Source organism: Gossypium raimondii, chromosome 6 (assembly GCF_025698545.1).
Source record: "Gossypium raimondii isolate GPD5lz chromosome 6, ASM2569854v1, whole genome shotgun sequence".
NCBI classification, from domain to species: Eukaryota; Viridiplantae; Streptophyta; class Magnoliopsida; order Malvales; family Malvaceae; genus Gossypium; species Gossypium raimondii.
In genome coordinates, this window is record NC_068570.1 from 33,716,999 (window position 1) to 33,789,087 (window position 72,089).

The 72,089-nt window shown below is 34.6% G+C and overlaps 1 protein-coding gene, 2 long non-coding RNA genes and 1 other non-coding gene across 12 annotated transcripts; 2 read left to right on the forward strand and 2 right to left on the reverse strand.

Moving 5' to 3' along the window:
* Nucleotides 1-11,004: 11,004 nt before the first annotated feature.
* LOC105773457 (UDP-arabinose 4-epimerase 1) lies at nucleotides 11,005-18,499 on the forward strand. 8 transcript variants are annotated; one of them, XM_012595384.2, is made up of 10 exons: nucleotides 11,006-11,167; nucleotides 12,020-12,178; nucleotides 12,576-12,700; nucleotides 13,271-13,384; nucleotides 13,468-13,575; nucleotides 13,678-13,769; nucleotides 15,929-16,070; nucleotides 16,217-16,311; nucleotides 16,803-16,932; nucleotides 17,835-18,499. In XM_012595384.2, the coding sequence occupies exons 2-10, from the start codon at nucleotides 12,118-12,120 to the stop codon at nucleotides 18,207-18,209; spliced, it is 1,242 nt and encodes a 413-aa protein (XP_012450838.1). In that variant the 5' UTR covers nucleotides 11,006-11,167; nucleotides 12,020-12,117; the 3' UTR covers nucleotides 18,210-18,499. The 8 variants fall into 8 exon arrangements, with proteins under 8 accessions (XP_012450847.1, XP_012450838.1, XP_012450841.1 ...); XM_012595387.2 differs by having other exon boundaries at nucleotides 11,010-11,167; nucleotides 12,025-12,178; XM_052632777.1 differs by having other exon boundaries at nucleotides 11,026-11,163; nucleotides 12,025-12,178.
* Nucleotides 18,500-19,387: 888 nt separating this feature from the next.
* On the forward strand, nucleotides 19,388-24,798 carry LOC128041854 (uncharacterized). 2 transcript variants are annotated; one of them, XR_008196775.1, is made up of 6 exons: nucleotides 19,388-19,967; nucleotides 20,085-20,188; nucleotides 20,262-20,426; nucleotides 20,512-20,632; nucleotides 20,756-20,858; nucleotides 24,650-24,798. It is a non-coding gene; the product is annotated as an uncharacterized LOC128041854 (long non-coding RNA). The 2 variants fall into 2 exon arrangements; XR_008196774.1 differs by having other exon boundaries at nucleotides 20,262-20,632.
* A 7,069-nt stretch (nucleotides 24,799-31,867) lies between these two features.
* On the reverse strand, nucleotides 31,868-31,974 carry LOC128042075 (small nucleolar RNA R71). The gene has a single exon (XR_008197283.1). It is a non-coding gene; the product is annotated as a small nucleolar RNA R71 (small nucleolar RNA).
* A 3,015-nt stretch (nucleotides 31,975-34,989) lies between these two features.
* LOC128041958 (uncharacterized) lies at nucleotides 34,990-36,706 on the reverse strand. Its single transcript, XR_008197141.1, has 3 exons — nucleotides 36,580-36,706; nucleotides 36,028-36,114; nucleotides 34,990-35,189 (listed from the first exon to the last, which is right to left on the reverse strand). It is a non-coding gene; the product is annotated as an uncharacterized LOC128041958 (long non-coding RNA).
* Between the last annotated feature and the right edge of the window lie 35,383 nt (nucleotides 36,707-72,089).

Consider the following 72,089-nt stretch of genomic DNA (forward strand, 5'->3'; position numbering starts at 1 on the left):
ACCATTCCCTTCTTCTTTGCCTAAAAGTATGTTCACTTTCTGGGTCAATTGGCAATAGATTGATAATTCGGTCTATGTTCACAAACCTAGAAAAATCACGAAAATAAAAAAGTTAAAATTGAAAAAACAAAAATACAATTAATCCAAATTGAAAAAGAATTATCTTCATAAATAGCAATAAAATATAGTCCCCAACAATGGTGCCAAAAACTTTTGTTGCGTGACTACGTGCAAGCGTATACGGTCGTACAAGTAATAAGTAGTAAGTAAATAGTATTGTCTCCATAGGGACTGTTGTGTGAATTATTTGTAAAGTCAATTTTCATTAATTTTGTTAAACAAAATAAAAAGAAGATATAATTGTTGAAAATTAATTTTTTAGTTAAGGATGTAATCGGTTATCAAATACCTACAAAATAAAACAACATACTTACAAAAAAAATCACAAAAGGAATTAAACACAAGATTTAATATAATACAACATGAATAGACTAAAATAAATATTTCACTTAACAAGAATTTATTGGCATTCATAGAAAGAATATCACGAAAGGATCGTGGCAATATGAAAATTAATTAAACCCATTTTAATTAAGGCACAAGCTTCTCTCAAAGTCCTATTATGTCCCTAAGTTAATTAGCATATGTCTATGTCAAAACTAACCTAGAAATCACCCTCTCGGGCATTTACATAGTTTATGCATACAACAAACATCTTTTGATATCGACATGATATGTACCATTTAGGTCTTTTGTCAATTTACCATTACCTCTTTTCAGATTAAATAGTTAATTCATTAACCTACAAATGTTTGTAATACATTTACAAGGATAATCATGAATTAAACCTAAATGAATGAAATAATCATTTGCACAAAATATTTAGAAAACAAAAACCAATTAATTCAAACCAAGATTCATATCCATTTTGAATAAACAAAATTAAGTCATGTCATATTAAATTGAAAACATGAAGATGAGATGCAATTTTGTCTCTTGACATAGAACACAATAATTAACAGTAAAGAGAAAGGAAGGAAAGAGTAGCTGAGTGGGGTTATCCACGACCATTTCGCAATAAGAAGAGGAAATAGTTTACTGCAAGGGGTTATCCGCGGCTGCTCTTTGCAGCTTCACATAGTGGCTCTCCTCCCCATCTTTATGATAAAATCATCTAGATGTCTTCAAGTCATCCTCCTAGCTGCCCTCATTTTGGCAAGTGATTGCCTTATGTTTCAAAATTCAAGTGTTTAGCAAGCCACGAGAAAGGCAATAATACTTAATAATAATTTTCTCTGAAAACTTAATATGAGAAACTTGTGTGTCAAAATTGGTGTGTCTCTTGAATGAGAATGAAGTCCCTATTTATAGTTGATGAAGTCTCTTGTATGGTGGAAGAGTGATTGCTTCCTTGCTAATTTTAGCAAGGAAGTTACCTTGTTTCCCTTTCCCCTTAATGTCGTTCTTGATTTGAGGAAAAATGGGTCTTTCCTTACTATTTTTAGCAAAGAAGGTAGCTTGTTCCCTCTATATGTGGTCGGCCAATAAGTGGTTAAAAGGTTATGGTTTTTTAATGCTATTTTTAGCAACAAGGTGGACGGCTAAGGCTTGTTTCAATCAGAAAAATGTGCTGATTTTTATTCAGTGAATATTGAGGTAAAATCCGTTAGATTTAGGAGTTGAATGGGTGGTTAGGGACTGCTAAATTTAGCAATGGTTGTTGCCATTTATTTCTTGGTAGAATGAGTAAATGGAATAGTTTTGGGATTCCAATTTGAACAATATTGGGCCTCCTCGACATTAACTCTAGATTAATACTATTTTAAAGTCTATGTGTCTGTACTATCAATCTTTCAACTTGTACCTGTCTACCAAATACGATCAAAATTCTATCACCCTTTCTCTTAGCCCAATTATTCTTAAAAATAATAAAATAACATGCATTTTAACATAAAATTCACTAAATTAACACATTCTCATGGAAATAGTAAAATATAACAAAATAAAGTGAAAACCACATAAAGTGTTACTTATATAGTCAAAATCGCATGAATTGTACATAAAAGAGTGCTGAAATATCTATATATTTTAGAGTTTATAGTTAGTGTTTTTCCCAAATCCTCTTTGATTGTTTGTGATGTTCTATTGTGATTCTTTTCTTGTAATTATCTTCATTGTTTGTGGGTTTATTCTTTACTATTTGTGATTTTTTAAAATTACCTTGATATGATTAGGAAACTAAAATTGTATGTACTTAGATGGTCGTAAATGTTTGTTAAGTGAGATTACATTTGTGTTATTTATTAACATATTTGATTGGCAATGAGTAAATAATCATGAAAAGTGCATGTTATTTATTGAAAAATTAACATGTGAGAGACATTTTATTGATAATTTGCATGTATTGAGACTATTTGTTGTTCTTTTATGAGAAGATGAACATTTTTATTTGTCTTTTCTGATAAAAATAGTCTGAAATGGACTTATTTGTACATTTGCTCCACCCAAACAACAAGCAACTGCTTCTTCACCCAAACAACAACCATCTACTGTAGCTGTTCCAACTGAACCTCCAAATTCGAAACTTGCTCTAACTAGATGGAGACCTAATCCTCCAAGTGCTACTAGACCACCTAAACTTACATGTGAGTATTTACTCTAGTGGCATTCTTAATTTTCATTTTACCATTAATTTATTATTTGGATTGCCATCGTATCTGATCTGCTAACATGATTGTGATTGGTTGTTATAATCATTTTGTTTATTCTCTTTTCTCTTATAGTTTGAAAGGGTTGCACCAAGTGTAAATGAACTTCTATCAAGGCAGCCTCTATAATAGCATCATGATTTGCAACAACCACTAGTAGGAATGAAGGTTAAACACACAACAAGAAAGAACACTCACTCTCAAGTTAATACAGTCAAATGGATGATGATTACAACTCATTCAAGTCAACAAAACACAGTGGCTCGTCTACACAAGAACCGATCCCTTCCAAGAGACCTAAAAAGCATTAAAGTATAGAAAATATTTGAAAATATTGGGTTCTCCTCTTTCTAGACACTTGATTGTGGTCACTTGGTTGAAATTTGGTTATTTGTGATTAAATTTTATGTGGTTTAATCACCCGTAGGGTTTAAGATATATTTAATGTAAAATGGTAGGATGTACAAACTTTTGATCTATTATGTAACTTCTACCATTTTTATTTTGGATATGTTAAATGTTACTTATTGAATTATAGTACATATGAATGACATGAAAGAATATTTGCTTCTCAATTATTCATCTCCATTTTCTTTCTTCATTACCATCGACATACTAATTTTTTTCTTCATAATCATATTAACCCATTTATTCTTGAGCACCATATTAAGTCATCTTCAAGTTTTAATTCTAAATGAATGCAAAAATGTCAAATAATCAAAATTTTCCATTTAAATATTTTTCCATGCTATTTTTTCATTCATTCTAAATTCAAAATCTAAGAACTTGAATCTTTGCAAAAATTGATTCTACATTAAAATAAGTTCACAAATTAAAAAAATCATACTTCAACATTACTTAACCAAAATTACCCATTAACATTTAAACTTTTTTACCCTAAACCAAGAAAAAAAACCAAATAAAGATGGAGACCCAACTCAAATTCTACAAAATTATCCACATTATCTTAATCATTTCATCACCCAAAAGCAAAAAAGCAGTACCACCGTCAAAATACCCATATACAATGCTCATTCATTCTTTTTCTCTCCATATATCTTATCTTAATAAACTAACAAGAAGAGCTCTTGAACATGGACACAATGGAGGATCAAACCATTTAAAATTTTCTTACAAGAACGCTTAAATAGATGCCTGTAGTTTTCACAATCGAAAAACCTTCTCCCCAAGTCTCCATTTGACCACGAAATCCATAAGGAAGCTCACAAGCCATAATAGCACACTGGGATTGCATAGGGTAACTCCATACTTGGGCGTCGAAGCTTCAATTTCATTCCCTGTTCTCTTTCTCTAATGGTAAAAAATGAAACTTATGAAAAAAATAATTTTGGGGTTAGGGCTTTTACACACGTTAAAAATAGGGGTAAATAAGGGAAAATACCAATAAAAGCCCATCTTTTTTAAAATTACTAAAATGGGCTCGGTAAAAAATTAATTATCGGAATGGCCCAATTCCCCGAAATCGCGTCCACGTCAGCGCGTTGTCAGGTGACTAGGCAGGAAAACACTTCCTCATGGAAGCGCTTTGCCCGCACGTGAACAGTAGAAACGACTACTTTTTTGACCGTTGGTGACCACCCCCAACGTAAAAAAAAACTATAAAATCCCCATTTCATTTTTTCACACCTAAATCCTTTCTCTCAATTTCTCTCCAATATTCTCTCAAATTCCTCTCAAATTCCTCTCAAATTCCTCTCAAATTCCTCTCAAATTCCTCTTAAAAAAGCTTTAATTTTTTTAATGATTTTAAAAAAAGCTTTAATTTTATTTTTTTGAATTTTTTTAAATCATAAAAATTTGATCGTATTAGCAATGGCTGGAGAATTAATTCGTCTCGATAACAAGCACATATCCGTCGAACAAATGAAAATGGTAAGTTTTAAATTTAATTTTTAAATATTATTTAAGATTTTTTTGATTTATACAATTTTAAATAATTTTTATTTTATTATTTCTTATAAAAGTTTATAGATCAGATTTTACAATGCTATATCTGTAATATGCATGGTCCTTCATCACCGTTGGTAGAGAATTACCTGCAGGAAGCGGGTTTTTGGCACGTGGCGACGGTAGGCCGGGGATGCAAGTTGGACCTGAAGCTCATCAGTGCGTTGATTAATAGGTGGAGACTCGAGACGCACACATTCCATCTTCCATGTGGAGAGTGTACTATCACTTTGGAAGACGTAAATTTGCAATTGGGATTGTCGGTGGACGGGTACGCAATCACTGGGTCTGTTCAATCTGGTGATTGGAGAGCGGTATGTTACGAGCTTTTGGACACATTTCCAGAGCCGGATGATGATTCTATCGAACTAGAAAGAATTCGATATGCTCGGGCATACATTCTTCAGATAATTGGAGGTTATCTGATGCCGGACTTGTCACGGAACCTTGTCCATCTAAGATGGCTGCTAAAACTCGTTGATTTTAGAGTAGCTGGTTAATTTAGTTGGGGGTCTGCCGTGTTGGCAACATTGTACCGGGAGATGTGTGGGGCGACGCGACCAAATAAAGCGAAAATCAGAGGTTGCCTATCACTACTGCAGTCATGGGCACGGTTTCGCTTTCCATTTTTACGTCCTCGAGTGGACCACCCATATACATTCCCACTCATAACGAGGTAAATTTTATATTAGATTTTACAATTATTACATAGATTTAAAATATAATCGTATGCTAAAAAATTATTTAATTAGGTGGAACCATTCGACAAGTTATGTTCGATTACCTACCTCTCTTGAAGATATTTGGCTTCTATTAGACCAACGGTCGGAAGCACAAGTAAGTATTAAATAAAATAGATATTTCTATCATGAGATAGTCGATTGGTATTTAGTATTTAGTATTTAGTATTTAGTATTATGTATATAACTAATATTTCCATCATGTTTCAATGGACACCATACGAGGATTCGGCAATTCAGGCAGTAATTCCGGATGAGTGCTTCCAAAATCCAAACGCTTGGCATGTGAAAGTTCCATTGGTCAACTTTACGATCGTGATATAGCATATGGATTTCGATTTCGACAACCGATTCCCGTGGCACCTAAGTGTTAGATGATCATCACAAAATTGACCTATAGTAATCGCATATAGATTGGCCGAGATTTTGGTCACACTACATCTAAATGTGGGAAGATCGATATGATTATATACCTTCTCGGGAACTGATCATCGTTCCAATGTTAGCGTGCGTGCCAGAATACATGCCATGGTTTAGGATCCATAGCAAGTCGTATTTACTGTCGACAGAGGAGAGGCAGTAGCAATTATATGTCCAAAGAGAACGACATGGCCCTTTAAATCCAAGAAGAAGGGACGACGACGTAGGCCCATCAACAACGCTCACACAATCACCAGGCCCAACAACACCACTGACACAGTCACCCGGCCCAACACTTCAACCGACGATACCCACGACATAGTCTTTCAGATGATGCTAGGTGCGTATCCTAGCCCTTTTATGTATCCTAACCCTTATTTGTTTCCTTTTTCTAATCCTATGGCAGGTTGGAGTCCATGGCCCGGTTCATCTCCATTTTTGATTACGCAGAGTGGACCGCTGATGTATAGGCCACCATCGCACGAGGGATCGCAGGAGGGGCCGTCGGGGAGCTCTTCTTTTTACCAATCACCATCACCGTATGGGTTTCAAACAGCTTCACCGTTGGTGATGCAAACACCTCCACAGTCACTATTCTATCAAGGTGGCTCATCGTCCCAACACCGACAACCAGATCCCCTACTAGAGGAACCAGAATCCCCGCTGGAGCAACCACAACCCCCGCCGGAAGTTGGACAAAGGAGGAATTTAGCGTGTAACCGTCGACAGCCGCCATGTGGCATTGAATCCGGTGGGCACGGAGATTGATTTTTATTTTAATATATTTGTACAAACATTTTGAATATTTTGATATTATTTGATGTAATAAAATAGAAATTCTTATATATTATTTAATGTAATAAAATAGAAAATTACTTTTATATTTTTAATATAATAGAAATTCTTTTAAATAAGGTAATATTTTGAATATTTCTATATTATTTCATTTAATAAAATAAAATGTTTTTCTGAATAAAGTAATTGTAATTTACTTTAATATTTTTAATAAAATAGATTTTCTTTTAAATAAGTCAATATTCTGAATATTTCTATATTATTTGATTTTAAAAAATATAAATATATAAAGCTTTTTATAATAACATTCAAATATTGTGATTTCGGCATGATTGGCTTGTATGGCCTGGGTTCCTACACCATCCGCACAACTTCTGTTGACTGGCTATTTTTTGGATATCCATATTGTTACGTATTCTAGTTGGGCAAGGTCGATCTTTTGGTTTGCAACGCAATTCTCTACCCGATAATAGCTTAAAGCGAGCAAGCGATACAAACGACAACTTACGTTTATCTGGGACCGGTGGGAATACGTGTCTCCAGACGTTGTACATGTTTTCTAATTTGTACACTTCGTTGACATAGCTCATCAGATCCAAACGGGGATTCTGGCAAGCTGCAATTACATGAGCGCATGGATAAAGAAGCACGTCAAACATCCTATAGTTGAAGTCCTATTTCGCAAGTGTACATGATATTACTCGCTGATAACACCTTGGTGCGGTCTGTCAAACTCTGTCACGCAAAACCATAAGTTCTCTCGATCATGACACACTGTGTGCATGGTGTTCGCCCGTGCCTGCACCATACATGGCCTCCCTGCATCTGGCCTGCATAACTCGCTGCTTACTATGGAAATAGCGCCGCTAAACGAAAATATGTTTCTCGCACAACCGATGTTATCGGTAGATGGCGCGTTCCTTTTAGAACAGAATTTATGCATTCAGCCAGGTTTGAGGTTATATGACCATATCGTAGGCCGCCGTCGTATGCTTGTGCCCACTGTTCGAAAGGTATGTTACAAAGGTAGTCCGCTCCTTCGCCGTTAATTGAACATAAAACTACCAACATCTCATGAAAACGATCTTTATTTATTTCATACCCTGCCAATATAAGTTCATAGCGAATATTAAATACCACTATTTCATTTTGAATAAATTCAAAATGACAAACGAAATTATATTAATAGAGATTAAATACCCATGTTGGTCACTTGTCGTCGTTCACTCTTAGATGGATATTACCTGTAGTAGTTGGATGCAACGTGGCTTAGGCAATATCGATGGTGTGTGCGTTGCCATAAGCTTTCCTGTCGATCAATTGCAGTTAGTATTTCGGTGCCCCGATTTGAAATAACACAGATATCAGGTTGGGGACACACATGCCTCATTAACTTAAATAGAAAGAAATCTCAGTCATTAGTTGACTCCCCCGGTGTTATTGCAAACACAATTGGAAGAATTCTCCCACTGCCATCCTATACCACTACTAGCAATAGCCGATGGGTATATCTACCAAACATAAAGGTACCGTCAATTTGTACCAATGGCTTGCAGTATGGAAATACGTCTCGGTATTGCTTAAAGGTCCAAAGCAGGCGTTTGAACACTTGACATCCACGTAGCAATCGGCCGTTGTAGTATGCATGTTCCGTTTCAAGGTCTATTATGCAACCTAGGACGTATCTCTCTAGCACTTGACACCACTGCCATATTTCATTATATGAAGTGTCCCACCCACTATGCAACTTCTCCAATGCCTTCTACTTAGCTATCCAAGCCTTGCAGTAAGAGGGCGTGTACCCCATTCGGCTACGAATATTGGCAATTAAGACCGGCACTGAAGTATTGGAATTTGCCTTCACCGTGGGTAGTATCAAGCTAGCTAACATAGCTGAATCCATCTTGGGATGATCTTGTGAAATACCTATCAACGGGGTATGTTAAATAATACAACATTATATAATAACAGTATTATTCAGAAACCCTAAATACTATACCTGCACCATATGTATGTGAACCTTTGTACTTTTTTATCTCCCACAACCCTGTCCTTTTCCTCAACGAGGCGTAGATTTTTCATGAACATGTACCGTCTTGCACTACACACTTCGCCTTAAACTTATCAACTTTGAATTTAACCACGTGGTAGTTAACGCTGTTATTGATGCTATGTTGTTTCAATGCACCAATAAAACTATCCTTGTTGGAAAACTCATTACCAACTTCAAATTCACCCGAATTCAGTAGCGAACTTGTACGATCACGCTACCTGTGTGGTAGATTTGGAAACTCCAACGCATCATCTGTAGACAGATCGACATTATGCATGTGGGTTGGAGGTGAGTATGCCCTGAATCGTGGATATTCTTCTTCATCTGAACCCTCTTCAACATCTTTAGGTTCGGTTGGAATAGGCTCCGGTTCAGAAAATAATGCAAATTCAACATTATCGGGCCCGGGCTCTCGAGGTGGATCCACATCGGAGTCATCTTCTAACCCACCATCATCTGCAACGTACGAGGTCCCCTTACCGGTGGACGTCGTAGGGAGTACATCATCCCTTTTTCTGGGCGTTTCGTAACGTCCCCAATTGGATGTAGATTGCCAACCACTAGAAGTTGATGTCGTTCCCCAGTACGTATTTCCAGCATCAAACATCGACTCACCGAGGTGCATGTCCCATCCACTGACAGAGTGTCGTGCAGGGGTTGTATATTTCATACTGCTACCAAACATGGGCTATTCCATGTTTTGTAACCCACTAACCGAGTGTCGGGCAGGGGTCATGTATACCTCTCAAATAGCAGTCGCAAGTGCATTATTTGGCGATGTAAATTGTACATATAACTCAATATAGGGTGCTCCACTAGCGAGATGAATCTACACCATTGCCTCCAAGCTACAAGCACCTTTTATGTCGAACGAGTCCTATGTCACCGGATCAACAGAAGAACAAAATCGATACGTAATAGACAAAACTTTCATTGGCGTCGTTCCGAATATTTTACGCCTAATTCTTTTACGAAGTTCTGTCAAATCTATGTTCTGGTTAAAAACCAGTCGCACTGTATTCTCCGATAAAAAAACAACACCGTTCTCGGTGTGACGAACCTCACCATCATAGTAAATAACAACACTAATACATTCACTCATCTTCAATTTCTATCCTTCTTAGCCTCTCTAAATTTTTTTGTTGTAACTTATGCAATCTGAGAAAAAAATTTGCCTCATTTATAGCCTCAGGCCAAACAGGATCTACTGTAGCAAAAGTGCGTCCACGTGGGAGCTTCTTTCAGTACTTTTGCTGACAATGCATCCTGCTTAAAGCGTTTTTGACACTATTTGCTTAGAAACGTCTTCTCGAAATTATTTTTTCAAGAGCCACTGTAGCAAAAGAGTGTCCACGTGGGAGCTGTTTTTAAATTAACAAATAATTTAATTAAGTAACCCTAAACCCCAAACCCTAATTTATTTGAGTTTTCTTTAAAAACGCTAAACACTAAACCCTAATCTAATTTTTTTAAAATTTATAATTAATTTACTCAAGTAACCCTAAACCTTAATTTATTTAATTTTTCCTTAAAAACCCTTAACACTAAACCCTAATCTAATTTTGTTAAATTTATAATTAAATTACTCAAGTAACCCTAAACCCTAGTTTATTTGATTTTTCCTTAAAACCCTTAACACTAAACCTTAATTTGATTTTTAAAATTTTTTAATTAATTTACTCAAGTAACCTTAAACCCTAATTTAATTGATTTTTTCTTTAAAAATTATAAACACGAAACCCTAATCTAATTTTAAAATTTTTAATTAATTTAATTAAGAAACTCTAAACCCTAATCCCTTATTTATTTAATTTTTCTTTAAAACCATAAATCTAAAAACCCTAAAACCCTAACCCTAAACCCTAAACAAAAATCTTAAACTCTAATCGCAGGAGACACGAGCAAAACGCTTCCTTAAGGAAGAGTTTTCCTGCTTCGTCACCTGATAACGCGTTGACGTGGACGTGTTTTTGGAGAAATAGGGCCATTCCGATAATTAATTTTTTACCTGGTCCATTTCAATAATTTAAAAAAAAAACTTTTATTTGTATATTGCCCGGTAAATAACAGAATAAAATGGATTTAAAATACTTACCTTATTACATGCAAAATACTGATCAATAATGGTTGATTAAAAGAATTACCTCTCATATTGAGATAACGGATGGGTAGGCAATAATTAAAATGAAAATTTTTTTGTTTAAGTGATAAAAATGAAGGTTTCAAAAAATTGGATGAGACAGTTTACCTAATATTTTTTATACCATATTTATATTTAAATTTTTTTATTATGTAATTAATTTTTTTTGTAAAATTGTGTGCTCCGCCTTTTACAACCGTTGTTGGTCTCTCTCTCTCTATAGTGTAGAAAAGATGTCAAGTATTTATATTTGAAACGTACGCAGGGAGGCCTGCTCTGCTGCCTTGCCTCGCCTCGCCTTTTTACGTTTGCTCTCTCTCCCTCACGTTTTCAATCATCGTGGGTGGGTTCTTTCTTGCTTTTAATTTATTCTAAAGTTTCTTTGCAGTACATATTTGCATGTATTACAAATGTGATGTTTAGATCCTTTTGCTGATGCCAAGTTCATCCCTCTTTCCCTTGCCTTTTTCCGTTATTTTGTTTTTACTTGGCCTTCTTCAAAGTCTCATTAATGTTCTTTTGTTTTTATTTTCTGGTAAATTTCTTTTTATTCCATTTCCTTTGGTGCCTCTGCCATGAAAGTCCTGGTTTTCGTTTTGTGCTTTTCTTTGATTTCTCATTTGAGAATAGGGTCACATTTCTTTGGTGGGATTCTTTTTCTTTTCCTAGGTGCTTTCAGATTCTAGCTTTATTTCCTTAACTGGGTCTGTCTCTGATTAATCAAAGTAAAATTAAATGTTTAATTGTCTAATTGTATTATTTTTTTTGTATTAATAATTTTTTATTCTACTGCTTGACCAAACGTGCTCTGACAAAGAATTGCAAATGAGTTTTTATTTTTATTTTTTTATTTTCATCTCTTTAATTTTTATTTTATTTTCTTATTTACTTGCTATTTGTTTTTTTTTGGATATTGAATTTCAAGTTCTCTTCTGTCTGTGATTATAGAAATTTGAAATGCAATATGAAAATGATCCTAGCTTTTTTTTTTTTTCCTTTTTATCCATTTAAATTTATTATAATTTTCGAATTCAACCTTTTGTGGTGTCCTTTCTATTTTCTGAATTCAATGGATGGTCCATATATAATTGATTTTTATTTCTTTATTTTACCAATTTTCTGTATATGTTATGATTCTCTCATGTTTTCAGAAATGTTGTAATCGTTGTTAACCTTTTTCTGTTTTTGTTTTTAGAGCAGATTTGCCACGAAGCCATTTCCAAGGAAGGCTCTTTGATTGATCCTTGAAATTGAAACATAAATTGTGATCATATCACAAGAAGTTTTCTCCAAATGCTAAATTTTGCAAGAGGGAGAAGCCAGCCAAGGTCTACTAGATCCATGCCGTTGTCCGGTAACATTTTCTCTCAACTTCATTTTCTAAGTTCTAATCCATTTCTGGTTCATTGTCTTATATAATCTCGATGCGCTTTCATTTCTTATTACTCATGATGAACTTAATCCTCCCATTTTCATTTAAAAAGTTTGAACTTTACCCATTCATCTGAAATTTGGATAATCAACCATCTTCTGCTGAGAATTTTGTTGAAAATACTTGTTTACTTTTTAAAATTGTAGTAACTATTTGTTGCCGAGTGTGGAAAACAAATTATATATTCAAATTTTTCTCAAGTTATTTATGATATATGACTTGCTTACATTTTAATGCAGAGCAGAGCTGATGATGATATAAAATTGGAAAAAGAAAATTGTTCTGTAAATTTAATTTTGTTGTTTGTGTTTTATTGCAGGAATGGAATATCCTGATCCCAAGAGGAAGAGCAATTTTGTAGGAAAAATCCTTGTGGCTGCAACCCTTACAGCCTTATGCATTATCATGCTCAAGCAATCCCCAAACTTCAATACTCGAAGTCGGGTACGTACTCAATTCCTTCTCTGGTTTTCTCTTCCCTCTCCATAATGCTATACCGAAGTTAAAATGCAATATTTGTTCTCTCTATCACAAGCAAAAATGGGGCATAGTGATTCTATAATACCAGATTCAATCTATCAAAAGATTGTGCCGCATTTTTCCAGTGCTGATATCTTGGTTACTTTGACAATTGAAGAACAACTGACATTGTCAATAAATTGCTGACTTTTTTTCTTTATTTGATTTTCTTTAAATTGTTAAGTTAGTTCTGATACGTGGTTATATTTCTGGGGCTTCACCAGCAATTATAGCTGGACCCTTTGCTATTGTCCGTAAGATTCATCCTTGCATGTTGTCGTTGCCTGCTGCTGGCTTAGTTTCATCAAACTGTTCACTTGATGGTGGATTTGTCCCTTGCCCTTCGAATGTGGTTAACATCTTCCCTTCTAGTTGAGGAAAAAACATAATTGATGCTACTTTATATGAACACTTGGAATCAGTCCAGTTGTTTTGTAGTTATATAGTGTTTCAACTTCTGAAATCTCTTACCATTCTTGACTTTTGTCATTCCAGTTCTCCGAACATGAAGAAGGTGTAATACATGTTCTCGTAACTGGTGGTGCTGGCTATATTGGTTCGCATGCTGCTTTACGACTTCTGAAGGAGTCATACCGTGTAACTATTGTGGTATAATTTAGGATTCCTTATATTTCAGTTGTTGTGCATAGTGATTAGTCCTGGTTTTAAGGAAGAAGTTTCCTCTCTTGCAGGACAATCTTTCACGTGGAAACATGGGTGCTGTCAAGGTTCTACAAAAATTATTTCCGGAGCCTGGACAGCTTCAATTCGTTTATGCTGACTTGGGGGATTTAAAAGCAGTATCCTTTTCTTGAAATTTGATATGATTATTATTTTTCAAAATTATCAATTTAATGCATTTAAATGTGGATTTGGTGTACTGTGTTTCCTTGATTTTATAGGTAAACAAAATATTTTCAGAAAATGCATTTGACGCTGTAATGCACTTTGCAGCTGTTGCATATGTTGGGGAAAGCACAGTTGATCCTCTCAAGTAAGTTTCCTTAGCTTCGTCATAATTTATAATTGGCTGAGTTAATATAGATCAGATGAGCTGTGAGGTAGATTGCTCATTTTGCTATATTTCCATTGATATTTTGACAAGGGCTTATTTAGTTCATGAACTCAACTGTGCTATACCATGAAATGAGTAGGAAGAGTGTATTGTTTCATTGGTCCTGCTGATGGCAACTCTGCCTATTTAATTGTACCCTTGTTTATAAATTACATGGCAGGATACCAGTTTCTAAGGTCCATTCTATTTCACAAATAATTTAAGCTTTGTTACCTGACCTTACCATGATTTATGAGAGCACTAGAACTGAAGCTAATAAATTTCCATCACTCAAAGAGCAGTTCAGAGAAGAGCTATTCTAGGTCACTACATTTCGAAAGAAAAACTTAAGTTGGATTCCTTTTGTTTATGTGGATCTATAGATGAATTTTTTCTACTAAGTATGCTTGATATATTGTGTCTTCCATGTATAAAGCCTTAGACTTGTCTAGGGTCCTTTCTTATGCTTGATCTAACAGTTTGAGATGAAAAAGGGATTGTCCTGGGGTTTGATTGTTGTTTTATTTCTGAGTGCTTCTGTCTAATCAACTGTACTATATAGCCACAACCATTGGTGCTGCTATTCACTAAATTACTGGCAGTCTGGCACTGCCACTAATACCATTACCATTCAAATGTCCTCATTGTAACACTCCTTACCCGAGTGAACACGAGCAACGAATGTTACATTTAACACTGAACATACATTTACGATTTCAAACGCTTTTAAATTGAATTTTTAATAATGATTTCAAGACCTTATTACATTTTAGGAACATAATTAGACTATTAATAAAGATTGATTGCATATAAAATTTGTCTTGGTTATTTAATTCGAATAAAAATTTTCAGCTGCAGTTCTGTATGTCTCGAGACCAAGGCCTACATTTCTTGAGACATTGCCATGGCATTGTAGAAGTTCAGCTTTGATGTTGCCCTGTCTCGAGACAAGTGAGTGCATGTCTCCAGACAAAGGGGCTTATGTCTCAAGACAAAGTCCTTTATGTCTCGAGACATGACTCAGTTATTGTAGACTTTTAGCTTTGAAGTTTATATGTCTCGAGACACAATTCACATGTCTTGAGAGCTGGGATAGGGGACTTAAAAATTCTGTTTTCAAACACATCCAAACCATACCAAAATCATTCATAATCATTCCAAGCACAAACCATAACTAATATACCAAATAATACCTTATATTTACTCACCAAAACACGTCAAAATCAAGTGTGGGAATCAATTAGTTCCTTATTATTTACATAAACATTCACCTAGGTACATGCCATATACTTAAAACAAAAATAGTGGGGATAGCATACTTTTCTCCAAGCTCTTGGGGTTTGATGAGATGTGAAGAGACTGATGCTCGATAATTCCTCATTTCACATCTTTACCTATGTGTTAAAAATAACGTGGTAAGCTTGTGAAAGCTTAGTGAGTACAACTAGAATTAAACTTACCTTTAATTAAATAAATGAAATATAGTTCAATAGCATTATAGCAAATAAGTATAGAACAATTTAGTATTAGTATCCCCATACTATAACTCAATCATTATAATTTCTTTAATTATCATTCCATCACTAACACATAATCTTGTTATATTATTCTTAGCTTTATTTTTGTCTCTTTTATCATTCAACGGTGGCCCAATGTAGACTTTACAGAACACTTAGGACATATGGAAATAGTATAGGGATGCACCGAAGTGCAATAACAGAACAGAGTAGCACCAGAGTGCCATGTCAGAACAGAATAGCACTCAAGTGCTTAATCAGAACAGAGCGACACTGAAGTGCCATGTCAGAACTGAGAGAGTGCTAAGTATTTCCTAATGGCATGCCATCTATATCCCACTAGTTCTCATCTTGTCTACTTGGGCAATTATATCAGAATCAACTTCATTTTCACATTTCAGAACAGAATTTGCACATTTTGAATTTATTTCACTCATATATTTTCGTTAACTATGTTATTAAAAATCATTGTTTTTTACATTTAAAATCAACTTCTCAGTCTTTGATTGAGAAGTTTTCATATGATTTAAATTAATCTCGAAATTATCTTCTTTATGGTATATATATTCCCATGAATTTTAGGTATTATCACAACATTACTTCAAACACCTTGGTGATCTTAGAGTCAATGGCTGCACATGATGTTAGGACTTTGATATATTCTAGTACATGTGCCACATATGGAGAGCCTGAAAAGATGCCAATCACTGAAGAAACCCCACAGGCAAGTTGCAAACTTGGTTTTATGCTTAACCATTTTGCTATTTTTTTGTTTGGGGCCAAAGATTAAGTGATCAACATTTATCAACTTATTGATTAATATAGAGTTATATTACAAGGCAACTGACCTTTGTTTTGGAACCAACTCAGGTTCCAATCAATCCATATGGAAAAGCTAAGAAGATGGCAGAGGATATTATCCTGGATTACTCTAAGAACTCAGACATGGCAGTAATGATCCTAAGGTTTTTTTATTTATTTTAGTTTACTTTAGAAGCTTTTAGGTTACTCTATGTTGTTTTCTCATTGTGCATAATTTTAGTAACTTACCAAAATCCCAGAAGTCTTCCAGGCCTTAAACCAAAACTAAGTATGTTAGATCTTTATACTTTCCCATTGGAGGACGTTAATTGATAAGTTCTCATTGTTCTTCCAGCCAACTGCTGCATAGATAAGACATATACATGGAAGGTCTACCTATTCCTGTTTTTATTGTATTTTGTAGTTCTAGATTACAAGGAAACCTTAGAAGGTGGCTGAGTTCAGATTATTGTAATTATGAAGTTAGTATTGATGAACTTTGTAGACCTAGAAGGACTTCTAGTATCATATTCAATGTGTAGAGTTCTGACCACAACTACTGATAGTCCAACAATATGCTCTTCTTTTTATTTATCCTTTTTACAGATTAAAAACTTGCAGCAGTTATGATTAATATGTTTTTGGTAAATTTTAGATACTTCAATGTGATTGGATCAGATCCTGAAGGAAGATTAGGTGAGGCTCCCAGACCTGAGTTGCGTGAGCATGGACGAATTTCAGGTGCTTGTTTTGATGCAGCACGTGGTGTTATTCCTGGTCTAAAGGTGTGTGATTCCTTTAATCCCTTCACTTTGATTCTTTAATGATTGCTTCGTACTTCCAGCTTCACCTGGGGTCAAGAAGTAAACAACTAGTCATATACAGGCAACCTAGATAATAGTTTGACATATTTTAGGAAGATTGTGAACACCAAAAATGGTGCAGATCCAATTCAATGTTCTGATTTTAATTTTTAAAACTTGGGGAGAGTAGCAGCAGCGAGCTTTCTTGAAGGCCTGTGCAATATATTGTTGATGTAAAATTGCATAATTTTGAGAATGCTATTCTCTTCCTACATACGAGGAAGTGCAAATAAGTCTACTGAAGTGATGATCTAACATGAAAGCAATCAAATTGTTGATTCTGTGTGTGAAAACAAAAAAAAGTTCATTATCAAAATTATATATAAGTGACTCTGCGGTTTGACAACCACTAGAAAAATTTCTGTGAACATATAATGCCTACATTTTCATCTTTTCCTTGAAACAAGTTTGTTGTAGATGATTTTGCATAGCCAGATGCATTATGTATTTAATTTTATTTTCTTTTATGCTGACATCCTCTTTGCAAGCATCTGCCTAATACTTTAGTTAGATCTTGGAGCTCATGGACGATTTGAAAGATCTGGGTGAAGAATTCAGTCATTTCACATGTTTAACAATGGTCCCTTTCTCAAGTGAAAAAGTACATGTAGTGTATAAGATAAATTAACTCTGTGTTATTTATTACAACTGTACTTTGTATGTGCTTATTGCGTGTTTGTTTATTCTTGTAACTTTACAAGTTATCACACCTGTCATCCAACATGTCCATGGTTTTGCCTTTATGTTTCAAATGATTTCAGTGAACAAAGGGCCACGATGGGGCTTTGTGGTAATTTATATTGGTTATTGGGATTTTCATGCAGGTCAAGGGAACAGACTACAAAACACATGATGGGACTTGCATACGTGATTATATTGATGTTACTGACCTGGTTGATGCTCATGTGAAAGCTCTTAAAAAGGCAAAGCCCGGTGAAGTGGGAATCTACAATGTTGGCACTGGAAGAGGTAGATCAGTGAAGGAGTTTGTGGAAGCATGTAAGAAAGCCACTGGGGTGGAGATCAAAGTTGACTATCTGGCCCGCCGACCTGGAGATTATGCTGAAGTGTTTAGTGATCCAACTAAGATCAGGCATGAGCTGAATTGGACAGCTCAGTTTACTGATCTCCAGGAAAGTTTACAGATTGCGTGGCGATGGCAAAAGGCACATCGTGATGGATACGCAGCAGCCTCTTAGGTGATGGTTTCCTCTCTATAGTCTACTCAGCCATTTTAGCAATTGGCATATTGAAGACTACCCCTAGGTGGCCCCAATTTTCAGCTGTTTATGGAGGGGTGGGAAAATGGAGATGAAAATTCACTTGTTCAGTACTTGGCTAGTTATATATATATAGAGAGAGAGAGAGAGAGTGAGTGAGAGAGAGTGAGTGAGCAGCTAATTCATTATATACGTGTATTTGAAGAGATAAATGATAGTTTAGTCAATAATAAGATGATGAAGACCCAGCTCAGGCGCAGTTTTATTGATTTTTTTTTTCTTTCTCCCATATTTTCTTTCATGCTTCGTTATCATTACCAATCCAATACAATGATTCAATAATTCTCGCTGCTTGTGTGCCTGCCGAAAAGATAACCCCTGTAAGGTGAAATTAACAAGTTATGTTTCAATTCTTTCAAAAGAAAAATAAAGAAGAAAAGTACGAGGCTTCTTTTAGACTGACGGTGAGACTTTATTGGTAAGATTAAAAACAATGATAAATGTGTGTTTAGATATAAACATAGTGATGGCAGTGAGGGAAAAATAAAAATAATTTTAAAGATATTAGATTGAAATAAGTGTATATAAAAAAATATTAAAACCATACTTATATTAAATAATAAAATATAAAATAAAATAATGTTAATGTCAATGTTAAATGAATCTTAAAAATATTAGAGTTATATTTATATTAAATTATTAAAATAAATTTTATATTGATTAATATATATAATCACTATATATTTATACGAATTAAACCTTAACAAAACAACATTCAATTATTTATATTTTTCATATTTTTATAGTATTTTAATTTATTCAATATTTTAAAGTATAAAATTTAATTCACTCAAAATATTACCATATTATTTTATATTAAATTTCAATTAATTATTAATTTTTTTTGAAATAAAAGACTGAGATTTTATTGAAGATAGAATAAAACAAAACAAACAACCGGACCCAATCAAAGGCCCAAAACAAAATGAATTCGCAAAGATCGGCCTAAATAAAACAGAAATAAAGAAACTTCCTAAAAAACTTTCCAGGTACTTACTAACCAGAATTGAAAACAGCAAACACAAAATTAAAAAGAAAATAATTTAAAATCAACCCAGTCAAATAAAAAAAAGGCTGGATGCCATAAAGTTTGTTGACTAGTCATTTCCAATGCTCCAGAATGTTCTGTCGATAACTTTCCCTGAGATCTTTATACTTTCTTTTGATATCTGTTTTAATTGCTTTTCTGCACATCTCTCCTTTAATCTGGCTCCCTAAGCCAAGTTCCTACCGAGACAAAAGCATGGCCTTCCAGTTCTTCTCCCCTCAGATAAGTATCTTCTTATTTCTTGAGCGCATTCTTTGCTAATCTATGAGCATATGAGTTCTAAGATCTGTGAATATATTAAAAAATAAGTTCTTAAAAATCAGCTTTCTTTTTCTGAATATCTCTGATAATGGCTCCGATTATTGACTTGTCTGTTGAAGTTGCTTGACATTTTTTTATTACTGTTTTTGAATCCCCCATAAGTCTGACTGATTGGATTCTAAGTGAACTCCCTAATTTTGTACCTTCTAAGCATGCATATGCCTCTGCTGTGAAAGGTGATGGGACATTTCTATGTATAACCGTCTTTAACACCATTAAGTTTCCCCTCAGATCCCACCCTACTAAACCTGACGCTGATCTGAAGGTTCTGTTGTTAAACGCTGCATCAAAATAGATTCTCATTCTCGGTATGACCTCCTGTGTTTTATTACTTCTGCTTATGCTTTCATTCTTTTTTAAGCTTTTTAAACCTTCATATTCTGCCATATGTCTTTGAATATTTTGTGCTAAATCCCTTCCTGTAGTGTTTTTCCTCTCGTGTACCAGTTGATTTCTGGAGAACCATAACAGCTATAGAGCGTAACAGAAGAGTAGACATTGGCCATTGTTACTTCTCTTGAAAACCCAGGTTAGCCACTCCCATATATTTTGACTCATGTTATTCATAACCCATGAGAGATTTAACTGTTGCCAAACTTCAGTTGTCATAGGGCATTCACGGAAGACGTGGGCACTTTCTTCAATCGCCAAATAGCATCGGGCACATCTATCATTGGAAATGACCCTCCTATACCTAAGATTAGCAAAATTTGGTATAAAGTCCCAGGATATCTGCCAGACTGTAAATGCAATTTTTGAGGGCAACTGTAGGCTCCAAAGTTTCTTGTAAAGTTCTTTTAATTCGGTCTGTATTAAATAGTCATTAGGTACCCGATTAACATCTTCTAATAGTTTATAGGCACTGCGGACCGAAAACTCACCAGATAGTTCTCCTTTCCACACCTGAATATCCTCATGCTCAATCGCTGCTAGGGGGATCTGCAGAATTTTCCTAGCAATTTCCTCTTGAAAGGTACTATTAATCAAGTCCATTCTCCATTTCCTACTTGATAAATCAATAAGATCGGAAACTAACTGTAATTCACCTCTGTTTGTTCTATTTTGTGCGTCGATTTTATCGATCCCCTGAATCCAGTTATCTTCTCATATGGAGATGCTATCCCCTGTACCCACCCTCCAGCTCATCCCTTTTTGGAGAAGACCTTTTGCTGCTCAGATACTCTTCCAGGTAAAAGAAGGTAAATTTCCCAACTCTACAGATAAGAAACTAGAATACAAGAAATATTTTGCTTTAAGAACTCTGGCTAATAATGAATCTGGAAAACTAATGAGACGCCAACCTTGTTTTGCTAATAACGCAATATTGAATTGACCAAGATCTCGAAAACCTAAACCACCATATTCTTTTAAAGAACAAAGATTTTCCCACGTGCACCAATGAATTCCTTTTTTACCCTTTCCTTTCTGCCACCAGAATTCACCTACAATGCTCTCCAATTCTTTACGTAAAGCTCTGGGTAGTAAGAAACATGCCATCGAATAGGTTGGAATAGCCTGAAGTATGACCCTTATAAAAACTTCTTTGCCTCCTTGAGATAAGAACCTGATACTCCAATTATCGATATACTTCTTGAAACGGTCCTTCAGATTCTGAAAAAGCTTCCTTTTTCCTTCGACCCATCGTATTAGGCAACCCCAAGTATCGCTCTAGATCATTCGACCTACGAACCCCCAACAAATTGACAACCTGACTTATGTCCTCCTCCAGCGTGTTTTTGCTAAAAAATACTGTTGATTTTTCAAAGTTTACACATTGACCCTAGCAAGTTTTATATTTTTCTAAAATTTCCTTGAAGATGTTAGCACCCTTCCTTGTTGCCCCCCCAAATAATATGCAATCATCAGCAAATAAAATATGGGAAACCTGTGGTCCATTTTTGCTAATCCTGACCCCTTTCGAAATGCCTCTTTTCATTGCCGATCTTAATAGGCTCGATAGACCCTCACCGCATAAAAGAAATAAGAACGGGCTTAGTGGATCGCCTTGTCTCAAACCTCTTGTTGGCGAAAAATTATCCCCTCTGTGCCCATTAATGATTACTGAATAGGAAACGGTGGATACACATTTCATAATGGCCTTCACCCAGTTAAGGTCAAACCCTATCTTTAACATAATTTCTTCAATAAAACTCCATTCAACCCTATCGTAAGCTTTGCTCATATCTAGTTTAACGGCTATAAAACCTTTTTTCCTAGTTTCTTCAGTTTTAACTTGTGCAGTACTTCATATGCTAGTAACACGTTGTCTGATATTAATTGACCTAGTACAAAAGCACTTTGGGCTTCATCAATACATTTCCCAATAACATTCCGAAGCCTATTAGCTATTACCTTTGCTATAATTTTATAAAGTACATTGCATAGACTAATCGGCTTAAACTGCGACATATTTAAAGGGCTATTGACTTTGGGTATAAGCACTATATTTGTAGAATTAATTTGACTAACCTCCATATCACCATTCAACATTCGGTGGAAATAAGAAATGACATCTTCTCCCACAATCTACCAACATTTCTGATAAAAAGCTGCTGGAAAGCCATCTTCCCCTGGTACCTTCGTTGGACCCATGTCAAAGACAACTTCTGTAATTTCATCCTTAGAATATGAAGCTATAAGTTTTTGATTGTCTTCCTCGTGAATACACCGCTCAACCTCTGATAGTATATGATCATAATTCCCCATTCTTCCTGCTAAAAATAGGTTTTGAAAATAAGCCCGCGCCGAAACTTCAATATCCTGCATAAACACCAACTCTCCCCCTTCTTCGTTTTCCAACTTATGAATAAAATTCTTCTTCTTCCGCTGTGAAGCTTGGATATGAAAGAATTTTGTATTTTTATCTTCAAACTTCAACCAATTTGTTCTGGCCCTTTGTTCCCAATAGCATCCGTCTTTTTCAATCTCAAAATTCAAACTTATTTTTGTATCGATCAATTTAGCTAAAGTCTTATCATCCCTTTCAACTTCAACCAACTCCCCAAGCTTTTCTGTAAGAACCCGTTTAGTTTTTTTTCCTGTTAATTTAAATTTTCCTAGCCCATTCCTTCAAACCTTCTTTTAAATTCTCCAGTCTCTGTAGCAATTCCCCTGAAGATTTCTCCTACAAACACTTAACCACGTTTATAAAGGTTTCCTCCATTAACCACCAAGCTTCAAATCTAAAATTTCTGTTCCATACTTGATCTTCATATTTCCTAGTATCTATGAGAAGAGGGCAATGATCTGAAAACGTATGAGTAAGATGTTAGACTTTCGCCTCTGGAAACAGCACAATCCACTCTGTGTTAGCAACTCCTCTGTCAAGTCGTTCTTGAATATTTGTCTCCGGTAAATTACCTCTCTCCCAAGTGAACCAGCTGCCTTCAAATCCCACATCATATAGTTGACAATCTTCTAGTGTTTTCCAAAATAATTCCATCCTTCTTTCATCTCTAGGTAGCCCTCCTTTTTTCTCAAATCCATACATGATTTCGTTGAAATCTCCACACACCAACCAAGGAATTACCTCCCCTACAGCTAATCTCTTCAAAACTTCCCATGAATTGTTCCTATCCTGTACATATGGGGAACCATAAAAACCTGTGAATCTCTATTTTACTCCTTTTTCTTTATCTTCAACTAACATGTCAATATGTCTTTTAGAAAAACTTCAGAGCATTATATCCATGTCAGTTCTCCATGCTAAGCACAATCCTCCTCTTGTGCCTTCAGGCTCTACTTCAATCCCGTTTAAGAAACCACATCTTCTACGAACTATTTTCATCTATTTTTTACTAACTTTTGTCTCTATGAAGTAGACTATTTGGGGATTATTTATCTTCAGTAAATACTGAAGTCTTTTAATCGTCCGTTGTCTCCCCAAACCACGGACGTTCCAACTTAAAATTTTTATTGCTCTCGGCCGGCTAACCTCTTGGCAGCCGCCGATGATAAAAAATTAGACTCTTCCATCTCCCCCTATTTCGCTTTTTCCCCTCCTCCCCTATTAATGTTTCATCTTCCAAATCATACTCCATAGCTACTTTTCCTTGAAAGGACTCTAATTTATCCTTCCTTTGATCAGCAGATGATCCTCCCCCTTCTAAACTAAACCCCAATCTTGAGTCAATGAAATTCTTCTTACTCCCTTTCAAATCCCCATCCCTTGAACTAAGCCCTATCGTTCTGTTCCCCATCCAACTTCCTTCTCCTTTACTTTCACCCTCTTCTCGTAGCCAAATACTATTCATTGCTAGAGCTCTACGAGATGGAGCTCGCAAAGATAAATCCCAACCCATCTCAATGATATCCACCCCCATCATCATTCTTGCCTTACAATAAGAATCATTATGCCCCAAACGGCCGCAGAAAAAACAAAATAGTGATAAGCGCTCATATTTAAACTTAACATACGAACATATCCCACAGCTCATAACCTGTTTCTTTCTTCTCAATGGTTTCCTAACATCAATCTACACCCTAATCCTCATGTAGTTACTATTTTCCTTTCCCAGATTTGAACCATCATACTCTAAGAAAACTCCAATAAAATTACCCAATTGCATCGCTAAACTCTCAGAGAATAAACCAACTGGAACATCATGGATTCGTACCCAAAAGGGAACAAAAACTAGAGGTATTTTCAATTGATCTTCACCCCTTTTCAATTTACACAAAATTAGTAAATGATTATTAAAAGTCCAGAGAATGCCCTTTAAGACTCTCTTCATATCCATATAATGATAAAACTTGAAGAGGTACCTTTATTCCCCCAGATCACGGATTTGCACCCCACAGACAGGACGCCATAAATTTGCCAGAGTGCTCTTCATGGCCGAAAAATGTATTATACTTGCTGTTAAGAAGCAACCCACAAGCTGATAATCTACTACTTCTCTTTGCATAGTTGGATCTGCTTGGACTAACAAGATTTCTTCTTCTTCTTCATTGAGCGATAGATTTGCTAATTCAGTCTCCATGCTTGCAGGACTTGAAAATCGAAGGAACTCTCCCGCCTTCTAGATGACAAAAAGGGAATATCCTACAGACGACGAACACCAAGACTTGAAAATAATAAAAAAACAGAACGAAAAACAAAAAACCTAAAAACTCATGCCAAAGGCGACAGACAAAGCGTGCTAGAGTAGCAGACTCTCTAATTAATTATTAATTTATTTATATAGTTATATATATATATATTATTTTATGATTCTATTAATGTCTTTATTGATATTATTTTTATATAATTAATGATCTAAATTTATATGTATATCTCTTACTAAGAACATTAAAAAATGCTGGTACTGGAAAAGAAAAGCATGTGAGTAAAGACAAAAGATAAAAATGTAATTTAAGTTGTAAACGTAACTTTGCTTTTTTTTTTCTATTGGCCCTTAAAAGGTCATTAAGAATAGTAAAGTGTAGTGCGATGAAAATTTTTAAAGGCCCTAAATATTCTTCAATTGTTCCCTTCAAGGCCACCAAAGACTATTTTTATCTATCTTTATATTTTGTATAATTATTAGTAATTAATAGATCGCAATATGTCTCAATTCTGGCAAAATAAGGTCTATAGGCCATTTTTTTAATTTGGGTTTTACGCTGATTTTAAATTTAATTAGGGATCTAGGTTGGTTTGTTAGAAAACGTGTTCAGTTAAATACGTTTTTCAATTCTCTCTTAGGGTTAGACTTTTTCTTAAGGTTTAAGGTTTTGGGTATTTTGAAAGTGTTTAGGGTTTTTGACTGAAACGGCAAAAAATCTTAGGTAATTTTAAGAAGTCGGGGATGTGATAATGCACCTCAGCACATATACATTTCATATGTCATAGCAAAATAAGACCATGACCCTAGAAACCCATTGTGGGGAAATTCGATTTCAGGGTAATAATGCTTGATACAATCAAGGGTTGAATTCAACGTGAAAGTCCCAACTGGTGATCGTGATGCGGTCACGGGTTCGAGTCTAATCGGGGGACCAGATGACAGTCGTTACGCGGTCAGGAGTTCAAGTTTTTTGGATACTCACAAATAATGCCCTATATATACCATACATAAGACTGAGGCCGTAATCATACGAAAAAACTCTAGGGACTTCCTATGTAATCAACATAATTTTTTCTCTATTTCCAAGCAGCCGATATCTCTAACCTTTCATTATTGTTTGAAGGCCAACACCTAGGTGGATGCAAGAGGGCTTTCAAGAGGAGAGCGGATGTTCCGGCATAGCAGAGGTCAAACTCGAGTCGGCGCGACAATGGTTGTAGTTATTAATGGGTTGTGTAATAACAAAAATCATCGTTGCTGAGCATCACCTTTACTGTACCATAATAGCCATTCCTCGCCTGAGAGTCCTCTTGCATCAACGACGGTGCCAGCCTTCAAACAAGAATGAAGGTTAAAGGTACCAATTGCCTGGAAATGGAGAAAACAATTACACTGATTATAGCTAGAAGCCCTAGAGTTTTTCCGTATGAATATGCCCTCAAACTTCTGTATGGTATTTATAGGGCATCATTTTTAGGTATTCGAAAAGGTTGAGCTTGTGGCCGCATAATGACTATCAACTGGCTCCCCCGTTATACCCCGATCCATTACCACATAATAACCGTCGATTGAGACCTCCACATCTACTTCTACCATTGATCGTACAAAGTAAAATCACCCCAGAATCGACTTCCCTAGGATAGGCTTTGGAGAAATTGATCCCCATCTCGACATGATATATGAAATGTGCGCGGCTCAGGGCGATATCGCATCACCGATGAGTCAAGAATACCTCGAATGTAAATGAAATATCCTTCATGACTGGAATTTTTAAGACTGGGAAATGGTTTATAGTGGAGAAATAGAAAGGATTGGAGAGAAATTATATGAGTGAGAGATGATGAAGCTGGGTACATGAGAGCCATTTTATAGGCTCATGGAAGGGTCTATTTGCAAAGGTAAACCTTTAAAGCGCACTGGAACATATTCTAAATGTGTTGAAGTGTTTAAATCATCTGAAATACTCAAAGTGTCAGACTTTCCAGCCTAGGGAATTGTAAATTCGTTAGAGAAATCTTGCCCAGCTGAGGGGGCTTTCCTGCCAACAGAGAAAGTACCTTTTCGTATGATGGTTGTGCACATTATTAAGTGTAGAATCTCGATAAAGTTATATGAGTTCTGAATGCATGATTAAAATTATTTGCACTATACATTATACAATGAATGTGTGGATTCGTAAAAATAATACATAGCATGTATTCTCTTTCTTCCTACACAATTCTCTTATAAAAGGGGCGTAATTTTGATAACATAGACACACATTAAGTTAGTATCAAACTAGACACACATCAAGTTAGTATCAAACTACTCTCTACTTATTTTTTTACATTTATTCATCCAAACCGTGACTGATATCAAAATGAGTCAATGAGAGTCAACAAGTGAAATCCGTTATATACTACGATGGTCAAATTTGTAATACAGAGTTTGGGGTGGAGTTTGTGAGTGAAGTCTGTGGAATTAACGTTCAATAGTACCATTGAAATGTGTGAGCTAGGGACTAGAATCAAAAGGAAAGTCAGTAGATCGAGCTGGGGAAGAATTCGATGTGATTAGCGAGACGCATCTTGATACGGTCATATCATCGCACATCTCAAGCGGAAATGTTGTTATTGAGTTATATGTCGAGTGCGTCGATGCTGATGGATCTGGCCCATCTTTGACCTCAGGTGTGGCAAATATGGGTACATAGATAGTAATAATGCTGTTTTAAGAACATACAATTTATTTAGTTTTTGGTAACAAGGTAAATAAAAAAAAATTCATATTCAAAACAATATGTCAATAAAAAAATTTGACATTTGTTATTTAACGATGAAACATAAATAGTAATAATGAGAAGTGGTTTGTTTGAATGAATAACCTCGGTTTTTTTTATTTATGACATGTCTATATTAAAATAATTAAAATAAAAAATACAATCAATGGTGTCGTCGGGGAGAATGTGTGCCACAAGGTGGTGGATGGCAGTTGCGTGAAGGATTTTTGCATACAATCGGTCGTACCACCGGAGGTGTATCCGGAGGTGTCGACTTGTAGACTTCCTCCTCGTTGTCATCATTTTTTGAGTACGTAGCTAGCACAAATTCCTAGGTGATGGTATCTTCAGGATCAACACCATCATTATCTTTCTCTGTGGTCGATTACTGTGTCGTCCTCGCTTGCCATCGTGTATCTGCCACTTCCTCGTCCACCGGTTCTGACGATGAACCATTCTTGTAAAATAGTGATGCACGCGGTGTTTGGGTCACTATAGGTGTGAAACTGATGCGAACCCGACCGCATCATGTTACGACACAACTTGATGCTACCGAGATTGATCCAAACTCGAGGGGCCCAAGTGCAAAATGAAGTTTTTAATTATGTCATAGTTTGCACATCATTAATATATGTTCTGCATTTAATAAAGTCATGGATTATGTAAGTTTCATGTTAGTTAAGTTTGCATCATTAAATTAAGTGAAGTTAGTTTAATTATGTAACTTTCATGTTAGTTAAATTTGCATTTCAAAACCATGCATTTAAGCATCTTAGTTTAATAAATGAGTTGCTGGACATTTATTCATCTCATCTTAGTTTAATTAATAAGTGTTTTTGTTGAACTTTATTTAATAAGTGTTGTTCTTAATTAATCTAGTTCCTAGGATTACTTATTGATGCATGAGTTAAGTTGATTTAATTATGCTTCTTTAATTAAACTAGTTCTTTGGGATAATTATTGCATATGTTTTTAATTCATTTATTTAAGTAAGTAATAATGTGTGTTATGTTTAATAAGTGTTTTCATGTGTTTAATTAATTCATTTTAATGTGTTTATTGCAGGTGACTTTTTAGCTCATAACTCAAGAACTCAAGGCTATTATAAATTGAATTAAGTGGCTGTTCAAGTTATTTTCAGTTATAAATTAAAGGGGCTGTTATAAAGAAGGCTTAAACATCATTAAAGGAGTTTTTAAGAGCATTTTTATGCCCTTTAAAATTCAGCAGCAACCTTTCTTCTTCCAGCAGTTTTTGATCTTTTAAGAGAATTAATCAAGCCTTTAAAATGTCATTAAGGAGCTGGTTAATAAGTTGGTATCTATTTAGCTGGCCAATGACAACTCAAGAGTCATTTTCAAGCAATTAAAGACATTCAAATCAGCTGAATTGAAGTGACTTCAAGGAAGGAGTTATTTGGTTCAAGCATAAGGAAAAGGCTTGAGTTTTTATGGCACATTAAGTTGGATGTTTTTGACCATTCAGCTACCTTATTCTAGCACTATAAATAGATGTAATCAACCTTAGAAAAGAAGACTTTTTGCTGAATATATATGAAATCTTTGAATTGTGAGTTATCCAATTCTCTTTGTTCTTACGGAATTGATTTGACTTATCAAGCTTAGCTTGTGGCGTCTATCCATTTCTTGTTTTCGAACTTATCACTTTCATATTGTGGCGTTCATCATATACCAAGGTTCCTATCATCTTGATAGTGGGTCGAGGTCTTTTCTTTGTTGTTTTCCTATACACCTAAGAGCTACTTTGAGACTCGGGTCAACAAAATTTTCCATTCGTTGTTAAACCTATTTCCCTTTTAAACTTTTGTTTGTAGCCTTTCTTCTATTTTGTAGAAACGAACTTAGCCTTACTCAAATTCACGATCGGGAAACAAACGACTCGAATCAATCACGAAACGAGATCGTATCAGAAACCATAAGGTGCCCCAAATCCTAGGTACATTGGAAAGGTACTGGGTATTGACAAGACCATCGACTGCTACATGTGCGCTTGCATCAGTGGCAGTGGGTACACCGAAATCTGTGCAAGGGTGTAGTATGTGGGGGACGTCGGTGGAGTGAAATATGTAGCTGGAAACACAAAAATTTACACATTTTTACATACCCTTTTTAGCTTAAAATCATATAGTTTCGATAAAATTCTTGTCGAAAAAATAATAAATTTTTACAAAATAATTAAAGTGCACTTAAAGTATGAACATGTTTAATTTTAGTTAATTTTATAATTAATTTTGAATAATTTTGGTTATTTTTGACAGATTTGCACAAAGGGTGAAAAATGGCTCGGCAGACACTGCTAGAAGCACAAAACCAAGAAGCAATTTGAAGTATCGAGGAGAACTAAATTTTAGCCTAAGATGGTCCAAAGTTATATGTATTAATTCATAATATAATTAATTTTTATTTATATCCAATTTAATTTGGGTTAATAAATTATTATTAATTAATTATGAAAAACTGGTCCAGTTGAACTGAACCGAGTGAATCGAACCGACCAAGAAATAGACCACCTAAAAATCGTCCCAAGAACTGACCCAAATCAGCTTATTAGCTGATTATTTAAGATTGCAAAGAGGCACTTGAAGACTTGTTCAAGTTGCATTCAAACCCCTCCATAATTGGTGGCTTTATAGATTTGCCCCAAGCTTAAATTAGCAAAGTTGAAACTATCAACCTTGCCACATGTGTGGCCGGCCAAGGGAGGGCTCTTTGGCTGATAATTTTAGCTATTTTTAGCAGCCCTCCTCAGCTATAAAAACCCCTTTAGGCTGGTCATTTTAGAAACACACCTCAAGGATTCACATCTTTCCTCTATTCTCTCCACTTTCTCTCTTCTTTTCCATTCCAAAATTCCCTTTCTCTCTTGCCGATTTCTCCTCTTGGGAAAGGGGCATTCATCAGCTATTTGGAGCAGCAATTAAGTTTTCATAGCAGCCTTGGTTGACGAGAGCAATGGAAAAGGAATAACGAAGCAACTAGTTAAGCCACGGAAAAACACCGGATTTGATTCTAGTTCCCTATCTCTTTAATTTTTGTTGTTGTTATGCTGAACATATCTATGAATATTTATGTTGTTGGAATGATTAATTTAATCAATTTATCTTGAATTTTATTAGTGTTAGGTTGATTGCATTTCTTTTGTTAAAATTATTGAAATTGTATTTATATTGTTATAGGCCTCGGTAAGATGCTTGATTAAGTAAAATCATGACTAAGTTACTCTTGCATTACAATTGTTAGGTAACTAATGAATTAATTATTTTAACGGATTTAAATTGTAATTAATGGACACAGTACTTAATCAGTGTATGTTTAATCATCTAAGGTAGCTGAAGGTTAGATTAGCAACGGTATCTGACGATACATTTGCCTTGCATAACTTGCAATATTATTGTGATTAAACTGTTTCAAGGTAATGATACTTTGTTACCTCGCATAGTCTTTTATATGCTTATTAAATTGAGTTAATTGTTTGAATTGACAGAGGGATATGTACAAGAGATTATTTCGATTTAGTAAGCATGTATGTGCAATAACATATTTGCCTATTAAGATTTGTTTAACTGGTTGAATTGACATAGGGATATAGTCAAGAGATAAATGGATTTTGGTAAGTAAGTATGTTCATAAGTTAGCAAATTACCGAGTTGCCGTGAACTTATTCATAACAATATAAATATGAGTTTAATAATTCTAAGTTAAGAAATGTAATTAATCTAACACAATTATGTCATCTTGATCAAAATCGTATTTTGAAATAGTGCATTTTGCATTTTGGTTTATTTTTCTATTCAAATTTTAACTTAGTTAATTTTTCTGTGATTATTTCAGGTGTTAATGAGTATTGACCGAACGTCGATTTACTCCCTACAGACCATGAGATTGAATGAACTTTTTGACAGCCAATAAGACAAGCAAGTCAGAGAAGGACTGAAGAGATGAACTTCGAAAATCTGAATCAAGGAAATGGAGCAAACCTTGCCTAAAATCCTTTCCTTATTGCTGATGATAGGGATAGAACTTTGAGACAGTATGCCATGCCAGTATTTCATGATCTTAATTCGGGTATTAGGAGACCCGAAATTGAGGCACAACAGTTTGAGTTGAAGCCTGTCATGTTCTAGATGCTTCAGACAGTGGGCCAATTCAATGGAATGCCTACCGAAGATCCTCACTTACACTTAAGACTGTTTATGGAGGTGAGCGATTCTTTCAAGTTAGCCGGAGTACTCGAAGATGCATTATGATTGAAGTTGTTCCCATATTCACTAAGGGACAGAGCTCGAGCTTGGTTTAACTCATTTCCACTAAACTCAATTTCAACATGGCAAGAGTTAGCAGAAAAATTCCTTATGAAGTATTTCTTGCCTAGCAAGAATGCTAAGTTGAGGAGCGAGATCACTGCTTTCCAACAAATGGATGATGAGTCATTGTATGAGGCATGGGAAATGTACAAAGAATTATTACGGAAGTGCCCTCATCATGGAATCCCACATTGCATACAACTTGAGACATTTTATAATGGTCTCAATGCTTACACGAGGATGGTAGTGGATGCTTCTGCTAATGGTGCTCTCCTTTCTAAGTCTATAATGTGGCTTATGAAATCATTGAGAGGATTGCCAGCAACAATTATCAATGACCAACAAATCGAGTAGCATCAGGAAGACGAGTCGTTGGAATACATGAAGTAGACGCTCTTACTTCACTCGTATCTCAAGTATCATCAATATCCTCAATGTTAAAAAATCTTACTACTAATGGGTGTAATAGTTTCGCAGCACAGCCACTGAATCAATTTGAAAATGTAGCCTGTGTTTATTGTGGGGAAAGACATTTGTTCGAAGAATGTCCATTGAACTCAAAATCTGTGTATTACACGGGTAACTAGAACCAAAATCAAGGAAGGCAAGGGCGACAATCCAATTTCTATATCCCATCATGGCGAAACCTCCTGAATTTTTCCTGGAGTAACCAAGGGGTAGGAACCAGTAGCAATTATGTCCAACCTAGATCGACCCAGCCACCTAGTTTTTCCCAACATGCTCAGAAACCAACCCAAGCTGAACCATCCAATAGCCTAGACAATCTATTGAAGGCATACATGGCGAAAAATGATGCCTCTCTAAGGAATTTGGAGAATCAAGTGGGCCAGCTTGCAATTGAACTCAGAAATCGACCACAAGGTGCTTTACCTAGTGATACAGAGAATTCGAGGAATCCAGGGAAGGAGCATTATAAAGTGTTAACATTGAGGAGCGGAAAGACTTTAGAGTCCAATTTCGTCGAAGTTGAGAAGGAGCCAGCTGACACTCAAGACTCAGAGGAAGTTCAACCGAGTGTTGAAATTCCAGTTTCACCGAAAATTGAATCTGTAAAATCCGACAAGGTAACTTCTAAACCAACTAATTCTGATAAACTAATAACTCCATTAGATACAGAATTGCCACAAAAAACGAATCAACCAGTTCCAGTAGAGAAAATTCCACCACCCTACCCTCAAAGACTTTAGAAGCAGAAGTAGGAACTTCAATTCAAAAAGTTCCTAGACGTTCTCAAGCAACTTCATATCAACATCCTGTTCGTTGAAGCACTTGAACAAATGCCGAACTACGTCAAATTCATGAAGGATATCCCGTCTAAAAAATGAAGGCATGGAGATTTTGAGACGGTAGCCTTAACGAAGGAATGCAGTGCATATCTTCAACACAAACTACCCCCAAAATTGAAGGATCCTAGATGTTTTACCATAGCTTGCAATATTGGAGCAACATATTGTGGTAAGGCACTATGTGACTTGGGTGCGAGTATCAACTTGATGCCCATGTCAATATTTAGGAAGTTGGGGATAGGTGAAGTTAGACCTACTACGGTTACACTTCAATTAGAAGATCGATTCTTAGCACATCCAGAAGGAAAAATCAAGGACGTATTGGTACGTGTAGACAAATTTATCTTTCCTGCTGACATTGTGATTCTAGACTTTGAAGCAGATAAAGAAGTGTCAATCATCCTAGGAAGACCATTCTTAGCAACCGGAAGGACCCTTATTGATGTGCAGAAGGGCGAGCTTACTATGTGTGTTTAGGATAATCAGGTAACATTTAACGTTTTTAAGCCCATGCGATTTTCTGACACAATTGATGATTGTTCTACAGTGTCCGATTTAGAGGATTTAATCATGGAGAAGGAACTCAATTATGTTGAGGACCCATTGGAACAAATTTTGACATTAGATCTTCCAAATGATGAAGAGATGAATACTTGGCTTTGTTAGAAGCTAATCAAAGGGGATTTAATCCGCAATCTTGCTTTGAATATTTCAAGTTAGAGAAAAAAGATTATATCTAACCAAAAGCGTTAATCGAGGAGCCACCTAAATTAGAACTGAAGGTACTTCCCTCACATTTGAAATATGTTTATTTAGGTAACTCTTCTACTCTGCCTGTGATTGTTTCAGCAGAATTAACTACTGAGCAAGAAGAGAAACTCATCCTGGTGTTGAAACATTCAAGAAGGCTATCAGATGGACCATAGCCGATATTCGCGGAATTAGTCCATCTGTATGCATGCACAAGATTATCTTAGAGGATGGCAAAAAAGGGACGATTGATAGACAACGAAGACTAAACCCCATCATAAAGGATGTAGTCAAGAAAGAAATCATCAAGTGGTTAGATACAGGTATAATTTACCCCATCTCAGATAGTTCATCCGTAAGTCCAGTCTAGTGCGTGCCAAAGAAAGGAGGTATCTGTAACACCCCTTACCCGAGACCGTTTCCGGAGTCGAGCACGAGGCATTACTTAGCTTATCTTACCAATTCGGAGCATAAAAACTAGGTTTGAAAATTTATTTCACTATTTACAGCAAATCTGTCCAATCGCACAGCAGTTACTAAATTAATTATAACTTGAGCTAAAGAACTCGAAATTTAATTCCGTAAATTTTCCCTGAAACTAGACTCATATATCTACTCACCATAAAATTTTTATAATTTTTGGTTCAGCCAATTAGTACAGTTTATTAGTTATAGTCTCCCCTGTTTCACCATTCGACTATTCTGACCTCTTGTTACTAAAAATAAGTTTTCTCACTGTAGGATTTTCATATGAAGTTCTTACTTGTTTATAAAGAAAATAGACTCATTAAGGAATCTAAGAATGTAAATTTCAACTCATAACCATTTTTGTACAATTTGTAATTATTTTCTAAACTCAGAACAGGGACTCCAAAACAGTTCTGACCCTATCTTACTAAAATTCACATATCTTAAAATATAAATTTCCTTTTGCTACACCGTTATTTTTCTATGAAAATAGACTCAACAAGCTTTAATTCCATATATCATTCACCCTCTAATTCATTTTATACTATCTTGGGTGATTTTTCAAATTCACGTCACTGTGCTGCCTGAATTCTGTTTCTTTGCAAAATTTTATCCTTTCATGATTTCCATGCATAATTTATCACCTAATCTTTCATAACAACAAACACCTCATCCTTAACCATTTTAATGACCATACATCATCAAATACTTACACATCACTCATTAGCAAAATCATCATTACAAACATACAAAATAACTAAATCCCTATACATGCCATAACTCAAACGTGTTTCGATATAAAATACCGAGCAGTTGTAGTTGATAGTGTGGACGATCTCCGACTTCTTTAGGATCCTTGAAGTAGCTTTGCAATACTATAAGAGAAAGAGAAATAAAAGAAGTAAGCATAAAGCTTAGTAAGTTTACTAGCAAATAAATAACAATATTTAACTTAAATAATTAAACTCAATGTCTATATCTCTAGTTTACTCTTTAGTTAATCTCATACTAGTTCTCTTACTTGTTTACTTAGAATACTTGTGTGCATAACTTACTCAACTCTTGCTGCATCGTTGAACATCAATTGATAGTATAATAAGTTCTTAACTCTTATAACTTACCCGAGCTTGCCATTTATGCTTTAAACCGAACTTTCATGAACATAATTCGTTTACAAGCCCGTTGAGCTACATTGGAATAATAAGGATACTCGGGTCTCTTCGATAATAACATGCCAAAGCCATGTCCCGCACATGGTCTTACATGGGATGTTCTCATATCGGTGCCCATGCCATGTCCCGGACATGGTCTTACGGGGATCTCTCATCTCGGTTGCCAACGCCATGTCCTGGACATGGTCTTACATGGGACCTCTCATCTCGGTGCCAATGCCATGTCCTGACATGGTCTTACATGAGACCTGTCATCTCGGTGCCAATGCCATGTCCCGACATGGTCTTACATGGGACCTCTCATCTCGGTGCCAATGCCATGTCCTGGACATGGTCTTACATGGGACCTCTTTACCCAAATGTCATGACATTCGTATCCAGACCATCCTTATGTATCAACGGGACTTTTTAATTTTAATTCTCTATCATTTCATGCTTAGATCATCATCAAATAAATTCATAAAATAAATTCATAGTTGCTGGAAAATAACAGCATTGATAATAAATATGGAAATATTGCATTTATTTACCATCAACTTACCTCGGTACCAATTATAGCCAAATTCACCAACTTAGCCTTCAACTTTATTCTTCCCTTTGTCTAACCTCGAGTTTCGTACTTCTTGATCTAAAATAGTAAATTTAACTTATTTAATAATCACATTCATCAAAACAGCCCTCGACTCTAACTTTTCAAAATTACAATTTTGCCCTAAACTTTTACATAATTACATTTTTGCCCCAAGGCTCGGAAATTAAACTTCATCTCTTATTCTTATGTTTTATAACATTCTGAACATTTTCCCTTCTATGGCAACATCAAATTCCCACTCTAACATGTACTTATGAACATTAGGTATTTTTACCGATTATGTCGTTTTACTCGTTTCACTTAAAATCGCTTAGCAAAAGTTGTTTAACATAATTTCTAGCTTCATATTCTATCATAAAACATCAAAATAAACACTTTTCACCTATGGGTATTTTTCCAAATATAAACCCTAGGTTAAATTATTGCTAGAATAAGCTAAATTAAGCTACCGGGATCTCAAAAATGTAAAGAACATTAAAAACGGGGCTTGGGATCACTTACTATGGAGCTTGGAAGCTTGGAAACCCTAACTATGGCTTCCCCCCTTGCTGATTTCGTTCATATGAAGAAGATGAGCATAATTTGTCATCTTTTTCCCTTTTAATTCATTTTAATTACTAGATTACCAAATTGCCCCTAACTTAAAAATTTTCTATTTCACTTATCTCATGTCCATTTTGTCTACCAAGTTACCAATGGTATAATTACCATATAAGGACCTCCAATTTAAAGTTTCATAACAATTGGACACATCTAACATGTAGAACTCAACTTTTGCACTTTACAATTTAGTCCTTTTGACTAAATTGAGTGCCCAAACGTCGAAATTTTCGAACGAAATTTTCACGAAATCATTTTGTGAAATTGTAGACCATAAAAATATAAGAAAAATAAAATTTTTCTCATCGGATTTGTGGTCCCGAAACCACTGTTCCGATAACCTCAAATTTGGGCCATTACAACTCTCCCCCACTTTTTAGGATTTTCGTCCTCGAAAATCTTACTAGTAAAGAGATTCGGGTATTGCTTCCTCATTGTCTCTTCCGGTTCCCATGTTGCTTCCTCAATCCCGTGCTTTTGCCATAGCACTTTCACCAAATTTACCTTTTTGTTTCTAAGCTCCTTTGTTTCTCGTGCTAATACTTTAACCGGTTCTTCATTATAAGTCATATCCGGATGAATTTCTACTTCTGTTGGAGTAATAACATGCGAAGGATCTAATCGATACCGTTGTAGCATAGATACATGAAATACATTATGAATTTTGTCGAGTTCCGGTGGTAAAGCCAATCGGTAAGCAACTGGTCCAATTCTTTCTATAATCTCATATGGTCCGATAAATCTTGGACTCAATTTACCCTTTCGACCGAACCGGAGAACTTTCTTCCAATGAGACACTTTTAAGAATACTTTATCACCCACCTGAAATTCAATCTCCCTTCGTTTAAGATCGGCGTATGACTTCTGACGATCGGAAGCTGCTTTTAGACTATCTCGAATCAGCCTTACTTTTTCTTTTGTTTACCGGATCAAATCAACCCCGTGTATCTTCTTTTCACTAAGCTCTATCCAATATAATGGTGTTCTACATTTTCTACCATACAAAGCTTCATACGGAGCCATTTTAATACTGGACTGATAACTGCTATTATAAGCAAATTCAATCAAAGGTAGATACATTTCCCAATTACCTTGAAACTCTAATACACAACATCGGAGCATATCTTCCAATACCTAAATTACACGCTCAGATTGGCCATCATCGAGGATGAAATGCGATCTTGAAATACAACCGAGTACCCAAAGCTTCTTGCAATTTGTTCCGAAGCGAGGCGTAAATCGGGATCTCATGCGATATAATGGAGACAGGCACTCCATGTAGTCTAACAATCTCAGATATATACAATTCAGCCAATTTATCTAAAGAATAATCCATACATACCGGAATAAAGTGCGCGGACTTTGTCAATCGATCGACAATTACCCAAATGGCATCTTTCTTCTTTGGAGACATCGGCAACCCGGATACAAAATCCATAGTGACTCTTTCCCATTTCAATTCGGTATAGTGATTGGTTGAAGCAACCCGAAGGTACGATGTTCACTTTAACCTGTTGACATACCAAACATCTTGATACAAACTCAGAGATATCACGTTTCATACCCGGCCACCAATACATCTTTTTCAAATTATTATACATTTTATTACTCCCCGGATGTACAGACATAGTACCGCTATGGGCCTCGTGTAGAATCTTCTGTATAAGCTCGAAATTCTTCGGTACACATACTCGGCCTCTGAATAATAAACAACCATCAGTCCCAATTTGAAATTCTGAATCATTACCGGACTCATAATGTGCCCGTTTAGCCTGTAACTTTTCATCATTTTTATGAGCCTCACATAGTTGTTGACGAAACATCGATTTAGCCTTCGTTTCAGCTATGATTGAACCATCATCAGTCGGTGACAACCGGGCATTCATAGCTCGTAAAGCAAATAGAGATTTTCGCTCAAAGCATCGGCTACCACATTAGCCTTACGGATGGTAATCAATAACCAAATCATAATCCTTTATCGCCAAGCTACTGCGTTGTCTCGATTCAAATCTTTCGTGTCATCAAATATTTCAAGCTTTTGTGATCGGTATAAATATGACACTTTTCACCATACAAATAATGCCGCCATATTTTCAATGCAAATACAATAGCAGCTAACTCGAGATCATGTACCGGGTAGTTTCTTTCATGTGGCTTAAGTTGTCTTGAAGCATAGGCTATTACTTTATCTTCCTGCATCAAGACACAACCCAAACCATTTAATGATGCATCACTATAAATAATAAATTCCTTACCCGATTCAGGCTATACCAACACAGGTGCTTTCGTCAACAACTCCTTCAATCGGTCAAAACTTTGCTGGCATTTTTCTGTCCATTCAAAATTAACATCTTTCTGTAATAAACGGGTCATCGGAGAAGCTATCATAGAAAACCCCTGTACAAATCTCCGATAATAACCAGCTAAACCCAAGAAACTTCTAACTTCAGATGCATTCTTTGGTGGACTCCAATTGACAATAGCTGAAATTTTACTCGGATCTACCCTGATACCTTCTGCTGATACAATATGTCCGAGAAAACCTACCTCTCGAAGCCAAAATTCACATTCTTGAATTTAGCATAAAGCTTCTTTTCACGCAGAATTTGCAACACTATTCTCAAATGTTCGCATGCTCATTTTCATCTCGAGAATAAACTAAAATGTCATCAATAAAACTACTACAAACCTATCTAGATACGATGCGAATATCCGGTTCATCAAATCCATGAATCTGCAGTGCATTAGTCAACCCAAACGGCATAACCGAAACTCATAATGCCCATACACGGTTACGAAAGTCGTCTTTGGCACATCGACTCTTTTACCCGTGAATCGGTAATAACCCGATCGGAGATCAATCTTTGAAAATCTTGTGGCACCTTTCGGTTGATCAAATAAGTCATCAATTCGAGGCAATGGGTACTTATTCTTTATAGTTACCTTATTAAGTCTGCCGATAGTCAATACACAATCTCAAAGACCCGTCTTTCTTTTCACAAATGCAACTGGAGCACCCCAAGGTGAATGACTCGGACGAACAAAACCTCAGTCAACAAGTTCCTGTAACTGTGCCTTTAACTCTTTTAATTCTGTAGGAGCCATACGATACGGAGCTATGGAAATTGGGGGTAGTTTCCGGAATCAAATCTGTAGAAAATTCCACTTCTCTTTCTGGTGGCAACCCCGGTAATTCCTCTGGAAACACATCAGAAAATTCACATACAACTGGCACTGCCTGTATCTTTGACTCAAATACTTTAGTATCCAACACATACGCCAAATAAATATCATACCCTTTTCTGACACACCTCTGAGCTGACATCACTGAAATTATATCGGATAATCCCTCTGTCTGATTAGATTTAACCCAAAGTAATTCTCCATTCTGGCATTTCAACACAACATATTTTTGTCTACAGGTTTACTCTTGCATCATCTTTGAGTTAACCAATCCATGCCCAATATCACATCAAACTCATCAAAAGGCAATAACATCAAGTCAACCGAAACAAATACCTTTTACCATTAGTGGACAATTTTACAAACTTTATCCACTATCACAAAGCGCCCAGGGGTTCGAGACTTTAACCATAAATTGATGAGGTTCAACAGACAAATTTTAACAAATACTAATTTCGTGCATATATATGAATGTGTAGAGCCAGGATCAATTAATGCAATAACATTAGTGTCATAAAGAGAAAATGTACCAGTAATTATATCAGGAGAGGAAGCCTCTTCACGAGCTCGAATAGCATATGTTCTTGCGGGTGCTCTAACATCTGATCTCGCTGCTGAATCTCTGGATGCACTCCTATTACTCGCTCCCACTCCTGGGTTTCTCTGCGGTCTACCTCTAGTAGGAGCATTTCCTGATCTCACACTCGTTATCTCTTCTCTTTTAGCTGTTTCAGGACAATCCCGAATAAAGTGATCGGACGCTCCACATCTGAAACAAATATTTTCACCTGCTCTACACTCTCCGGGGTGGCGTCTCCCACATTGAGGACATTCCGGCCTAGGAGGTCGAAATCGCCAAGATTGGCAACCTGTAGTGGTTTGAGCTCTAGAACCCTCAAATCTTCTACCCCTGCTTCGGCCAGGATATCTAGCTGGAAAATATGATCCGCTAGAGAGCTCCCTAGGCCTCTTAGATGTAGACCAAATGATTTACTCATTTGCCTCTTCTTTGTATCCTGCGCTCGACTTGACTTTGCTCTTCTCTTTTCTTTTAACAAGTCTTCTACTTTACAAGCTCTTTCTACGAACAACAAACTCTCGATTTCCAATACCCTCACCGATAGTCGGATGTCATCATTAAGCCCATCTTCAAATCTCTTGCACATGTTAGCTTCATGGATACAAATTCCGAGCATACTTACTAAGTCGACAAATTCGCGTTCATATTCATCACAGACATTTTACCTTGTTTTAGCTCAAGAAACTCCTTCCTTTTCGATCTATAAATCTACGGTGATGTACTTCTTTCTAACTCCTCCGAAAGAAATCCTGTAACCCTCTCACTCGGTACTATTGACACGAGGGTCTTCCACCAATGGTAAGCTGAATCTCGAAGAAGTGAAACAACACACTTTATACATTCTTCCGGAGTACAAGATAATTCTTCAAAAACCCTGATTGTATTCTCAAGCCAGAATTCTGCTTTTTCCGCATCATCATCTTTGGTAGCCCGAAATTCTTCAGCCCCTTGCTTCCTAATCTTATCAACAGGTGGTCTCTCCCTGATAACTATACCTGCAGCTGGGGAAGCTACATGGGGAACCTGTGATTCTTGAGGGGGTGGAGGTCTTATAGCCGGATTCGTACGAACGAACTCGGCAAACCAATCATTCATGGCTTGGAAGAAGGCTTCTCTAGCTCCTCCTCCCTGTCTAACTGATGCAGGCCTTTCACTAACATTAACATCTAGTGGCGCCGTCCCTTCTGCGGAAGCAGGCGCATTACTTTCTACTTCATCTGTACTAGCTCGTTCAGGATCCATAACTATAAAAGAAAACATTTTAAAATCGTCAGGAGTCGTCACACTATCAAAATATATAAGTATGGCATGTATAGGTAGACTCTTATTCATACTGCATATTTCCGAGAATCGACTAAACCTGCTCTGATACCAATAAAATGTAACACCCCTTACCCGAGACCGTTTCCGGAGTCGAGCACGAGGCATTACTTAGCTTATCTTACCAATTCGGAGCATAAAAACTAGGTTTGAAAATTTATTTCACTATTTACAGCAAATCTGTCCAATCGCACAGCAGTTACTAAATTAATTATAACTTGAGCTAAAGAACTCAAAATTTAATTCTGTAAATTTTTCCTGAAACTAGACTCATATATATACTCACCATAAAATTTTTAGAATTTTTGGTTCAGCCAATTAGTACAGTTTATTAGTTAAAGTCTCCCCTGTTTCACCATTCGACTATTCTGACCTCTTGTTACTAAAAATAAGTTTTCTCACTGTAGGATTTTCATATGAAGTTCTTACTTGTTTATAAAGAAAATAGACTCATTAAGGAATCTAAGCATGTAAATTTCAACTCATAACCATTTTTGTACAATTTGTAATTATTTTCTAAACTCAGAACAGGGGACTCCAAAAACAGTTCTGACCCTATCTTACTAAAATTCACATATCTTAAAATATAAATTTCCTTTTGCTACACCGTTATTTTTCTATGAAAATAGACTCAACAAGCTTTAATTCCATATATCATTCACCCTCTAATTCATTTTATACTATCTTGGGTGATTTTTCAAATTCACGTCACTGTGCTGCCTGAATTCTGTTTCTTTGCAAAATTTTATCCTTTCATGATTTCCATGCATAATTTATCACCTAATCTTTCATAACAACAAACACCTTCATCCTTAACCATTTTAATGACCATACATCATCAAATACTTACACATCACTCATTAGCAAAATCATCATTACAAACATACAAAATAACTAAATCCCTATACATGCCATAACTCAAACGTGTTTCGATATAAAATACCGAAGCGATTGTAGTTGATAGTGTGGACGATCTCCGACTTCTTTAGGATCCTTGAAGTAGCTTTGCAATACTATAAGAGAAAGAGAAATAAAAGTAAGCATAAAGCTTAGTAAGTTTACTAGCAAATAAATAACAATATTTAACTTAAATAATCAAACTCAATGTCTATATCTCTAGTTTACTCTTTAGTAAATCTCATACTAGTTCTCTTACTTGTTTACTTAGAATACTTGTGTGCATAACTTACTCAACTCTTGCTGCATCGTTGAACATCAATTGATAGTATAATAAGTTCTTAACTCTTATAACTTACCCGAGCTTGCCATTTATGCTTTAAACCGAACTTTCATGAACATAATTCGTTTACAAGCCCGTTGAGCTACATTGGAATAATAAGGATACTCGGGTCTCTTCGATAATAACATGCCAAAGCCATGTCCCAGACATGGTCTTACATGGGATGTTCTCATATCGGTGCCCATGCCATGTCCTGACATGGTCTTACTGGGACCTCTCATCTCGGTGCCATACGCCATGTCCCGGACATGGTCTTACATGGGACCTCTCATCTAGGTGCAATGCCATGTCCCAGGACATGGTCTTACATGGGACCTCTCATCTCGGTGCCAATGCCATGTCCCAGACATGGTCTTACATGGGACCTCTCATCTCGGTGCCAATGCCATGTCCTGACATGGTCTTACATGGGACCTCTTTACCCAAATGTCATGACATTCGTATCCAAGTACCATCCTTATGTATCAACTGGACTTTTAATTTTAATTCTCTATCATTTCATGCTTAGATCATCATCAAATAAATTCATAAAATAAATTCATAGTTGCTGGAAAATAACAGCATTGATAATAAATATGGAAATATTGCATTTATTTACCGTAAACTTACCTCGGTACCAATTATAGCCAAATTCACCAACTTAACCTTCAACTTTATTCTTCCCTTTGTCTAACCTCGAGTTTCGTACTTCTTGATCTAAAATAGTAAATTTAACTTATTTAATAATCACATTCATCAAAACAGCCCTCGACTCTAACTTTTCAAAATTACAATTTTGCCCTAAACTTTACATAATTACATTTTTGCCCCAAGGCTCGGAAATTAAACTTCATCTCTTATTCTCATGTTTTATAACATTCTGAACATTTTTCCTTCTATGGCAACATCAAATTCCCACTCTAACATGTACTTATGAACATTAGGTATTTTTACTGATTATGTCGTTTTACTCGTTTTCACTTAAAATCGCTTAGCAAAAGTTGTTTAACATAATTTCTAGCTTCATATTCTATCATAAAACATCAAAATAAACACTTTTCACCTATGGGTATTTTTCCAAATATAAACCCTAGGTTAAATTATTGCTAGAATAAGCTAAATTAAGCTACCGGGATCTCAAAAACGTAAAGAACATTAAAAACGGGGCTTGGGATCACTTACTATGGAGCTTGGAAGCTTGGAAACCCTAACTATGGCTTCCCCCCTTGCTGATTTCGTTCATATGAAGAAGATGAGCATAATTTGTCATCTTTTTCCTTTTAATTCATTTTAATTACTAGATTACCAAATTGCCCCTAACTTAAAAATTTTCTATTTCACTTATCTCATGTCCATTTTTGTCTACCAAGTTACCAATGGTATAATTACCATATAAGGACCTCCAATTTAAAGTTTCATAACAATTGGACACATCTAACATGTAGAACTCAACTTTTGCACTTTTACAATTTAGTCCTTTTGACTAAATTGAGTGCCCAAACGTCGAAATTTTCGAATGAAATTTTCACGAAATCATTTTGTGAAATTGTAGACCATAAAAATATAAGAAAAATAAAATTTTTCTCGTCGGATTTGTGGTCCCGAAACCACTGTTCCGATAACCTTAAATTTGGGCCATTACAGTATCACAGTCATTGAAAACGAGAATAAGAAGTTGATACCAACTAGAACAGTTACGGGATGGAGAATTTGCATCTATTACCAGAAGCTGAACAAGGAAACTAGGAAAGATCACTTTCCTTTGTAGTTTTTGGACCATATGCTGGATAGACTTGCAGGGCAAGAATATTACTATTTTCCCGATGGATACTCGGGGTAAAATCAGATTACAGTAGCACCAAAAGATCAGCACAAGACAACATTCACCTGCTCGTATGGTACATTTGTATTTAGGCGCATGCCATTTGGTTTATGTAATGCACCTGCTACATTTCAAAGATGTATGATGTCTATTTTTATTGACTTGGTTGAGAAATATTTGGAAGTTTTTATGGATGATTTTTCAGTATTGGGAGATACATATGATGATTGCATAGCTAATCTAGCCAAGGTACTAAGGCGATGCAAAGAAACAAACCTTGTACTTAATTGGGAAAAGTGTCATTTCATGGTACGAGAAGGTGTTATTCTAGGGCATCGGATAACAAGACATGGAATTGAGGTAGATAAAGTGAAGGTAGATGTTATTGAGAAACTCCCACCTCCAATATTTGTAAAGGGTGTTATGAGCTTTTTGGGCCAGGCCAGTTTCTATCAAAGATTCATCAAGGACTTCTCCAAAGTTGCTAAACCCTTATGCAAATTATTGGAGAAGGACACGACATTTAAATTTGATAAGGAGTGCTTAAGAGCTTTCAACAATTTGAAGAGTCGGTTAGTCTCGGCACCTATAATAGTCACACCAGACTGGGATTTTCCATTTGAATTTATGTGTGACGCAAGTGACTTTGCGATTGCAACTGTCATGGGTCAACGAAGGAACAAAGTTTTTCATCCCATCTACTATACGAGTCAGACTCTGACAGGAGCTCAACTAAATTACAGGGTAACAGAAAAAGAGTTACTTGCTATTGTGTTTGCTTTTGACAAGTTTCGATCTTATCTTGTAGGTACCAAAGTGACTGTTTATACGGACAACTCGGTAATTAAGTCTTTACTTGCCAAGAAAGACGCTAAGCCGAGACTGATCCGATGGGTACTACTACTTGAAGAGTTCGATCTAGAAATTCATGGTCGAAAGGGAGTGGAAAACCAAGTAGTAGACCACTTGTCCAGATTGGAGCCGCAAGAAGGGAACTCTCCTCTTATACCAATTCGAGAGACGTTTCCAGATGAACACATACTGAAGGTAAATCATGTCCATAATACCCCTTGGTTTGTTGATATTGCTAACTTATTAGCTTGTGGTTTGATGTTGATTGATAAGACATACCAATAAAAGAAAAGGTTTCTTCACGATGTGAAGTACTATTTCTGGGAAGAACCGTATTTGTTTAAAAATTGTGCAGATCAAATGATTAGGAGATGCGTGGTAGAAGATGAAGTACATAAGATTTTATACCATTGCCACTCAGCTCCGAGTGGGGGACTTTTCCGAGGTAGATATACTGTAGCCAAGGTATTGCAAGCCGGATTCTTTTGGCCAACACTATTCAAAGATGCATATGCTTATGTAAAGAGTTGTGATTGATGTCAAAGGGTCGAAAATGTCACCAACGGAAATGAGATGCCTCGAACAAACATCATTGAGGTAGAATTATTCAATGTTTAGGGTATTGACTTTCTCGGTCCTTTCCCTCCATCTTTTGGTCACAAGTACATATTAGTAGTAGTAGACTATGTGTCTAAGTGGGTTGAGGCAGAGGCATATCCAACAAAAAATGCTAAGGTTGTAATAAAGTTTTTGCAGAAACATGTGTTCACAAGGTTTGGAACCCCAAGAGTCATCATCAGTGATGAAGGGTCCCATTTTGTGAACAAGTGGTTGAAATGGTTATTACATAAACATGGAGTGAAACACAAGGTCACTACAGCTTACCATCCGCAGACGAATGGGCAAGCTGAACTGGCAAACAAGGAGATCAAAGGCATACTTGAGAAGGTAGTTTGCCCAAACCGACGAGATTGGTCTAAAAGACTAGATGATGCTTTATGGGCTTATAGGACAGCATACAAGACACCTTTAGGGATGTCACCCTATAGGTTAGTCTTTGAGAAAGCCTACCATCTACCCTTGGAGTTAGAACACAAAGCTTACTGGGCTCTCCAAAGACTCAACTTGGATATTAAAAGTGCCAAAGAGAAACAAATGCTTCAACTTAAAGAGTTAGAAGAATTCTGAATGTCTTCATACGAGAATTTGAAGCAGGTCAGCAAGTCTTGTTATTCAATTCAAGATTAAGGTTCTTTCCAAGTAAGTTAAAATCACATTGGTCCGGTCCATTTATGATTCATTGAGTCTATCCATACGGAGTTGTTGAACTTCAAGGTAAGGGAGGTAATTTTCGAGTTAATGCTCAACGTTTGAAACATTACTGGGGAGATAAAATTGAACAGAATCAAATCTCGTTCATTTTATCAGATATTTAATTTTTCTTATTCTTCTGTTTGAATAAATGATTTAGGGTATATTTTTGGGATTAGTATGTTTAGATAAATTCTGTCTAGGAGATTGGAACTTAAGTGGGACCACTTGTGACCTCTCCAATCTTTCTTGGGAATTAATTTTAAAATAATTTCCCAAGAAATTATTCCTAAATGAGAAAATAAATTTTTAGTTTTTCAAATAAAAGGGTCAATTTTGATCCAAGTTTTATGTTGCAACTCAATTTTAATTTTCATTAAGTCTAGGAACTTAATTGAATTAGTTTTAAAAATTTGGTTGCTCTTTTGTAAATATTAAAATTAGATGCCTCTTTTGTAAATATTTTCAAAAGGCATCTAGAATAAATGTTTTAGTTCAAAAAAAGAAAAAGAAAGAAAAGATGATAATTATTTATATATAATTATATCCAATATAATATATATTAATTATTATCAGCATTATTTAGAGTTAGGATTTGTTTTAATTTAATCATATTTTATTCGATAAGTTTTTATATTAATAAATTAATAGCAAATAATAATTTAATATGCATTATATTTGTAACTCCCCAAACCCGGCCTAAACATTAGGGCTGAATCTGGTGATGTCACATTGTAACACCCCTTACCCGTATTCTACACTGGAATAGGGTACGAGGCATTACCAAAATCAATACACTTATAAACATATTAAACCGAGTTATAAAATTTCATCCAAATTAAAAACTTTCAAATTATTATCTTCGAGCCGCTAATTAGAGTTTACGAGTCCAATTATATACCTATTCATATGCTCAATATATCCGTTAAATCAATCCAATATTGAAGAATCCACTTTAAGTCAGGATCAATATTAATCACAATCATAAATATTTTCATGTTATTTTCATATATCACTAACTGAACTTCGAATGTCAATTTACGAATATGTAATTCACTAACACATTCTGGTATACACAATGTTTAATTGATGAAATCATTTAATTGAGCTAAATTTCATATTCACTCCAAATTTTCTTCTATATCCATAAATGCTTTCACTTACCATTTACCTAACCAATTTCTCGAACCAAGCTATATCACACAACAATAATACATCACCACCTGTGCTTCATGAATTCAATGTTCGAATCTTATCACCATCAAATCCATGTCATTCGAATACTTAAAATTTATTCAAGCATATATTATTACGTTTCATAGACCAAGCATATGTCAAAATTACGAATACGCAATCAATTCATTTGTCATTTATTTGACTAGCAAATTAATCTCAAAATTCATAACATTCCATTACTTAAGATATGCCATAAAACACTCCTTTAACATAAACTAGCACCATGACCGAATTTTCAGTATGCTATTTATTCCCCTTTTTCTGAATCATATAGCAAAATATTACAAAGATGTATATATTTGAATACTATAATTATGCATCAACTTACCAACAAGAGTTAATTCATGAGCCACTCATGACATCATTTCATGCCAAATATACAACACGCATATGCTATGAAACTTTATTTTCTCTCATGAGCTTACCATGACCAGTAATGCACCAATATAAGCATCACTCCTATTTCAACATTTATCGATTATAATCAGACATTTAACCAATTATACACAATTAATTCATATACTTTATTGTCCTCCTCCTCCTCTCCATCCCACATCCTTTATGTATATAACATGCTTAAATAGCATTATACATAATTTTACTATTCACTTTATTTAAATTCAAAGCTGTCTAGTTGAGTTACAGTCACTAAATTATTTTTATCTGGAGATACAGAGCTCAAAATTAAGTTTTGTTAATTTTTCCCAAAACTAAACTCACATATCTTCTTACCATAAAATTTTTAGAATTTTCACAAACTTCCAGTTAATTCTTTCTTTAAATAACATACCTGAATAAACCATTTAATCGAATTTAACTTCTTTTGTGACAGTAGCTTTACATAATCTGAGTAGTTTTCAGAACTATCCAATATATCTCTCTCTTTTTATATTGTCTTCATTTGCTAATTCATTCACTTTTCCGACCACATTATTAATCTTCCGTACACAAATTTCTGTAACACTGCACTCATAAGATTATTCAACCAAAACTTACAAATTTCATTGGAACATTTTACTAATATGGGGGTGAGTGTAGTAAAGCCTCAAATTTATCTTACACATAAATGCGCATAATACATACTATCACAAATAGCTAATTCATTACTAATTTCAAATTCTCAAAGCATTTAATAAACATTTGCTTTTAATCACTTTTGTTCTCAACACATAATTCATATTCCAACTCAAATCACTAATTCACAATCGAAATTTCTATATAGCATCATAATCCAAATATCATAACTTATGTGCTCATATAATTATAACATTTATCAATAACAAAATGTTATACTCTTTGATCCATGCCTTTATGAGTTTCAACTCATAATCAATACATTTTCACTCAAACATTTAAGTGTTTACTTCTATACTGTTAGAATTAATTCAGTTGAAAAACATATCTGTCTCATCAAGATAATTTTCGTCATAAAACAATACTGATGAGGGGGTGATGGTGAGGACATAAAGCTTTTAACTTACTCTCATAGATACACACATATATATATGACTTTGCATTCATCATCAATGTAATACCATCATAACCACGTAGTTCATTCCAAACAAATTAACACATCTATTTATTATGAATATTTTCTGTCACCCACAATTTCACACAATGAATTTACTTACTTGAGCTCAATATTAATATCTATTTAAATTCCGATACTTAGCTTCTTTTTTACTTACCGACATTTATTCAATTAGAGAACGTCTTACAGAATTGAGTACTTCGTTTTCTCTATTCCATAGTCCAACTATGGTCTTACACATATTTACATATTGATGCCATAGCCCAGCTATGGTCTTACACAGTAGCACATATCACACCGATGCCATATCCCAGATATGGTCTTATACGAAAATCACATATCACATGTTGCCATGGTCCAACCATGGTCTTTTTCGTTAATTCATCACATATCACTGAACGAAAGTACTCATTCTTGCGTTCTACTCAATTTAATCTTCCAATTCAATTTTCATACTATTATAATATTCATGGTTTAATAGTAAAGACATAAAACAAAATATCTTATTATCTTTAACTTAACAATTAAACATAAGATTCTACCATATGCATGTACTGATTTCACTTATTCTAATAGATATACATAAACACACATTCCATCTATTTAAGTAAATTCGCTTACCATATTCACTTAATCAAATATGTTGAGCACATAGCATCATATAATCACCAACATACTTGGATGAGCTTATCACAATATAAGTTTTTTTTAACTTATGATAATCTCTTTTCATACTTTCTGAAATTAGATTTTTTTTTCATTCCAACTATCTATCTTCATACTCATAAGTGCACCGAATTTATTCTCTTAGCTAAGGACATGCCTAGTTACAAATAACTCAAATCACATCTCGATAATTCAATTCACTTTAATAAAACAACTATATTGATTTCAACTATCAAACACTAACATATCAAGATACTATTTTCTTCATGCTGAGGATATAGCTCAAACACACAATCTTTCAACATTCTTTTAGCATGCAAACCAAAGATCCTTTAACCGTATTAGTTTAAGGAAACATATATTTTGATTGAACACATTAACTTTAATCAAATTTACCTGAGGAAAAATTCAATCATATAATTTTAAGTTTATGCTTTCATCATTTATACCTTTCTAAATTTTGTTTCTTCATAAACACATTTCAATTACCTCAATATAAATTTTTAGCATTATTGAAAGCAGCTCGGTTAGAAGTCATCTCTGTCTTAACAGAACAATTTCCTTAGAGCCAGAAGGTATTACACTAGCACGAGTAATAATATGACATATATAGATAAACTCACATACGCTACGTTAGTCTGAGAACCGACTAAACTATAGCTCTGATACCACTAAATGTAACACCCCAAACCCAGCCTAAACATTAGGGCCGAATCTGGTGATGTCACATTGTAACACCCCTTACCCGTATTCTATGATGGAATAAGGTACGAGGCATTACCAGAATAAATAGACTTATAAACATATTAAACCGAGTTATAAAATTTCATCCAAATTAAAAACTTTCAAATTATTATCTTTGAGTCGCTAATTAGGGTTTACGAGGCCCAATACATACCCATTCATATGCTCAATATATCCGTTAAATCAATCCAATATTGAAGAATCCACTTTAAGTCAGAATTAATATTAATCACAATCATAAATCTTTTCATGTTATTTTCATATATCACTAACTGAACTTCGAATGTCAATTTACGAATATAGAATTCACTAACACATTCTGGTATACACAATGTTTAATTGATGAAATCATTTAATTGAGCTAAATTTCATATTCACTCCAAATTTTCTTCTATATCCATAAATGCTTTCACTTACCATTTACCTAACTAATTTCTCGAACCAAGTTATCACACAACAATAATACATCACCACCTGTGCTTCATGAGTTCAATGTTCGAATCTTATCACCATCAAATCCATGTCATTCGAATACTTAAAATTTATTCAAGCATATATTATTACGTTTCATATACCAAGCATATGTCAAAATTACGAATACGCAATCAATTCATTTGTCATTTATTTGACTAGAAAATTAATCTCAAAATTCATAACATTCCATTACTTAAGATATGCCATAAAACACTCCTTTAACATAAACTAGCACCATGACCGAATTTTCAGTATGCTATTTATTCCCCTTTTTCTGAATCATATAGTAAAATATTACAAATATGTATATATTTGAATACTATAATTATGCATCAACTTACCAACAAGAGTTAATTCATGAGCCACTCATGACATCATTTCATGCCAAATATACCACACGCATATGCTATGAAACTTTATTTTCTCTTATGAGCTTACCATGACCAGTAATGCACCAATATAAGCATCACTCCTATTTCAACATTTATCGATTATAATCAGACATTTAACCAATTATATAAAATTCATTCATATAATTTATTGTCCTCCTCCTCCTCTCCATCCCACATCCTTTATGTATATAACATGCTTAAATAACATTATACATAATTTCACTATTCACTGATATTTAAATTCAAAGCTGTCTAGTCGAGTTACAGTCACTAAATTATTTTTATCCAGCTATACAGAGCTCAAAATTAAGTTCCGTTAATTCTACCCAAAATTAGACTCACATATATTATTACCATAAAATTTTCAGAATTTTTTACTTAGCCAATTAGTACAGTTTATTCTTTAAATTCACCACTGTTTCACTGCTAAACATCTCTAACCTCTCTTCACTAAAAATGAAATATCTCATGGTACAGAATTCAGATGATATTTCCGTTTATTTCCTTTTGAAAATAGACTCATTAAGGATTCTAAGAATATAAATTATAACTCATAATTATTTTTTTACAATTTTTAATTATTTTCCAAATTCAGAATAGGGGATTCTGAAATCAATCCGACCCTGCCTGACTAAACTTCAAATATCTCACAATATATAACTCTTTTTATTGATCCGTTTCTTTTATGTAAAAATAGACTCATTAAGATTTAATTTCATATCTTATTAACTCTATAATTAAATTTTCACTATTTTGGTGATTTTTCAAAATCACACTATTGTTACTGTCAAAAACTATTTTGTTGCTAATTTTACTTTTTCATAATTTCACTTTTTCACTTTCAATCTTTATTCAATTCAATTCCACACATATATTCATCATTCAAACACACTTAATCGTTACATGATATCATGTATTTTCACTTAGTCAATTTCCCGATGAATACTTCGGAATAATAACAGATACACGGTGGATTCAGGACACAGGAACCACCCTTTGTAATCAATGATATCCGGTGGGATAAACACATAGCAGCCACCTTATAATTAATGATACCGATTCACATAGTAGCCTGCACATAGTACTACACATGTGACCATCACTGTCCGATACATGTAGTAGCCTGCACATAGTACTACACACGTGATCGAAGCTATCCGGTATGCATAGTAGCCTGCACATTGTACTACACATGCGACCTATCATTCTAGTACACGTAGTAGCCTACACATAGTACTACACATGTGACCATCACTTTCACTTTCACTTTCACATAGTGGCCTACACACAGTCCATGCCACACATGTGATCATTTCTATCACTTCATTCGTATCCTTTTTTATTCTGAATGTTTAATCGGGAAATTTCTCACTTTTTCTCATTTTTTTCTTTTTCACTAATCAAAGTCAATTCCTTGTCTTTCTTGACTTATAATAACACATTTAACTTATTTAACACTCACATTATTCAATCCAGTCCAAAAATCACATCTTGGAAAAATTACAATTTTGCCCTTAAAGTTTCACAAAATTATGATTTTTCCCCTAGGCTCGGAAATTAAACTTTACTCCTTTTTCTTACATTTTATGACATTCTGAACATTTTTCCCTTATATGACAACATCAAATTCTCACTCTAACACTTATGAACATTAGGTATTTTTACCGATTATGTCAATTTACTCGTTTTCACTTAAAATTGGCTAGCAAAAGTTATTTAACATAATTTCAAGCTTCATATTCTACCATAAAACATCAAAATAAAACATTTCACCTATGGTTTTTTTTCTATATATGAACCCTAGGTTAAATTATTGCTAGAATAAGCTAAATCAAGTTACCGGGAATCTAAAAACGTAAAGAACATTAAAAACGGGGCTTGGAATCACTTACTATGGAGCTTGGAAGCTTGAAAACCCTAAATATGGCTTCCCCCTTGCTGATTTCGTTCACCATGGATAAGATGGACAAATTTTTGGCTATTTTGGCCTTTTTAATTCTTTTAATTACTAAATGACCAAAATGCCCCCAACTTAAAAATTTCCTATTTCACTTATCTCTTGTCCATTCTTGTCCAACAAGTTAACCAATGGTCTAATTACAATTTAAGGACCTCCAATTTAAAATTTCATAACAATTGGACACTTCTAACATGTAGAACTCAACTTTTGGACTTTTTACAATTTAGTCCTTTTGGCTAAATTGAGTGCCCAAACGTTGAAATTTTTGAACGAAATTTTCACGAAATCATTCTGTGAAATTTTAGACCACAAAAATATAATAAAAAATAAAATTTTCCTCGTCGAATTTGTGGTCCCGAAACCACTGTTTCGACTAGGCCTAAAATCGGGCTATTACAATATTAATTATTACTTTTTATTTACTTTGAGTAGAATTAGAACTTAGAATTTTTAAGAATTCTACTCTAGCTCCTACTCCTTTCACTATAAATTCCACCCATCTTTTTTTTATTTTTTTTCATTCATACACCATTGCCTCCAAAAACACCAAAACCTCCTAATAATTCCCTAGCCACAGCATCGCCCAGCTGATCAGTCAGTAGCACCCCACGCGTGCCCACACCAGGTCTACTCAACAATCCGCACGCTGCTCACATCCATCCCCTGCTTCTCGTTGCTGCCTTGCATACCCGAGCGGCACACCACCCTTTCACCCATCCTTAGCCAAAAAGCCCTTAACCTATTTTAATTTGCCATCTTTTGATTCAAAATTATTTTTCTTAAGAGTTTTAATTTTTACAAAAAAGGTGGTAAGACCAATTTTTCATCTAAATTTTAATTTAATTATCTAATTTTTTTAATTTACTGAATTATTAATATTTTATATTAATTAAATTTTTGAGAAAATAATTGTTACCATCTTATGATCAGGTTAATCATGCCTCGCAAGAGAACTCGTGCATCTGCCCAAATTGACGAATCACAAAACAAGTTCCACTGCGAAGAAGCCAAAGCAAGATACGAGAGTATCTTCAAGAATAAACAGATGCATCCAGAGAAAGGTTTCACATTGAAAGAAAGCAACTATATTGGTTTTATGGTAGATATTCGTCAGGTTGCTGAAACTCTCAATTGGGAGTTGTTTTGTGAAAAGAGACCTAGTGTGGATGGGGAGTTAGTGCGCGAATTCTATGCGAATTTAACCTCAACCGAGTTGACGGAAGTTCCACTTCACGGAATCAAGGTACTAATAACTCCAAAAACTATTAATGAGTTCTTTGAATTGCCTGATTTCGAAAACGACGAATATTCCTCCTTGATGAGTAATATAGAGTTTGAAAATTTGCAAGAAATTCTCGAGGAACTTACAGTTCCAGGTTTTAAGTGGACTGTGTCAAAGTAAGGAATCCACACTTGTCGAAGAGAATATTTGACACCACTCGCAAAGGTATGGTTCTACTTCATCCGACTAGCCTTATGCCTAGCTCACATGGGACTACAATCTCATTAGAGCGAATGGTCTTATTATACTTGATTTTAACTGGGAAGACCATTGATGTGGGAAAAATCATCCTGAGGGAAATGTAAAATTGTGCTGTTAGATGTTCACGTTCTGGCCTAGCTTACTTTCCCTTTACATAACAATTCTATGCTTGAAAGCTAAAATTCTTGCAAACGTAAAGAAGACAGGCTGTAGCTAGGGCACAATCATAGATTGGGACCTCTATTAAATAGCTGGAGACTCTGTTCTATAGCAATGACTTGAAGAAAGTAAGGATCTCAAAGAAGAAGAAGAAGAAGATCCTACAGAGATCGAGCCAGTGCAATCGGGTGAAGTCCCTGATAAGGTGGAACCAATGGAACCAGAAGCTGAACCTGATAACGAGACTTCAATGTTTAGAGCTCAATCGCCTCGCCCAGATCTTCGAGATGAGTTGTCAAAGTTGATGGACATAATGCAACATATGCAGTGGCAATAACAAGCTTACTGGAAATACTAAAAAATAAGGGATGACTCGATGAGAAGTGCTCTTACGAAAATTTACAATGACCCATTTATTTTTGTGCCTGAGTTTCCAGATTACATATTTGAACCATAGAGTCTGTTATCGAAAAAGGAGCGAAGCGATTCATGCAAAGTCAATAATGATAGAGCAAGAGATGAGTCGAATTTGGAAGGATTTGCAAATAAATAAAGGGGGGATCTTGACTTTATTTTATTTATGTTCTTAGGTTATTATAGGATAAAGTTAATTAGGAATTTTTGCATAATAAATCAAGAGATTGAAATCATTAATAAAATTGAACAAGTCGCGAAGTATAAAGTGTGGCAATAGATATATACATGTCTAGGATTGGATTTAGAAAGAGCTTGGTACTTAAGCAGTCAAATTGACTCACCTCCTCTTTTCTAGAATCTTACCTGGTGTATAGTATCTATTCACTTTAAACAATGAGGATATTGTTCATTTTAAGTAGGGGGACCGAAAAATTGAAATTATTTCCACTCAGAATAAATAGTTATTTTAATTATGATTAGGGTATATTTTGTTCAATAAATTGAAATTTTGTTAAGTATGCTAAACTTCAGTATAAATAAAGTTCTATTATTTCAATAAATTTTTATGTTAGCTAAATAATGATATAAATTTATTTTGAATAAAGCATGCAAATCGTACCATAAAATTTTTAGTTCCTTAAGAAAGGTAGGCATGCATGAAAGTTTAAGTCTCTAGAATTGACTTGTAGTTTCTTGAGGCGAAATGCATGGCATGTTGAAAAAGATTTAGGCAACTCTTGTTTGGACCGTTTGAGCCTTTCAAGCCAACCTTGATGAAATTTTATCCTTTGAAACCCAACTTTAAGACTATATGGCCTAATTTTATTTGAACACTTGCAATATTTAGACATCACTTCTCTCTTAATTACCTTTAAATTGTCCCAAACACTAAACTCAATACTATTCAGAATATTCTTTGAAAATAAGTTTGGGGGAGTTGAAAGAAGTATCAAATGCTCTAAAAATTGTAGTACATACAATAAAATGCTTAAAAAAAAGAGCACAAGTACTTGAGAGAAAATAAATGTACAAAGGAGCATGTGAAAGCAAAGTAAGTTGGTGTATTAAGGGAAATTATTCCAAAGGTCCGATTGAAGCTGAGTCTAGGGTTTAAAAGCCTAAATTTATCTATCTTTTACCTACCTCTAGCCTAGCTACGTTACAACCTTTTTAAAGACCTACTGATTTAAGTTTTCTGTACTACCTACATTAGTGGAGAGAAATTGCTATGTTCAACATATGAAGGCATAAGTTAAACTTAATGATTGTAGCTTAATCTTGAATAAGGAAATAAAATCAAATTGGTAAGGGTTAACATGTCTTTGTTAAGGAAGCATTTAGTCTAATTTTGCTATCCTAATAGTTGTTGAGATTAATTTGAATGATATGTATACTTAAGTAGCATAACTATCAAATTTCTTGTTTTTGAGCATAAGTATATTAAATTCATAATTCTGGGAAGAATGTTATTCTGAAGGAATTTCTCAAAGGTGTTTTCTGAGTAATTCTTTTTAATTTTTGCATTACTCGGGACGAGCAATGAATTAAGTTTGGGGGTGTGGAAACATGAAAATTTACACATTTTTACATACCCCTTTTAACTTAAAATCATATAGTTTCGATAAAAATCTTGTCGAAAAAAAATTAATTTTTACAAAATAATTAAAGTGCACTTAAAATATGAACATGTTGAATTTTAGTTAATTTTATAATTAATTTTGATGAATTTTGGTTATTTTCGAAAGGTTTGCACAAAGGGCGAAAAATGGCTCGGAAGACACTGCTAGAAGCACAAAATCGAGAAGCAATTTGAAGTATTGAAGCGAACTAAATTTCAGCCTAAGATGGTCCAAAATTATATGTATTAATTCATAATATAATTAATTTTAATTTATGTCCAATTTAATTTGGGTTAATAAATTATTATTAATTAATTATGAAAAAGTGGTCCAGTTGAATTGAACCGAGTGAACCGAATCGACCAAGAAATGGACAGCCCAAAAACCGTCCCAAGAGTTGACCCAAATAAGCTTATTAGCTAATTATTTAAGCTTGCAAAGAGGCCCTTGAAGACTTGTTCAAGTTGCATTCAAACCCCTCCACAATTGATGGCTTTATAGATTTTCCCCAAGCCTAAATTAGTAAAGTTGAAACATAAATGGATTTTGGTAGGTAAGTATGTTCTTAATTAGCAAATTATCGAGTTGGCATGAACTTATTTGTAACAATATAAACATGAGTTTAATAATTCTAAGTTAAGCAATGTAATTAATCTAACACAATTATGTCATCTTGATTAAAATCGTATTTTGAAATCGTGCATTAGAGATTTATTTATTTATTTAGTTTACTTAGTTTAACATCTTAGTTTTTAATCACCCTCTTCAAACAAAGTATTTTTCTTCACCAAAGTGTTTTAAATAGCATTCATAAATAATTGTTTTCATAGTCCCTGTGGGTACGATAATTCGACATTTACTTGCCACTTTATTACTTGTTGCGATTATCTACACTTGCACATTTTCGTCGTTCCAGTACCTGCGAGAAAAAAGGAACCGACCATGTGCGGTGGTGGTCCGTAGTGCGATGGTGCTTGTGAATAAAACACATGGTTTGTTAATTGAATAAGAATGCCTAGAGGGAAGTGACTCGGATATTACGTAGCCATAGGTGACACATCTTTTGCCGGAGCGGATGATGAACCCGTCATGTGACCGCATCCCCTCTTAGTTTCTTGTGGCGATTAGCGTGACCTCTTCACTCGAATTTGTCGAGTCCTCTTCTCCGGTGATAGCAGATGTGCCTTACCAACAACTCTGAACCATGCCAAGTAATCATCAATTGTCGCCGTGTCTGCTGAGAAATTTTTTTCACAAACGGGTATGGATATCATCATCGTATGATCCCATGGCTTGATGTACGCCCCGTGTTGAACCAACTAGTCGATGTTGTCCTTCCCCCGCATGTCCACCTTGTGCAGCTCCTTTAGGTCTTGCGGTGGCGGTGAAATTTATTTCCTCTACCCGAACTGCCTTAACACCCGATCCGTTTCGTGCACGTCCACTATCAACGTTACCTTCGCATCCCACATCTGTCGATTTCCCAACACTTCCGACAAAATGCAGGATATGACATCGGTGTCGGTGTATGACATCCATTCAAACTGATAAGAAAAATTGTAAATATCGTTATTTATGAATTTTTAATAAATCATTTCGTAATTAAAATAGGTTCGAAAGAATAGGTAACTAACCTCGACTTTCGACCATTGATCTAATAATAGCTTAATATCTTCTAGAACCTCGGGCAGTCCTACGTAGCTCGAATGGTTCCACCTATACAAGCAATATGTTAGTCGAAACGTATAATAATAAAAATTATTGTACAAACTTTGTATTTGTTAATAAATGATGTTTACTTTATCACTAACGGGAACATATATGGGTCGGTCACTTTAGGAAGTAGAAACAGTAGTCGCCACTAGGCCCATGACTGCAACAGGAACAGACAACCACTGATTGATGTTGACCTCAGTTGCGTGGCCCGACACATCTCTCGGTATAACGTGGACAATACGACAGATCCCCAACTTAGTTTCTCGCAGTCATTGAAGTCCACTAGATGTAGTAGCCACCTTACGTGCACCAAAATTTGAGATTTGTCGGGCATTAAAATTCCCTTGATTAACCTCATGATGTATGCTCGAGCATATTGTTGTATCACCTTCCTTATTCGGTCTTTAGGGTCTTTAGGGAGCTCATTGAAATTATCTTTCAACCAATTCATTGATATCTGACAACCTTCGAACTTGTCTAGGACCTTCCCAACAGCGACTGACAGTGGGTCACTTTGTTCGGAACTATCCCAGATCCTGTGATGACTAGCGCATCCACTGGCAAACTGATTTGTAGCACTATGTCTTCAAGTGTGATTGTACATTTTCCGTATGGAAGATGGAAACTGTGTGTTTTGGGCCTCCATCTTTTCACCAATGCGCTAATTAGCTGCAAATTGAGTTTGTAGCCCTCGGACATTAGAGATGGATGTAAGAGTCCAGTAGTTTGCAACTGGCCATGAATTTCAGGAATCACAGGCTTTCCCATATTATGGATGAAGCCCTCCAGAACATGATCATCCACCTATTTACACAAAAAAAATTAATTACAATAAAAAGAATTAAATTTAACATTATTGAAATTAATGAAATTTAAATTTTGGTCTTACCATTACTAATTGTGTAACACTCCTAACCTATATCCGTCGCCAGAATAGGGTTACAGAGCATTATCGTAAACACATAACTCAAATAATTCATTTCCAACGTTTCATAATCATTGTAAAATCCAATCAAACACATGCATAATGTTCCTAATTTGAGCCCTCGAGGCCCTAGAAACACTTTAGAAATGATTCAGGACTAAATCGAAAATATTTAAAACTTTACGCAAAAAGATGGAAAAATTCACACTGTAGGTGTCACACAGCCGTGTGGCTAAGCCGTGTGACTCACACGGCTGAGACACATGCCCGTTTCTCAGGCTGTGTGGACACTTAAAGTAGGGACACACAGCCGTGTCCCAGCCCATGTAACTCTCTGACTTAGGTCACACAGCCAAGCCACACGCCCTTGTGCCAGGCCGTGTACTTGCTTGACTTGCAACCCTTTGAAACCTACAAGGGACACACGGCCGTGTCGCATGACTGTGTGTCACAAACAGCTGAGACATATGCCCTTATCTTAGGTTGTGTGGACAAGAAATAGGTTAAATTTAAGGCATTTCTTTCACCCAATTCAAGCACACACTTACAAACCATTTGTACCTATATTCAAACATTCAAAATGTACCTAATAGTTGCATATTAGAGCTAGATCATTATGGTATTTGTTCATACAACCAACGTATACATACCAAATTAATGTCCAAATGGTCATAATTTAACCAAACATATTTGATTAAATTCTATATCGAAACATGCCATAAATGATCATTTTGCAACCATGCCAACACTCACCACTTTGGCCACAAATCATACATCAATTTGATCTTATAAAAACCAACCATTAGCCATCAAAGTGCCAAAAGCATACCAACCATCAAAACATCAAAATAACATAGGTTCCACAAATTCAAAGCAACACTTCGTGCCAATATTATTAAGTAAACATTAGACATAAGTACACCTATACATGACATTATAACCATGACCAAAGCATCAAAATCTGCCAAATAAAATCGATGAATGGTGTGATGGATCTCCGACTAGCTTCCAAATTGATCGAGCTTCTGATAATCTGGAAAGTAAAGGAAAATAACTACGTAAGCAATGATTGCTTAGTAAGCTCGTATAAACTTTAAGCATAATATTCCATTTCAATAATGAAATTTATAGGTTAAATATAAACCTATATCAATGCCTCAAGACTTATCAAACCATAATCATCAACTCACAAATGAATAAGTTCATTAATGTTGCATATTTATTGCCCATTCATAACATGATAGGATATTATGAGACATAATATATAATTGCCAACCTTTTATAAGAGTATATATCTTTCTATTTACTTACTTTCCATTTCGTCCCTAATGCTTATTATAAGCCTAAACAACAAGATTAATTCTCGATTCAAAGGTATTTATCCATGACATAGGTAGATTCATCCATAGTATAAACAATTTGCTCACATACGATTACATCATTTATCACATTAAACCTTTTATAACATCATAACACATCCTAATTAAGTACTTACTATTTCATTCCCTTTTCTTACCCGTTTCATATGCATAGTACAAGCATAATCATAAACATGAATCATATCCACAAGCTTAGCATAAGCCTAAGCACATCAACAACACATGTTACTTTATTTAAACATGATTCATATGAATTTGACATAGATAACCATTATACTTGAGCATGATTCAATTGGATTTATCATCCATCTCAACATAACATATTTTTCATGTAGCTCACCATTTCAAAGTCTTTCATACATACATGTCTTAGTTCATCTTGAACACTTACCATTTTATTTGTATAACACTAACATTAACCATAGCCGCAAGCTAGTGACTAAACACATAACTTAGCAATATCATTAAATGGTAAGATATAGGACATAAACATAACATCACTTAAATCATACTTTTCATAATCATGAATGTTCATACTTTGATCATCGATACATCATACCTTTCGATAATTATCGTAGTGAAATTAATTGGAGCCCTTACCATTCATCCCTTTTTAATGCCTGTTGAACCACTTAGAATACTATCAAATACGCGAGAAAGCTCACACAAAGTGTGCTAAACATATAGTCGTAGCTCATAAGAGCTGTACATGGCCCTGCTCACACAAGCTGTCTGTTGAAACGTAGCTACACAGTGTTGCTCACACAAGTTGTCGAGTATTCACAACAAATGCTAGAACTCAGCAATTGGTAGGACATTCAGGACCAACACCCGAAACATGGTAACTTGGGTCTGCTCACACATGTTGTCGGTCAAAATGTAGCTACACCGTGCTGCTCCACAAGCTGTCGAGTATCTGCAACAAATACCGAAACTCAGCCACCTGTAGGACATTCAAGACCAGCACCCAAAACATGGTAACCCTAATGACATGTCATTTGTATTCAACATATTCCTAAGGTTCAAACGGGGCTCGATATTCGTCATACGTCGTTGAATTTCCATCGCTTCTTTACAAGATAGATTGCATAATAACATATATATATATTGATTCAATCACAATAGAATCGCATACTAATATTCAGTTTAATCAAAATCATATAGAATTTAGTTCATACAAACTTGGCTAAATTGTAGAAATGACAAAGTATAGGGGCATTTTGGTAATTTTCCATTCTCCTCGATTTTCCACTCGATCTTGAACTAAATTAATAATTTTATTCAATCTATTAATTTAGACAGTAAAACAATATATTGTATGCAATTTAGTCATTTTTGAAATTTTATAAAATTACCCCTAACATTTTATTTTTATTCATTTTTGTCCCTGAGCATAAAACATGCAAATTAACCATTTTTAATGGCAATTAACATCAGCCAAATATTCATGACACACAAAACAGCCCACATTTGTAATAACTTCAGGTCAAATCCTTGTATTTTTACTATTTCAACAATTTAGTCCCTAATCGGTAAATTCATCAAAAATCACTTAACAAAATACTTTTAAATACCAGCTAACACTTCAAATTCATCTTTTAACATCTAAAATCACAAGTTTCATCAATGGAAACATTCAATATCTTTAACAGTTTCAAAATTGAAGGCACGGGCTAGCTGAACCTAGTTGTAACGATATAAAAAACATACAAATTATTAAAAATGGGGCTAAAATGAACTCACATGCATCGTCCAAAGCAAGGACGAAGCTTGAAGCTTCTCCATTTTTTTTCCATGGCCATTCGGTGTGTTAAAGAAGAAGATGGCTTTTCTTTTAATTTATTAACCATTTTATTCTTTATTTTACCATTATCATATAATATTAACATTATAATATATAAATCACATATAAAATTAAAAGAGCATAAAGCTTTAACTGTCCACCAACCTAAGAATGGGTAATTTACACATTAAGACCCTCGAATTATAATTCTTTAATCAATTAACACATTTAAACTAATAGCAATTGACTTTTTTAACGTTTACGATTTAGTCATTTTTGCTTAGTTAACTATCGAAACATTCAAATTTCTTAACAAAACTTTAATACTACCTTAATGACACCCTGTAAGTATTTATAAAAATATTTATGGCTCATTTTATAGAATCGAGGTCCTGATACCTCATTTTCTAAAACCACTTAACCTTAGGGTCTTACCACTTGAACTTAATAAATCACTTATATAACATAAATTATCAAATCAAAAACCTTTTAAAATCACATTTGATTTGTAAATATTAAATAATAATATTTATGAACTTACTCATCAGATTTGGTGGCCCTGAAACCACTATTTCTGACACCACTGAAAAATGGGCTGTTACAAATTGGGTGCTAGAAATATGCTTGTCGTCGAAATGGATTAGGGTGGCAACCATTCGTGAGAAATTGATTTAAAATAATAAAAATGAGATAATTTTAAAAAAAATATTTTTAAATAAAAATATCGAATATTATTAAAAACGAGAGACTTGAGAGACTTGAGAGGGTTTGAGAGAACTGAGAGAGTTGAGAGAAGGATATGAATGAAAAAAATGAAATTTAAGGGGTATTTCTAGGATAAAAAAAGTTACTGTTGTTAGGGTTTTAATTTTTTTATCGTTGGCGGCAAGGTTCAACAAGCCGTTGGGCTCTGACCATTAGCTGGAAAGGCGTCTAGCTGGATGCGCTTTCCACAAAATCGGCCTATATCCCTAATTAAATTTAAAACCGGTGTAAAACCCAAATTAAAAAAAAAAAACGACCTATAGACCTTATTTTACCCTCAATTATATATATGTTTTAAATATTAATTTAAAAATATTAATTAAGGATTAAAAAATCTCATCACTTATATATCAAATAATAATCTATATAAATTACCATTTCTTCCCATTTTAAACTTTTTATTTTATTGTATCTTTTTAAAAAGTCTCTTAATATTGTGTTTTTGAACAATTTTTATTATCATTTAGAAACTTGAATTTGAGAAATTTTAAATTTTTTTAAGTGTTTAATGAAAATTTGAATTTGGGTTTAAGATACATTTCAAAAGAGATAAAATTTATATATTGAATTGATTTAAAACTTCAAATTTACAAAATTTAAATTTTATCAAAAGAATTTTTTAGTAAACACATTTGCTTATTTAATTGTTTTGCTAAAATGTATATACTAAGGTATGACACACCCACGAATGTAGGTAAAAATAGATGTAGATAACAAATTACGTTAATATAGAGGCTTGAGTTCAAATCATATTTTATGCGTATATTTTTATTTCATATATAGCCATTCATGTTCATAATAAAATTTTAGTTTTAGGATTCGATTGATTTTCCCTTAGTAATCTTAGTATGACAAAATCTAGATACTTGAAATAATGGAAATGTGCAAGTGTATACAATCATAACAAGTAATAAAGTGACAAGTAAATGTCGAGTTATCTTACCCATAAGGACTGTGAAAGAAAATACTTATGAAATACAACTTTAAATAATTTGGTTAAGAAAAATATATTGATTTGAAGAAGTGTTTATAAAACTAAAATTAACTAAGAAAAGAAAAGTAGAAATTCTACTGTGTGATTTCTAAAACTAGTTTAATCAATATGACATAAATGTGTTAGATCAATTACATTCCTTAACTTAGAATTACTAAACCCATGTTCATGTAGTTACAAATAATTTCACGGCAAGTTGGTATTTTGTTAACTAATGCACATACATACTTACTAAATCAATTAATCTCTTGAACATATTCCAATGTCAATTCGAACAATTAATCGGTTTTCATAAGCAACTATAAGATTAAGTGAAGTAACAACATATTCCTACATTGAAACAATTTAATCACAATAATCTTGGAAGATATGCAAGGCTAATGTATTGTTTAATATTGTCGCTAATTTAACCTTCACTACCTTAGAAGATTAAACATGCACCAATTAAATACCATGTCAATTAATTACAATTTTAAAATGATTAATAATTAATTCATTCGTCACCTTACAATTGTAATGCAAGTATAACCTAAGCGTGGTTTTATTTAATTGAACAATCTACCAAGGCCTAATAACTACACAAACATGATTTTAGTAATTTAAGTGAACATAATGCAATAAATCTAACACGAATTAAATTTAAGCCATTTTAATTAAATCAAGAATAACAACACAACAAATATTTATGTTCATAATCACAACATAAACGAGAAAAATTAAAGAGAATGGAACTAAGAAGCAAATCCAGGTGTTTCTTCGAAGCCAGACTAGTGTGCTCCTCTTCTTCTCTGCTCATTCTATCGATTCAAGGCCTTCATGAAAGCTTGAATGTCAATTCAAGAGTTGAAATTGGCAAGGGAAAAGGATAAAGGAAATAGGGAAAAAATGAAGGAAATGGAAGAGAGAAATGAAGAGATGTGTGTGAAATGAGTTGTGTGAAATGAGGAAGGGAAGAGGGGTATTTATAGGTAGAATTGGCTGCTAAAAATAACAAATAATTATCAGCCACTCCCTCTCCCTTGGCCGACCATGAATTGAGCAAGTTTGAATGATTCAAACTTGCTATTTTTAGCTTGGGGCAAAAAGTAAAAGGCATGAAAAGTGGAGGGGGTTTGAATAGAATTTAGGAGAAGTTCAAGGGCTGTTTTGCAAGTGTGAAAATAAACTAAAATCAACTGATTGGGTCAGCTATATGGACGGTTTGGGCTACCCCATTATTGTTGGATTAGTCCTTTTTTATCTAGCACAATTGAGCCATTTTTCCTTATTCAGGCTTATAATTAATTTTTAACCCAATTAGGTTTTGATCAAAATTAATTATAAAATATGCATAATAATAATTATTGGACTGCTGATTCATTTGATGCAAAAAATTGCCTAATGGTTCAAGCATTTCGAGGTGATTGCTGTGCCAATTTTTCACCTTTGTGCAAAACTGTCGAAAATAAACCAAATTTTTGAAAATTTGTTATAAAAATAATTAAAATTAAATATGTTAATAATTTAAGTGAAAATTAATTATTTTATAATTAAAGAATGAATTTCGAAAAAATTACTATGAAACTGCATGAATTAGAGCTCAAAAGGTGTTGAAAAATTTTATATATTTTTGTGTTTCCAATACTTGACATTCCAATTGATCACCTTGAAACATTGCGCTAGAATTGCATCCATTCTAACACCCAAGAAATGAATCCATAATGCACAAAAGTGGGATGCCAAAAGACATCTTCTAACCACAATCTTCTAACACACATACACCCGCTAAGTAATCCCTATGACATGCCAATTGTATCCTCACCAATCATTAAGTTTTCTAAGGCATATCATAGTATAATCACTTTACACTTATAACATGGTTTTCATATTTCCATAGGCAATTCATAATATAAGGCAGTTTTTCCAAATTAGAACATTGAAGCTTTTTGAGCATCCATCCATTATCTCATATTTTTATTTCCACATACACGTAGCACTTTCTTATGTCTTTCATAAATTTCACTATTATTAATGTAACCATTAATTATACACATACATGTAAAATTTATTTATTATAAAGTTCTCCTTTTCACAAAATCTCATTTCGTTATGGAACAATAACTTTTAACTCAATACTTCATCAATTAATTACATTTTTATCACATGACATAAATTCACAAGGCATATTTTCCAACCATTTTCAATTAACTAAGCCAAGTTTCATAAATCCCATTAAGTTTTCTCAGTTGACATAACTTAGTAAACTTTGGTATTTCACAATTATTACTCAAATCTTCAATTCTGGGCAGATGATACTTATTCTTTATAGTTACCTTGTTCAACTGATGGTAATCTATACATAGGCTCATTGTTATATCTTTCTTCTTCACAAATAAAATTGGCACACCCAAAGGTGACACACTTGGTCTTATAAAACCATTATCCAACATATCTTGCAACTGTGCTTTCAAATCTTTTAATTCTAACAGTGTCGGTGCCATTCTGTAAGGAGTACAAAAGATAGGTGTTGTACTAGGTTCCAACTCAATTGAAAACTCTACATCTCTCTCAAGTGGCATCCTTGGAAGCTCTCTTGAAAACACATCTGGAAATTCCCTTGCCACTGGAACTTCACTAACTTCCTTTCTTGACTCAGATAATCCATTATGTATGCCAAATAAACATTTGCACCCTTAACTATAAACTTTCTAGTGGATACAACATAAATTATTTTGTTTGCCGGGCATCAATACTTCTTTACCCTTAGCAGTTATCAGAAGTACACCTTTAGCACAAAAATCGACCATAGCATTATGTCGAGTCAACCAAACCAATCCCAAAATAGCATCAAATCATGGAAACTCAGTAATAAGTCAGCCAAAAATGTGTGCCCACCAAACACCAACGAGCAATTCCTTATCATCTTATTCACTGTAGTACTCTAACCCAGTGGATTAGTTACTAACACATTCATTTCATAATATACCACTTCAAGACTTAGACCCTCTTCAACCTTAGTAGAAGTATATGAATGAGTGGATCTTGAATCTATCAAAGCATAAATACTATTTTTGGGAAAATAAAATTTACCCGTTATAACTTCTGGCAGATCAACACCCTCCTCTACTTTCATTACATATGCTTGGGCTTACACTCTAGGATGGCTTACTAAAATTTTTGCTTGGAGTTCCCTATATTGAACCAGACTTTGCTGCCATTACAGATCTGGTCTCTTGCTGAAACTTCTAAGGTCTTCAGACAAACTATTACGTGCTTGCTTCTATCTTGGAAGGACAATCTTTGACCATATGATCCTTGGACCCACATCCAAAACATGCCCCTGAACATCTCCAGCATTATCCACTATGGTTTCTGCCACAATGTTCACATTTAACATTTCTTACCACTCTAGACCAACCAAAACTTGCCATTGAAATGATTGGTCTATTAAATCCTTCATGCCTGAAACTTGTAGATCGTGAATCTCTTCTTAAATCTGAAAAAGTTTGATCTCTGGGCTTCTTAAAACTTGTTGGAGGTGGAGAACTAATTATTCCCTTCTTCATCTTTTCTCTTTCAAAATTTTTGCTTCTATCTCTAATAATAGTTTCCATCTTATGAGCCTTGGCTGTCATGGCTACTAAACTTTTACATTGAGAAGCTGTTATTAATGCATGAATTTCATATCTTACCCTTTACTAAACTTATCACGCATGTTTTTAGCATAATGGCTAAGTATGACAAATTCTCGCTCATATTCCATCATAAGCATTCTTCCTTGTCCTAGATACATAAATTCTTTCTTCATTTGCTCAACATACATCTGGTTTACGTTTCTCTAAAATTTTCCAAAAAGAAATCTCAGTCAATTATCTCTTCAGGAGTCACACTAATCAATGTTTCACACTACTGGTAAGTTTCTCCTTCTACCAAATATATGACACATAAGAGACTATCTTTTGGTGTATACTTCAATTCTTTTATCACTCTGTATACATGAGAAACCACCGCTCAGCTACAGTGGGATTATCACTTTTGTCCCCAAGAAAATCCTTTGTAACTAGCTCTAGACGTACCAACTTCTAGAGTAGAAATCCTGCACAAAAGATGTGAATAAGCAATATTCACAAGTATATAGGTCAGGTTGTAATATATTTAGAATGGAGTAGGTAAGTACTTCGAGGATCGTACCCAAGGGGGATAGCACTAAATTAATTCTAATTTAAACATAAATAAATCTAATTAATACCTTAATTAAATTATATTACAAAAGATTAAAAGAAGGGGTTTAATAAAATATACTAAGAACATAAAAGAAAATTAAATAAATGAAAAGCAAGAAATTAAAAAAGGAAATATGTATCAAATCTGGGCATGGGTGATTAGCTTGCTTCGATAATCTTAATAAACTATTGTCTCGGGTTTTCTTGTTCAATCAACTAGTTAATACCGTAACAGGATCTTCAGATATGTCTATTGAAATACTTATCTTTCAACCTCACAGTCTAGACTGATTTAGGGTTAAGGTGTTCACAGATAGGCCATGCCAATTTTGAGTTAATTCCCACCTTGATGACTTCCTAGGATTTTAGGCCTAGGGTTTAGGGTCTTCCTCTTCTGAATAATTGATCTATGAAGAAATCCCTACAAAATAGTTACTTATTCATACGTCCACTCACTAATTCCCCACAAGAGGATTAGTTCCTCATGGATCTAGTAAACAATATAAACTTGAATGAAAGTTCGAACATAAAGAAAAATTTCCAGAATAAAGTATAGAAGAAGCCTGATTGTATTCAATTTAAGAGTAGAATCCTCACAGAGTTTGAGAATAATTCCAGAATATGATTTCTTCCCAACACAAAATAACAAGAACGGAAATCTAAATCCTAAGAAAAGAGAAAATCTAAAGTCTAGATCTAAAGAGAAAATTATACAAAGTGAATAGTGTCCATAACATGTGTTAGCTTAGCCTATTTATAGACTTAGAATGGTCGTTGTCCTTAACCCTAGGTCAGCTGAAGTTCCCAAGGTTTAAGTTGGATTGTGTGGACCAAAATACCCTTGGCTCATATTAGTTTCCCGTACAGAGGTGATGTCGTGACATATTAGGTCCTGTGTCGCGACATTTAAAGCAGTATGCTCAGCTTCAGGGTGTCTTCTGGGGTATGTCGCAACATCCTTAGGCTGTGTCATGACATTGAAGGGAGTTTTGGACTTTTCTTATTCTGCTCTCTATGTTGCAAATGTTGCGACATCGTATACTCCGTGTTGCAACCTAGTGACCAGTATTGAGTTAATACGCCTTCTAGTGGACTCTTGCACACTCACAACGTATATTAGCTCCCTGTAGACCTCATTCAACCCTTAAGGTTAATAAAAGATTCAATTTACACATTTATTAAACTTAACTAAGCTTACTAAAATATAATTAAAACGCAACTAAAATACTTATGTTCAAGCTCCTAAAGTGTGAAAACTATTTAATCTACTACACCGAATTACGATAGATCACTTAGCACCCTATTTTTTTGGATTTCTTTCATAGAGTCAACTTTAAGTGGAGTTGCAATAGGTGTTAGTGGGGCAGGTTGTGCTGGGTGAACCACTTCAAGCTGTGGTTGCTGAGGTTGTTGTGGCTGGGGTACTTGAGTATTCCCCATAAACCGATCAAACATTTGTGCCATCATTATAAAGAAAACATTTCTAAAGTTGTTTCCAACCGTACCCATACTATTTATAGGAGTCTACTCTTGAGCAACATGAGGCATATGACTTTCTATTTCCTATCCAGTCATTTTCTTTAATCTGTTTGACATTTTTATTATATCACTATAAGAAAATGCAAATTAGTTCAAACAATAAGGACTATGCTAAAGGCATATCATGCATGATGCAACATGACATAGCCTTTATTTTCCGAGAATGGGCTCAACCTTGACCCTGATACAAAACTTGTAACATGCCAAACCTAACACTATAATAGGATTTGAGTATTGTGTGTCACTACATGAAAACAAATTAATTTTAAAACATTTCGGCGGATGCTTTGAATACTTTTTACAAAGGTATATATAAAAACATAATTTGGCTTGTATTTTACTAAGGCGAAAGAAATATCATCAGTTTAAAAATACTATACAAGTCATATGACGTATAAGTTTAAACATGGTAACTTAGTAAACAAATTGTATTAACTTAAATAGTATATTAGTGCTTCATAAGAATCTCACCAAAATAGAGTCTTAACAAAAAGAAATTATTTATACAATTCTTTTTCAAAATACAATTATACGCCATTCCCATAAGACATGCATGATACAGACACAAAGTAGTCAACTCACAATTGTAATAGTACTTCAGCATAGTCTTTGAACAAAATCTTCCTTCTACCAACAATCTTGAGAAGGAAAAAGGATTAACAGAGTAAGTTCGTTTGAATTTAGTGAGTTCCAAACAAAAATCATACAATACATTACTTGCACATTGACCAAAATTTTCTGAAGATCATACACAAATTACTTAGAGTATGCCCACTAGCGTATACAGAACACAAACAAACTCAGAACGCCAACTTACTATTCATTTAGGTGTATACTATACGCCAACTTAACATAACTCAGACAAATCCATCTTCATGCCAGCCACATAACCATAATGTAGAATTAGAAGCATATCGTTCAGACTTATTCACAACCATTCTCCTCATTAAATCCTTATATGCTTTTTATTCAGAACATTATGTTTTATCATGATTCGCCAATCCAGTTAGCAATATATCTGCCCTACCGAAGGCTACACAAACATGTCTCTACATTCTCATTACCACATATCAGATCATATTGTATCATACATATCAGAAGCAGATGGTAATGGCGTAAGCATGAAAAATGACGTTTACT

What these genes read in the sequence shown, in the direction of transcription:
- LOC105773457 (XM_012595384.2), top strand. Translation starts at nt 12,118, where the DNA reads ATGCTAAATTTTGCAAGAGGGAGAAGCCAGCCAAGGTCTACTAGATCC. An exon ending in TAGATCCATGCCGTTGTCCG is followed by an intron (nt 12,179 to 12,575) that starts GTAACATTTTCT and finishes GTTTTATTGCAG; the next exon opens with GAATGGAATATCCTGATCCC. An exon ending in ACTTGGGGGATTTAAAAGCA is followed by an intron (nt 13,576 to 13,677) that starts GTATCCTTTTCT and finishes TTGATTTTATAG; the next exon opens with GTAAACAAAATATTTTCAGA.